Here is a 60,948-nt window from a genome sequence, read left to right as displayed (position 1 = left end):
CGTCCCCAACCTCCCCACCGCGCTCTGACCCCCTGCCTGCCGCTGACCCCCCCCCCTCCCCGGGGAGGTGCGGGGGCCTCAGGGCCCCTCTCCCCCGGCTCCGCTCCCGCTGTGCGGCAGGAGGCGGGGCGGGGTGAGGGCCGGAGCTGCTGCCGGCCCGGCCTCTCGCCGTACGCGGGGCCGCTCCCGCCCTTTCGCGGTGCCGGTGCCCCCGGTCGGGCGGGGCCTGCGGCGGGAGGGGAGTTTCCAGGAAGTGGCCATATTGGATCCATTCAGCCGCAGCCACCCGCGGCCGGGAGAGCCGCGCTCCCGCCGCCGGAGCCAGCCCGGCCATGGCCGCCACCGACCTGGAGCGCTTCTCGGTGAGCGGCGGGAGGCGGCCCGCTCCCTGCGCGCCTCTCCTCGAGGGGATATGGGGTGGTGGTGGGGGGAATATTAAATAATCGAGCCGATGGTGGGGCCCCGGCAGGCGCGGGGGTGCGCCGTCGCTGTCCCGCCAGCCCCACGCGTGTCCGCGGGGCGGGGGGGGGTTCGGCTGCGAGGGGGTGCTGGGGGGGGGGCGAAGCCGGTGTCCTCGGCAAGGGGAGACCCCGCGGGAAGGTCCCGCCGTGGGCTGGCGGGCTCCTAGGCCTCGGTGCTCGGTTTGATGCTGAAACCGGTAGCGAAAACCCTTCGCGACCTCTCCGTAGGTACCCGAGAGTGCCCGATGGCCGTGTGTTTGCCGGCACAGAGTACCCTCTTTTTACACAAGAAATTTACCTTTTTAAGGAAGATTTTTTTTTCACTGAGGGTGGTGGAGCACTGGCCCAGGTTGCCCAGAGAGGTGGTGGATGCCCCATCCCTGGAAACATTCCAGGCCAGGTTGGCCGGGGCTCTGAGCACCCTGATGTGGTTGGAGATGTCCCTGCTCCTGGCAGCGGGGTGGCACTGGGTGGGCTTTGAAGGTCCCTTCCCACCCAAACCATCCTGGGATTCTACCCCGCAACCAGGGGCAGAAGGAAGCTGGCTCAGAGCTCCCCAACTGAGGGTTGTTCGCCTACTGCTGGTGTCCAAAAACGGGAACAGCGAGGGACTGAGCGGCGTGTGTGTACTGCTGCGAGAGGCACGGCCGGGGTAAAGCAAACCCTCCGGGCTGGCTGCTCCCCGAGCCGCTGTGTGGAGAGTGCTGTACAGCAAACATGGAGCGTGACCTGTGCTCCGCCGCCTCTCCGCAGCTCGCACGTTGTGTAACTGCTGTCGGAAGTCAATCTGGCTAAAATCTGTGTCGGCTTAAAACTGGTCTTTGTCTAAGGCTCGCGTTTTCTGTTGTTGGAGGGCTGTTCTGATGAAATAGCTCGGTGATGTGTCTCGCAGCCTTTCAGAGCTAAAAATGTTTTTACCGCATGAAACAGCATAGCTCTCAAAAGTAAAAAATGTCTGGTGTGATATTGCTAAATAAATGGGAACAGCAGTGGTGGCTGTCTGAATTATAGGCATGCCAGTTGAGCACAAACATGTCCCTGCTACTGTTTTCTCTGTAAACTACTTTTTGCCAAGAACCTCAAACTCTGCTTCTGTTCTTTGAATCCTGGCCCAAAAGTTTCCAGCTCGAGAATGAGTTTGCAAGGCTGTACCTTACTTAAAGCTTGCGTAAAGGAAAATTGATTGTGGGCTCTTATTTAAGAGAGCAAATGCTTCTAGGCTCTGGGGAGAAGGGATTAAGGTAAAGCCTCGCTGGCAGGGAATGGAAACACCCTGTCTCACTGCAATTCTTTCTGCACTTGTATCATATCGAAATACTTCTAAGGTTAGGTTGGTGTGCCTGTGCACGTTTTCATAGGTGTTATGGGAACCTAAAGTATTGTCCAGCCCAGGAGAAAATGAAACTGCATCTTACGTTCTTTGGTGTGGGTACTTTAGTGCGTGCTGTACTTGTGTCAATAGTGTGCCACTTACATTTAAAAAAAAGAAAGGGTAAAAAAAAATTTCCTGAAGGTACTTGGCTCTCATTTGGGCACCAAAGTGAAACGGCTGGGCTCCAACATGATTTCAGTGCCCAGTTCCATTAGGAGAAAATCTGCTCACTTTGTGCAGGGAGCTGGGGTGAGTTTGTAGGGATCTGCAGGCCCGGTAGATCTGGTAATGTGCTGCTCGTTTGCCTTCTGCCTGGAGCCATGGATCTGGCAGAAGCGAGTGGGAGAGCAGCATCTCGTTTCCATTTGATGTTGGGCAGCGGGCTGTCCCAGCGGCTGTTTCCTTCACCCTCAGCGTGTCTCGGCTCTGATGCCGTTCCTCCGGCAGTATCATGGAAACCTCATGATTAAGGTGTTCCGAGTTGTTTCTGCAGGGTTTACAGCTTCCTTGGTGTGACTCTATATCACCGTGTCTCCGTTTCCTCAGCATGAAGTCTGGGTGGAAATAGCTCATGACTGCCAAGAAGAGGTGACGATGAATTCATTTATTTTTCCCACCTGTTTGTACCTGCAGTGGGAAGTAATGTTGAAAAAGCCTCTGAAGGAGGTTTTGGATGTGCGGTGAGGTCATGCTGTTCAGCTCGGTGAAGCTATTTATAAGTGTCCAGCTGACGCTGACATCCTGGAATGTAGTGACCCTTAGGTTTGGATAATGTGTTTTCAGAAGTCCCCAGATGCACGCTTCCCTTGTACAGTCCTCCAGAGCGCCTCTGTCTCCAGCACAATAAAGTTCCCTTGGAGTGCTGCTGTTGGAAATGATCAACAAAAGCAAATGAAAGGAAGCTCGCCCATAGAAAGCTGCCTCTAAGGCAGCAGAATCGCACTAGCCGTGCTCAAGACCACCTTTGTCTTTGTGAATGTAGTGCTTGTGAGAGAGACTGGCTTCAGCCCCGGGAGACTGAAGTTTTCTGCTGATCTGCCGTGAGAATGCGGCTCACCGCTGCCGTATTCAGGGCTTGGTCTGCAGGCATCCCTCCTAGGTACCCGAGACCAGTTGTCTTCATTACAGTTACACCAGAGTGGAAAGCAAGCCGATAAAATTTGGTTCAGTTATGAAATACTTTAATTTGGCATCAAAGCTCAGAGCTTCTCCGTTGCCCGCTCTGGCCAGTGCTGAGCTGGCACATACGATGGCTGTGTGCTGGAGCAGACACTGGCAGTATCAGCAGGGATGCCGCTATGTTGAGCGGGAAACAGCCCAACCACCACATGCCAGCGGAAGCCAGAAAGTGCGTGAAGCGCAGCAGGGAAATGCAGAAGCTCTGGAGGAAGCTAGAAAAGCTGGAAGGGGAAGAAGTGATGGAGAAGTGACTGGAGATGCGTAGGAGAATAAATGGGATGAGAAGTGAGACTGAGACTGTAAGACTGCTTTGCTTTTGAGAAGCTTTTCCAAGCAGCTGTGTGCTCTCAGATGCATGCTGGTGAGGAGGAGCAGGTGTCCCCAGCCTTGACGGGCTGAGATAACAATTCAGCTGTAAGTTTTGAAAATGCCATGGCTGATTGCTTTGTGTGCGTACCGTGACTGTGCGCACGGACAAAGGGATTTGTGAACGTCAACGCCTGCTGAAGAGGACACTGGATGCATGCAAGTCGCTGTGCGTGAGCTGCGGTTGCAGGGTGACTGTCTACATGCAGTCCTGAAAAGATTCCCTCCATGTTAGTTGTTGATAAGTAGGCTTTTACCGGTAGCTTTACTAGAAATTAACTTGCCTTGGAAGGTCTTGCCAGAAAAAACACAGCTTTATACAGAGGAAAGCTGAACAACATCTTCCTCACTGGAAAGAGACAATGGGATTAATTTTTTTTTTGTCACAGTGAGCTGTGAGGGGGATCTGGCCAGTTCGGCAGCTTCGTGGGAATGTTACCTGTTTACACACCGCCACCTTCCTGTAACCCGCTCCCAGCTCTCTTGCTGGCTGCACAGCCTAAGCCCGCTCCTCCGCGTGAAGGGACCGGCGTTGTACCTTAGTCTGTGAAAGCTGGGCCTGCGGAGTGGGCTGCAAGCAGCTCTGTGTACCATGGCTAGAGCAGAAGACTTATCACTGCACGTCCTAAACATAGGGTTACACTTTATTTTAATCGAATTCTCAAGGAAAACGTTTCCATGGCTCGATTCCAGTGGAAGCTGGGGTTTGTTTGATTCGGACATTCCCTGTGCCCCACTTTTTGTCCAGCCCAGCGGCACCATTTGGATGTTCCAGGGTTAAATTTCCTTGTCTGTTTTTGTCATTCAATTATTTTGCCTTTAGCCTGGAAAAACTCAAGTGATCCCCCATGCCGTGTGGAACAGAAGCAGCAGATTTTTCTCCAAGCTGGTAACGTGCACCAGGAAGCGGGCCCAGCGGGAGCAGCCCTGTCCCTCCCTGCCCTGGCCACATCTTCTGCCCGTAGCGTGTGCTTTTTTGGGAAGGGAGGGATGGGGAAAATGGTGTTGTGCCGAAGGAGATAAATTGGTGGTTGCCTCTCCAAGCCTCGCAGTCCCTCCCTGGGAGGCTTGCCTGTGCTCATGCAGGAAGCCAGCTTTGGCTGCTTCAACCGCAGGGCCAATTAGCTCAACCACAGTCCAGCGCAGTTAGGCGCTCATTCTCAATGTATGTGCTGGGAACAAATGTTGCCTAGAAAAAGATTTTGTTGTTTGTTTCTTGGTTTGGTTTTTTTTTTCCCTTCCCCTCTGTGGTGCTTTTGCTGTCAGTGAAACCGGAGCGTCTCTTCCTCTTGCAGCAGAGATGCAACATGTTGTTCTGCGTGGGAGCTCCAGAGCGGCTCTGAACGGCGCGTAATCACAGCGAGCGCTGAGGCAGTGGGTGGAAGGATGTGAGCTGGCGAGCGCTGAGGCCGTGTGTGCCCTCTGCATCGGCAAAACAAATGAAAGCCTGAAGAATAACTCTCTTTCAGGGGGCCAGCACGGTGTCAGGGCTCGTCATCAGTGCTGTGGTGGCAGCTGTCAGCCAGCCTCCAGCGTTGCTGGAAGGCCAAAAGCTCCCTAAATATTATCTTCTGTAGCAGAATGCCAGTGCTGTCACCAGCTGCGAGGAGAGGCGCAGCCCTGTCTCCGAGTGCCCCCGCCGTCCCCAGTCCTGTCGTCTCGAGGCACCACAAAGTGCTCTGGGGACTGGGCTGGTTTTCCGTCTGCAGGAGCGACGGTCATGCTCTTCTTTCCTTCTCGTGCTGCTTTGGTTCGGAGGTTGGGAGGGGAAGGAATGGCATGATGCTAAATTGGCTTTCCTGGGTTGTGCAATTAGGATGAGGAATCTGGGAGGCCGTGGGACGGAGGGAGACGTGCAGGGTGTGGGCATACTGTTTCCACCCCGTCTGTGTGGGGTAGGGGCACATCTATGTGATTAATTTTGATTATTCGGACTGGGTCCTGGGCACTTTTCAGGCTGTGGGTGGGAGAAGCTGCCCTGCTTGTTTCAGATCAGCTGCACCCCTTAGAAATAACGTTGTCCTGTCCCATAGTGTGTTGGTGAGGTGGGGCCGGTGTGTTCATGCACAGCCTGCTTGTTTCTCCCCTTCCCCACTTCTGTGTAGCTGCAGCGAGCTCTGAGTTTATACCTGAAGCTTTGCATTTGTATTCAAGTCTTGTAGAAGTGTCAGATGGGTGGGAGAGCCCATCTCTGCTCCCACAGCAGCTCAAGTGAGGAAAAAAAAACCCTGAAGGTGCTGCTTCTCCCCAGTCTCAGCCACGTGCTTTCCGTCCAGAGCCTCTTCTCTGGCGTAACTGGCCGTGCTTGCCTCCGACTTGTGACATTTGTGTGCAGAAGGTGGAGCTGGACTGGGAGCTGGCACCCTCCGAAATGGGGTGACAGTGGACATTTTCAGAGGGCTGGGGGGGGAGCGGTGTCACTGAGAACCACGAGCTTCTCAGATACATCCCTAGTCGCTGCTCTTGGCGTGCGGGCTGGCCAGGGCCCGTGGGGTCGGGGTTGTGGAGCCACCACTTTGTTCAGATTCCTTTGTGAAGCCAAAAAGTGTCTGTCTCCCACACACATGAAATTCCAGAGATGTCAGGCGGCTAGCGAGAGGTTCCCATGGAGCACCCTGCCTCAGGGCTCTTGCCCTCTCTGGCTCACACAGCCTCTAAACCAGCTTGTGGCAGGGAGCTGCGGAGCGAGAGCGCCTGGGCAGGGTTTCCGTGGAGGGAATGGGGGCTGCTCCTGGCCTCTCCTCACTGCTGTGCGAGGTGCTGTGATGAGTCTGTGTCACCGCTGCATTACATGCGCAAAGAAACATGCGGGGAATGTCTCCAGAGGCCTCCACAGGCAACGAGCAAACGCTCGTTTCGGCTGGTTCTTGCTGTAAGGGAGAGGCAGGACGCATCCTGCAGCTTCTGCTTGGCTGAGCTGATGTCTGCCCGCGAGGGACTGTACAGGCATGCCTTCAGCTGCGGGCTGGCGTGGAGCGTGTTCCCAGAGCTCGTGTCGTTCGCGCTGGAAAATCGAACCTTCCCGTGGCGGTGGCCAGGGTTGTTCAGATCAGTCACTGGGAGAGGAGACCGACCGCGCCGTGTTAAATAATGTATTAAATGTGTTAAATAATATATTCCTGCACATACCTGCTGTGCGTGGGGCAGCATGGCGATGGCGGGGCAGCTCGGGTCAGAGGGACATCGCTGGGTGTCCCGTCCAGACCCTGCTTACTGCAGGCTGCTCCAGCCCTTGGATCCTAATCCCAGTTGATCCTGGCTTTCAGCTCTGCCGCAGTAAAAGGGCTGCTGGAGCTGGCCTCCCGGGAATGCTCTCCTTCCCCATCTCGTGCTCATGAGGTGTTTCCAGCTCATGTTTGTGAATACAGATTTGTTCTGTGTCTTCATACAAAACCAATAGTCCTTTTAACTTATCTTTTCGCTCTACATGTTTTTCAAATAGGAGTTTTCTCTCCTTTTTTCCATTGCCTTGAGTCTTCAGATTAGTGGTGTCCTGTGCTGACACACGGTGAGGCTTTCCGGAGGCCTGTGTTAATAGGATATAGAGCGGTCAGCTTATTAGCCTGGTGACTCTGGTTTAGCTCTTGGGGCGGAGTGGCTGTGGCGTGTAAAACTTCTTCCCGGTGTCTTCCAGGCAGCGTCGCAAGGAGGCTTGGCCAGTAGCTGGAAGTGCTGTTTGTGGAGATGCTGTGAGATGGTTGCATAAGGCAGACTGGGAAAAAGCGTACAGTGGTGGCCAAAACTGCTGCGTTCCCGTTTTATGTCTTGTCTAAAAATGTACCGAATAATAGTATTTATTGTAATCAGGCAATAAATTCTGGAAACGTATGTGGGAATTAGCTGTGTTTATTTTAAGTGGTAACTAAAACAAATAATCTTGGTGGCTGATATCCAGCATGGCTTGTTCGGCACGATGGGGATCCAGATCCCTTTTCCCTCTTTGACATTGCTTTTAAACTGCCCCAGACTTTTCCCATGGCACTCCGTAGCGGTGGGCACTCCGTTTCTCCCTGGGCTTTATCCCACCATGGTTGGTATTTGCCAAGTGTCTCCTCTCTCCTCGTCTTCCTCGTGGTGGGATGGTGGGGAGGGGGCGAAATCCTGCTGGTCAGGTCAGTTGAGGGCAGGCTGGGAACGCGTCTGCTGCCTTGGGTGAACTTGGGAACGTCTCTTACTGGATGAAGGGATGAGATTACGCTCTTGTCAGGGTTAATTGTGAAGTTGCGTTAAATGGAAAGCCTCAGCACGCTTTGAATAGATAATTTTGAGAAGAAGCAAACTGAGGTGATCTGGTGTGCTCTTGTTTGTCTGTGTTTGGGGTTCTTTTTAAACAGACTGGAGGAAATGTTATGTTTGTATTCTGGTCTTTGCTTTCTGGGTTTTGAATAGCTCGTGGGGGATGGAATTCTCAGGCTGACGAACAGTTGAACTTTCTCATCCTTTAAGGTCATTTTGGAGGAAATGTCTCTCATTTTTGGTCCCATAGTTTTCTCTGTTTTAATCAACTTTCCTCATTCTCAAAGGCAACATTCATGTTTGCAAAACATTGTGTGCATAATGCCCGGCAAATCCTGCTCTGCTGCTCTGTAAGCTCCCATCTAGGACTTGTGATGGGGCAAAGTGCGCGTTTAATCCTTTTTTTAATTAAGAAAGACCTTGCAATTAATAAATTAGGCTTCATAAATGTTTGGGAAATCACTAAATAACAGCTTATGAAAAGAAAGCATGTGGGGAATTTTACTTTAAAGTGTTAAAGTTGGAGAAGAATTAAAGCCAGAAACAGTCAGTTTGTTTGCAGAACATTGAAACTGGTGTTGCATTCGCAGGTTGCGAACACGTCATCTTGGATGTGCGCTGTGTAAGGAAAGATGAGCAGCTTTACTCTCCCTTCAAACATAGCTCTGAAAGTCAGCAGAACCTGATGTTTTAAGCCTGTGCCAGTTCATTTGATGGTGTAGATGTGTGTAGGATTTTTATTTTATGTTTTGTGGTCTATTGTGGTGGGTTTGGTTTTTGGTTTTTGTTTTTTTAGATGAGGAAAGGCTGCTGAGAGGGAAGCAAAGCTGAAGGCAGTGCCTGCAGTTCAGCTGTTGGCTCGCAAACGTTAAAGTGAGCAGGCTGGTGCCAAAGAGGAACGTGCGGAGTGTGTAGATCCCCGCTTCTGGCTTGCTCAGCGTCCACCCTGTTGCTGGGATGTCGGTACAAGGTGTGCCGCCGGAATCGAACACGGCCTTGGCATCTGTGGCTTGGGTTTGCCTAAGGAGTTCCTCCCTTTAAAGGAGTTTTGCTTTCGCGCTTGCATCCCTCTCCACCTTTTTATGTGTAGGTGGCTACAGTACGTGTTCAGCACGCTGGATTTTTACGGGTGTGCGGCAGAGCGTTTGCTTCCCCAAGACTGGCCTGGGGCATATGGGATGTTGTGAAACACTGATACTGGACCAGTGGCTTTTTAAATTTTTGTTTTCCCAAGATGGTGAGCATTGCTCTTCACAGAGCCCTCACTGCTCTCAGGGTTTATGAAGAGCTCTTAAAAATGGGCCCAAAAGCTTTGAAGAAAGGCATCTCTTCAGGCAACACAACCTTTAGTTAGCTCAAAAGGAGAGAACCTCAGCTTTTGCCTCTTCTTACCTCTGTAATGCTGGGTGACTCTCATTTTTATTTGGCACGTCTTGGTGGTGACTCCGTATCTGGTTTCTGCAGTGATGTTTTTGCCTTCCTGGAGTGCAGCTGGGAGCCGGGAGGGATGTGAATAAAGGCTTGAGTGTCTGGGAAAATTCTTGGCATTCTTAGGGGAGCGGTTTAAAGGGGGGCTGGGAATTGTGGGGTTTTTTTTTTTTAGTGTGAGGTTTTTAATGGGGGAGACTGCAGCATGGACTGGGAGCTTATTGTTGCGAGCAAGAAGCAACTGGAAGTGACTGGTTGAAATGGTGTTGTGTACGTGGAGGGATGGCTCCGGGAGCTGTGCTCCAGCATGCAGGACCTTGGAAAAGAGGAGGAAGCCTTGGAGGTTTGCCTTGCCATTGCTGGAGGAAAGAGCAGCGCTGGGCATCGCAGTGTTCCAGCGTACAGTTCTTTAGGGCTGCCACAGTGGGAAAAACACTGTTGCCCTCCCTGCACAGGCGTAGCAAAAGCGGAGTTGCTCACGCCGTCTCAGATGCATCCTGCGTGGCCACGTACCAGCACCAGCTTGGACCAGCATGAGAAGTATCAGGGAACCTGATGCACAGCAGGTTGCTATTGTAAGCCACGCAGTAAATGAGCAGAAATCCCACACCTGAAATTATCTCTATGGACTTTGGGGTTTTTTTTTCTTCCTTTCTTCTTCCCCCAGCCTGTTTTTAAGTGCTTATCCACAATAGGGATCTGGAATTTTAAGCATATGCTTTAAGATTAACTGGAAACCTTCAGAGTTGAGTATGTGCTTGCACTTTGCAAATCTGCTTGAGGTCAGGTGGCATTTAAATGTGACAACTTCAGCCTCAGAGCTGCTGAGATCTCCCCTGGCCAGCCCCAGCTGGAAGTGCGCTTCCTTTCATCTCCAGTGCCAAAGGCACCCACGAGGTCATGCCTCCTGCTCTTAAGCCCTCTGTCAAGACTTAGTTGCTCAGCATCCTCTGACTGTTGTTAGACAACCTCAAATCTGGTCTCATCACCTCTCTTGGGCCATCTCTTTCTGCTTACTAGACTGCAAAGTGCAAGCTCGTTCGCTGATGCTTTAATATGTCTGATAGTCCTTAGCCTGTGAAAACAAGAAGGACACTATCACACATCAAAATATTATCTATTTTGAACGTTGCTGGCCCATAGAGGTAATTTTCAAATGTCTGGTGTGATGTTGCTGCTACTGCCCCTCAGCTGCTGAGCTTGGCAAAAGAAATGCTTTCTTCATGGAAAGCTCAGTCTGTATTTGCTGCTGTTTCTCTGCAAATGTCAAGTGGCATTTGTTGAGCCAGAGATGGGGTAGGATCTCCTGAGAGAGGTGATTTGCCAGATTTTTCTGCATTGATCCAGAAACTGGGCCAAGCCCCAGGGAGTGCCTGCTTGGATAGAGAAGCTGAGTTTGGCATCTGGCATTGTTTGCCCAGAAGTCTCTAGGCAAGTACTTAACCGCTCCGTGACTCAGTTTACTTGGGAAATGAAACTACTAGCACCTCTGTAAGGACCTTTGCAGTGACAGGTGTTTGGGTGAGGTCCCCTCAGCATCCCAGAGCTGTGGGGCTGGAGTGGGGACCCTGCACGTGCTGGCCCCTGAAGCAGACCCCTCTGTTCCGTGGTTTGTGGGCAGTGACTGGTCCTGCTGCCCAGTCGGAGGGGGGCAGGCCGTGCTGGGGCTGGCAGCGTGGCTGCTCGGGGTGCCAGCATCCGTGAGCCTTGCTCCGCTTGGATTTAACAAACAGCCAGGTCCCATTCATTCCTTGCTCTGCTCAATTGCAAATGAGACTCCCTGCGTCAGGACCAAATAATTTCCTGATTCCGTGCGTTTCCATTCAGGAGACAGAGGAATAGTGTCCGACAAACCCCCTGGTATGGGTATTAATCTCTGCACGCACTGTTGTGGGTTGTAGATGGGGAATCAAGGAGGTGAAGTCATTGCTTTGTGACTAACAGCAGTCCCCAGCTGTGCCGGGGGCCGAGCGGGCCCCTGCAGAGCCGTGACCGCTGCATCCCGCCGCAGGAGCGCTGCCAAAGGCGCCGCGCGGAGCGGGGCCTGTGGGAGCCTTCCCCGCTCTTCCTCTTGCTGGGCTCTGAGTCACGCTGACCGGGGAGCTGCAATCTGTCTGCTAGCGCTGTTTTATCTTTCTGTTTAGATTTGATTGTAAATTGGACAGGAGAGGATCTGTCTGTGCTCTGCACTTTGCAGGATGGCTGGCACTCGGCCGTGACTCCGCGGCTGCGTGCGGTACCGCAGTGGGAAACGGTGCGCCCGTGGGTATATCCAGTGCTGTAGGGCTGCTGGCACACGCTGGGGTGAAGGTGATGGGTGGGAGGGGGACCCCAATGGGAGGGGGACCCGTGCTGCAGAGTGCCGGTGGATTTGGTATTGTTGAAGGTCAAGATGTGAAGCCTACGGAAGTGCCGGAGGGAGAGTTCGGGAGCAGCAGATACCTTTGGGCTAGTGCTCGTTGCTCGAGTGTAAACCCTTTCCATTTAGCAGAAAGAAGAAAGGACTGAGTTTCCCCTCCGTTTTCCCCTGTGGGCTTTTGCTGTTTTGCCCTGGAAAATGTCAGCTGTTCGTGTTTCTCGTCTGTGTTTTGTTGGGCTGGAGAAATGGGAAAAGGCACCTTTGGTACAGAAAAGTGCTGTGTTTCTCCTTGGCATGTACAACCAGGATGCTTCACCTAGGTCATGTTTTAGCTGATAAGCACCAGATTTTTGGTTTTCACTCTTGGTTTTACAGCACATCCACAAGTTGCTTGTGTGCTGATGAGTCTGCTGTAGCAGGGCCCAAGATTTACATTACAACTCCCATCATGCCAAGTTCTTAAAAAAAAAAAAATAGCAAAATCACGATTTAAAAAAAATAAATGTAATCATTTATGATTGTGACGTTCAGTTATTCTTTTATTTACCCATATGCTTTCACCTGCTTCATTCAGGAAAACAAAACTCTGAGGGTCCTCTGGAGCTGAAGACACAAGTGTGCGTTACCAAAGAGCATTTCTTTTTTTTCTTCTTTAACCAGCTGATGTCAGAATGGTCTTTTATATCCAACTTCTAGTCTGTTCGTCCTGCTCCCGGTGTGTAAGGAAGGAGAGCAGAGGCAGCACACAGATAGGAAAACTGTGCAGTTGAGGGGCAGCTGAATGCAGAGCTGATCATCTCGCTGCTGACATCCCCATGGGCGGCACAGGCAGGGATGAAGCCGCTTTTCCTGGGAGAAGCTGCTGAAAAATATAATGATGCAAAATGAAACTTGCTAATCTGGAGGTGAAGCATGAAGAGACTGAGAGAAGGAAAACTGATCAGATTTTTGTTTTTTAAAGGATCGTAGGCACACTGGTTGGTGCTGTAGCCCGTGCCACTTCTCCTCACAGGTTCCTTTAATCCCTCTGTCTACTAGGAAGAGCCTAATTAATGTGTGAATACTGTGTTGATCCTCTTACAGGGATCTGGATTTGTCTTTCTGATGGTGTTTCTCTGTTGCCTTTTCTTGCCCCTTTAGGGCCAAATAGCATACAGTCTTCTGTGGATGTGGTCTGTGGCCAGCTGCCCGCAGCGTTGCCGCCTGTGCCCGCAGCGGTGCTGCCCTCTGCTTCCTCCCAGCCCCTGGCCCCGCTGCACGGCGCTGTGTGTGGGACGCTGCTGTGTGCGGGCTTCGGAGGCTGGTGTGGGTTTGAAATGCTGGTGTTGGTTCCCTGGGCAGCTTGGTGCTGGGGTGGCCGCAGGAATGGGCCAGCGTGCCGTTGTGCGTCCCAAGCGCATCCCCAGCCTCCAGCGGAAGTGGCCGGGAGACGGGGTGGCTGGTGTCCTGCAGAATGTTAGAAGCACTATGTTGGAGGTTTCTTTTCGGTTCTTGTGGTGCTCTGCTAAGTGTGGCTGTCTGTGCTACCAAGGGCACGTCTGTCTCTCTGCCGCGTGCCAGGAGAAGGGTCCTGTGACGCAGCTGTTGAGCCACAGCCAAGGATCGATTTCCCTCCGGGATGGCTGTTCTTCCCACGGCCGTGCCCCCAGATGCCATTTGTGCGCCTGTTGCCTTGACGGACTCTGCTGCTCAGCCTGGCCAGAGCATCTGTGAGAATGCTCAAAGGACTTTGGATTAATAAATTCTGTTCTGACCTTCTAATGACTTTTGTTTCCCACCAAATTCCAGATTCGAAATACAAATTATCCCCTTGCCTCGCTGCTTCAAGCCCTGAAGATCAGCTCAAGGCATAGATCTTCAGAGCGCACGTTCAGAGGCTCCAAGTAAAACCCTGGTAGCTGCCCGGTACAGGATGCCGTTAGGGACCCAGGAAGCGACGTTCAGGGCTGCGGTGGCTGTTCATGGTGGGAGTTGCGCTTGGAGCCATCCCAAATTCTTAATTATCATGTCACAAAATGATCAGGTGGGCATCGGGAAATGTTGGCTGCCTCATGGTTATTTGCAGCCCCAGGATGGGGTCTTGCCTGGTAAGAGGCAGGAGAGTTGTCTCTCCAGGCCGTGAGATCGGGGACCTAATTCCCGCTGGGTGTTGCGGAGGGTGGGAGTGTTGCAGAGAGCAGTGCAACTGGAAAGGGCAGGGCTGTGTTCCTGCCTGGCTCTGGCGGTGGCTGGTCCCATCCAGCTCTGCCACATAACCTGCCTGTTCCTGTCCCGCAGGGCAGTCGCATCGCTGGCACCGCACGTGGAAAAAGTCCTGCTGCAATTCTTAGCTTTTGCTTAAACCAAAACCAGCAATCCCCCCGACATGGCTGTGTTACTGCTGCCCTCATTTATTGCAGCATTTGTATTCTGCATTGATTATTGATGCTGAGCGTCGCAGCCTGGCAACTTCTGCTGGAAGGAGTTCAGTTCTGAGTGTGACCTTGTTGTCTTTACAAGCAGGTGAACCGTGTCGAGCTGTCCTTGAGCAGCCCTGGGCGCTCGGAGCTGGCCAGAAGGGTTGGTTGTTGGGAGTGGGACTCACAATCAGTTGCGGGTGGACGCAGGAGGAAGTGCTGGTGGTTGCTCATCGGATGGTGGGGAGGTTCCTCTCCAGGGCAGGTCAGGGCACCAAGCAGCACGAGTGAGCAGAAAAATGGGTTGCATTCGCAAGGCTGTCAAGTTTGTAAGCTCGATGGATTGGAGGGAAAGCCTGAAACTGAGAACTTTTTTTTTTCTTCTTCTTTCTTTCTTTTCATAATCTTATTACTTTTTAGCAGTTGTTTGTCCTAACACAGCAACAATAGCAAAACCCCGTCAGAGGCTGACTGATGGCTGAATGGACTGCAGGCACAGCAAATTATTTTCTGCTTTGGTATCGGCAGCATCTTGAACTTGAACCAGATTATTATCGCTGCTTACAGAAATAAAAGGAAACTGCATTTCAAGGTCACTGACAAAAATATTTCACTGACGCTTGGCTGGTTGGTTTAGCAGCTTTAAGAGATGGCGGGCAGTTTTGAGTAAGCGTATTCTTGTCCTGTAATGAAGAGCAACCAAATACAAAAAAAAAAAGAAGAGAAAAAGAAAGCCCTGCGCGAACGCATTTGGGTTTCCTCCGGCCGAAGCATGACTGAGTTCTCAATGCAGCCTCGCGAGCCGGAGCCTATTTTAAAATCCCGAGCAGTGGTGCTGCCTGTTGCCTGGAAACCTCCTCCCAGCCTCCGGCACTCTCAGCCTAATCATAGCCATCGGCAGCCTGTATTTATTTCCCATCCAAAATGTCATCCCAGGCTTCTGGTTTGTGTTTTTGTTTGCTTGTTTTTGTTTGTTATTTAAAATGAAAAGACACAAAGTGTAACTGTCAAACTGGGTGACTTTCTGTGGGAACGGCTTGCTCGGCTGTCACTGCATTGCAGTGGTGGGAAACGGCGTTTTCAGCTCCGCAAGGTGCTGGCTCGGAAAAGCACGGAGGGAGAGGAAGAGTGGGGGCTGAGGGGATGGGGCTGAGAGCCTGAGGAAGCCCCCTGAGCTCTGCTGATGCACACGGTGAGTTCCTGTGCCGTGTGACAGTCTCCTCCTTAGGAGGAAAAACAAACCTAAACAACTCTGAGCCCTTTTCTAGCACACATGCGTCCAAGTTCCCCTTCCCAGTGTAGCTGTACCATCCCATACTGGGTCTGCAGTTCAACGTTGGGCTGCCTGGATCGGCACAGACTCGCTTTTCTCCCCATGTGCTGGGGAATTGTCCTGCAGTTGGGGTCTGTCCCTTGCAGAGGTGTTAGTCTGAGCTTTAGCATCTCTGTGTGGTATAACTTAGAGGTTTCCGTGTCTTAGGAGCCCTTTTTAATTCCCCATAACTTTTGGCCACCTTAAAACCTTAGCCGATGCAGTCTGTCCCACAGGAAAGCTTTAAGCGATTGCTATTTGTGCTTAGTGAGCACAGTCGATCCTGGTGGGATGAACAGGATTGATCGCAGGAGCCCAGCTACCGCTTGGTTGTGTTTCTGTCCCGGGAGACCCTTGGGAGAGCGCTGGGCTAAAATAATCTAGAAGTTGGTAACAAATGCTGACCGGCACAGCCAGAAGGTTTGTACATGAGACACAGGAGCCGCTTCAGCTGTTCACGAGTTGTTCTTGTTATCTGAAGGGTTTACTTTACAAAGCTGAGAGTGTTTGTTCTTCCAAAGGCAGGACCAAAGCGGGCTGTGAGTTGAGCTGCGGGTGAACAGAGGTGCGTGTTTTGTTTAGCAGTGTTACTGCAGGCATCGGGCAGTATGCAAGGCTTATCACGTCATTTATTTTCTCCTTGAGATGATTTAAAGTTTGACAGCCAGCTTAGGCTCTTCCCAGGGTACGATGCTGTTGTCTCGCAGCCTTAGTGCTGGGACGGGAAGTCCAAATTGTCGGGGACGGGCAGAAGAACCAGAGCCAGGCAAAGGACAGACGCATTTTCCATCCCTCTCTTCTACTGTGCGCTGGTGATTTAAGAAAAATGGACTCATTTAGCAAAGAAGCTGTGAGGTGAACGAATCATGGTCTGAAATCGCGTATTCTTGCTTCTCCTGGGAAGGGGAGGAGTGCTTGAGAGGCTGCAGTGGGTCCCTGGGTTCGGACAGTGTTCAGTTGTATAGAGAGGCGGCAACATCTGTTGAAATACTTGTGCAAATCCAAACTCTGCTGTTTTTAACCACTAGAAACAGAAATGACCCTTCTGTGGAATCCTCTCTTCTGCAATTGTAGCAGATCTGGGCTGCCTCTCTGTATCACGCAGGGCATGAACCTGTTGTCTCCTCAAGTGTTTACTGTCTTAGTTTCAAAACAAAGCTTCCAACAGGTGATCAGCTTCCTCTTCCTCTGGGGGAGGGAGGAGGCAGAGGGAAGAACAAAGCGCATATCGGGGAGGCAGGAACAGGAACAGCGGAGAAACGAAGGAAAACTACGTGGTCACAGATGGTAAAGCAAGAGGGTTCCCCGCCCTGCCTGTGCGACCAGCACCCCTGAACGCCTGAGCGAGCAAAACCACGCTGCTTATGGCAATAGCAAAGGAAAAAGAGATCATGTACTCAGGAGGGGGAAAATGCAGAGTCTGTCGAGCTGAATTCAGTGCTGGAGGGTTTAAGAAAATAAAATAAATAATGAGTGCTAAAAGACACAGTGCTGGGTTTTCCTTTGCTAATCTCTCCCAGCTGCACGTAGTTGGAGCTCATGCTGGTGTTTTCTTTGCTTTGTTAGCTTGGTAGCTTAGTTCTCCCAATTCCCTGTGAAGATCAGTATTTTTCCCTCTCTCTTCTGTTGTTGGTGGCTGTTGGGGAGCTTGCGCTGTGCCGTGCCAGAACAAGCTCTCGTGGGCAGTGTCGGGTTTGTGTCAGTGGCTCTGCCGTGCCCGGGAGGGTGGTTATTTCTCGGGCTTGGTGGTTCCTCTCATCAATCTGACTTGCCATCTCAGTGCAGTTTGCTAATCTGCCTTCTTCTCCCTCTTTCTCCCTCCCAGAATGAAGAGAAGAGGAACCTTTCCCTAGGAGGCCATGTGGGCTTCGACAGTCTCCCCGATCAGCTGGTCAGCAAGTCGGTCACACAAGGCTTCAGCTTCAACATCCTCTGTGTGGGTGAGCACGGTCCTCTGCAGACACACGTGGGCTGAGCTGGCGGTGCGGTGAGGTTGGGATGAGGATTTTTTTGTGTGTCCTGCTGCACCCCAGGCTTCAGCAGTGACTTTGAGCAAGTCAGAAATGCATGACTCTCTTAAAAGATGCATAATAATTTCAATGAAGTTGAGCTCTGCAGAGCTTGGTGCTTCTGGGTTGTGACTTTTGCAAGTAATGTTGGAGACTCATTGCCCAAAATTAGAAAGAGTTTTGAGAAAAGCTTTAATATATCAACTTTCTGCCTTTGAGGAGGGCCGAGGAGGAAATGGGTGTGGGACTACCCAGCTCTGCGATGAGCTGAGCTGCCAGTGCTGGTGCAGAAGCTGCAGAGAGCGGCAGGGAGGTCCGAGTGGCTGAGCCTTGTGGGTCAAACCAGAAGAATTTCCGTAATCAGTGAGGCGTTGCTCGTCTCCACCGCCGCAACAGCTTTGCGATAGGAAGGATTAAGGGAAGACTGTATGTTGCAAATTAAATATTTCCATTTGCAAGCTGAGGTGGCTGGCATGAGCAGCTTCTCAGTGAATACAGTGCCCAAGTAGCTGCAGTCAGAGGCACCGTGTGTTAGCTGAGAGCTGCTGGTGATAACTCTGTCGTTTCTGAGTATACGCCTGCACCCCAGCGCTCGGGATCAGAGGTTTCTACCTGAGCTGTGCCTAGCTGATGCTTTCCCAGGAAAGGGCTTGAAGCATGACCATCTCTGCGCTCGGAGAGGGAGTGTTCCCATTATTTGTTGTGAAGGCTGTGAGCAGATGCGAGAGGCTGACTTTTAAATAACCTCGTTATATTCTTGGTTTTTAATTTTGGCATTGAAATGATCTAGCAGTGGTGCTGGCTAGAGTACTAGAAACCAGTTCCAGTGATGAGATGAGCGTTGTTTTTACTTTGGGTGGTTCTCGTATTGTGTATGAGGTCTGAGGTGTTGTAAGGTGCTAGAGGAGCAGAAATACATCCAGAGACAGCAGCTCCCTGCCCAGCCCTCGATCTGCCCGGGGAGAGTATCACTCTGTCGACTGTGCAGTGAAACCCTGACAACTTGCACAAGGTCTTTGTGCCATACCTAAGCCACTTTTGTGTATCCAAACCCCAAGTAAAAGGTGTGGCTGAAATCACAGCTGAGCTTCGGAGGCTTCTTCCTTAGCAGAAGGGTCATTGCAGCAGAGGGCAATATGTTTTTAATTCGTGTTGTTCTTGGGGACAGCAGAATGGATACTCCTGTCTTCTCAACTGGCCGTGCCATTTGTGACACGCTGGAAAAAACGACCACATATTTTTTGGACAAAAGGAAAAAAAACCCAAACCCGTACCCTCGTTTGCCAGTTCCTGCTCCCAACTGTGCCCGCAATGCAGGAGAAAGTGACTTGGATCAGTAGTGGGTTCTCCATATGACTTCCCTTTCAGGTTAATCCAGAGCACCGGACTGGTTTTATTTCCTTGCACAACTCTTAGCCACAGGTAGGAAGCAGTACATACCTCTGCCCTGTTCTGAGCACCATGTGGTGTTCGTGGTTGTGCTTGAAGAAGGAGAAAGCCTAAACCACTTGGCAGCAGCCATGGCATCTCCCTCGGACAGAAACTCGCTCACCCTCCTGCTCTCCCACCGGCGCGTCCGCTGCCGTGCTGCTCAGAGGCGGCTGGGTTCAGCGAGGGGGGCTGCGCTCCACGGGAGCGGTGGCTGGCTGTGCCGAAGGTGTGCTGTGATGGACCGCCTGGGAAGGGAGCGTGGAGTGGAACACCGTTTCCTTGGATTTTGCTTCCCTTCGCTCCCTTGGCGAAAAGTTTTGCATCTAGTGGATGAGGAGTTTAAATGGGCCCTCTTGTAAGCCAGTCTGGAGAATATCAGAGTCTCCTTTAGTTACCAGGAGCAAGAGTTCAAAGCCTTTCTGGCTCACAGACAGCCTGTGAGCCAAATATTCTGGGATGGAGGTTTTTGTGATGCATCCCAGGTGTCCTTCAGTGGCTGTTGAACAGGAGGGCTACAGATGGGCAACTTCTCCTAATCTTGCCCCTACTGGTTCTCCAAGAACTCTTCTCGCCCTACCAAGTTTCTCTGCTATCCCCTCTTGACTCCGTGTTCTCTCCCTCTGCATATCGCAGAGGTTCGAGTTGGTGGAATTTTTTCTCCTACCGGAAAGATGAAGATGCCTTGGAAGTGCCCCGCTTCAGTGCTCCAGCACAGGGCTCTGCTGAGGTCTGTAGTAAAAATGCACCGTGGAACATGGCTTCTGAAAACGTTGTGGTGCTTTGGCCTCTGTCACAGATGCTAGATGGCATTTTGGTATTGATCTCACTTTGGTTTCCCCTAAACAGCGCTCCTGTCTCCCCTTGGCTTATCTGGCATGAAGAATCATGGGGCAACAGGACAGCCTTGAAGGAAGCAGAAATACTGAAGGGAAACTCCAGAAATCAAGAGCTATATGAGATGAAACTGGCTGTGTTGCAAACACAGTCATCTGGGCTGGGTTGCAAGATCTCCTGGTGCAGCTGGAGCACTTCAGGGCAGAGCAGCAGCTCTTTGCTCTCTTGCTGGTGTTGTTTGGATGCTGTGGAAGCTCACGCCTGATGTGATGGAAGAGTTTGTTGCTTTTCTCCTCCAGTTTGGCCCATTCTGTTTGCTGCAGAGGAGGCCCTATTATCTTGAAGCATAGACATGCTGTCTGTGACAGGTCTGTGCAGAATGGGACCATCCTGGACAGTTTGCATCTATTCTGCTGTGAAAAGAGATTTTCAGTCTGGTAGCAGGTTGTCCTAGCAGGTTCAGAGCTGTCTGCCTGCTTCTCTGCACTGAAACAGGCCCCCAGATTCCCTCCTCACAGGGGTCTCCACTCTCAAAAAAGGCAGGTCCCCACAGGCTCTCACGGCAAGACAAAGCAAAGAGAGCAAGTGGTAAAGAAGCCTGTTTGAAGTTGGGAATCTCGCGGAAAGGAGTGAGAGGAGACTTTATCGTCAGACTTCCCTGTCCCCTCCACGGCATGCCAAACACCCGTCGCTCCGTGCCGCTCTGCAGCGTTACCTGGAGCTGTTGCTGCATTTGGGACAGCCAGCAAGGACCCAAAGTCCTTGTCGGCAGGAGCAGCTGAGTTCTACTCCTTCTCATCTGAGGCCTCAAAAGACTCTAATAAAACGTTACTCTCCCCAGCTTCTCTGGTGCAGGATCCCAAGCAAAGCCAGGGTGCATGGAGGGGAAGATAGTGTGTTTTGAGAGGAGACCAAAGTGCTCTGTGTCAGCTTTGCATTAAGCGTGGGAGGCCTTTGAGAATGCAGTTACCTTCGTGACAATTACATGGCTGTCCACAAGCAATTTGTAGTAACCTTTCACAATACAATTTAGTTCTGCTCTGTAATTAGTGTTCTTTGAAGTACCTGTGACAAAGTCATGCTGCAGCGAGCTGATGATTTCTCCTTCCTAGGTGAGACCGGCATTGGGAAATCCACGCTGATGAATACCCTCTTCAACACCACATTTGAGACGGAGGAAGCCAGTCACTATGAGAGTGCCGTTCGCTTGCGGCCGCGGACCTACGACCTGCAGGAGAGCAACGTCCACCTGAAGCTAACGATTGTGGATGCGGTTGGATTCGGGGATCAGATAAATAAAGACGAAAGGCAGGTTCCGTGCCATCTGCTTAGCATTTTGGGGCTTGCCTCTGAGGCTTAGCTGCGAACTGCCTGCAGCGTTGCAAAGGAGGAGGTGTCCGTGTTTCTGTTGATGGAATAGCCCCCTGCAGTGGCTCTGGTTCTGGGGACTGAGTGTAGAAGGAGTTCAGTGAGCAGCCAGAAAGAGAGGTCAAAAGAGGACATTCCAACAGAGAATGGTGTCCTCCAGGAGCCTGAGCAGCTAACAAGCTGTCCTTAGTGTGGGATTGGGAATTGTCTGTTCTGGCAGTGAGTGGTGTCTCTGGACCTGTCTCATGTAATTACACAGACATCTTGCTCAAGCCCCAGGTAAAGGCTTTCTGGGACTCCAAGGTCTCTCCTTGGCCATGTTGCACTGCTACAGCCAGATGGCTCGGCCCTGAGGTCTGGGCAAAGTTTGATCTGTGGAAGAGTTCTCTTTCCATGCTTCACTGTCCTTCACTGCAGTGCAGCCTCAGGAGGCGCCAGCGACCTTTGGTTTGTAGTGTCTGTGTGTAAATGCCACGCTTTTCCCCTTGTAAGGCTGAATTCTTGGAGTCTTAGAACTACTTTTTAGGTGACACCATGGTATGTCTAGGAGATCTCCTTAAGCCTTCAAACTGTTTCATTTTAAGCTCCAGTATCTGGGTTGCTAATGGTATGGTTTTAGTTACAGGCCGATAGTTGAGTACATTGATACGCAGTTTGAAAACTATTTGCAAGAAGAGCTGAAAATCCGCCGGTCTCTCTTCAACTATCACGACACGAGGATTCACGTCTGCCTGTACTTCATCACCCCAACCGGGCACTCGCTCAAGTCCTTGGACCTGGTGACAATGAAGAAGTTGGATAGCAAGGTAAGGGGCTGCAGACCACGGTCTCTCTTTCTGGAAGTGATGATGCTTCTGTTAATATTGATTGTCATGTGGAAGATTTTACTCCTTCCCTGTAAGTGCTGGAGTCCTTCCTGTATGCTAGCTGAGATGTTTTTAGGACTCTGGTAAAACTTCATCTGCCCTGGTGGGGTGCTGTCAGTGCTGGTAGTGCTAGGTCTGGACAGGAGATCACAATATCTTCTGAAAATGTAACTGTGGTGAGAAACTCTCAAGGTCATAGGAATCCAAAAGTCGGTTGTGAGAGGGTCTAGCTGGGGGTTGCTTCTTTGTACATAAGCTGCTACTGCCTTGGGGTCGGTGGGTTACTTAACTGACTACTGCTGGTATTCCTGCAGCTTGCAGGAGGTTTCTGACACACTTTTGGTTGTTCCTGCTGGCTTCAGGGGAGCTGCAGAGGGCTTCAAAGGTCACTAGTGACAGCAGCATCTCTTCTTTTCTTTGCAAGAATGTCCTGTCTTTCAGAGCAGGGTGGTTCCTTTCAGATGGCAGATGCTGATCAGTCCACAGAGGGGGCAGGCAGGGCAGCTGGGACCCTGGGGATCCCCTGGATTACATTTTGGGAATGCTCTCTTCTCTGGCTGTTGTCCGCATGCAGCTCTCTCGGGCTTTCCTGGTGGGCAGAGTTCCTGCTCCATGCCCTCCCCACCTGGGGCTGCTGGCCTGCTTTTCCTTGGCCCCACTCCAGAGCAGGCGCTGGCTCCCCGTTGCAGTGGGCTGTTTGTAACCTTGGTGGCTGCTACACTGACTTCATCAGGAATCTGAAAACTTTCCCTTAATAAACTCTTGTCTCTTGGTGTTGTGCCAGCATTACATGTTCCCAGAAATATGTTTGGAGGAGAGCTTTTTGCCTGATTCCCCTTGGTGCTGGTGATCCCACAAAGCTTTTCCTTTCCTTCTGCATTCCCTACTTCTCACATCTCCCTGTGGCTGCCTTTAATGTGGTCCTTGGGTAGCACCAAAATAAATCCTTTGTGCTCGTACAGAGATGGGAACTTTGTGCACACACAAGCTTTTTATACTTCTAAACTTCCACGTAAATAATCCTCTCTGAAGTAATTTCATCCCTTTGCTCTCGTTTCCGTTCTTACCACAGTCTGAGGACATCCTGGCTTTCATTGTGTGGTGGCTTTGCAAAGCACACGCATGGAAATGAATGCACAGGTAGAGAGCATTGATATTTTCTGGGTGCCAGGGGTTTGTGTTGCATTTCTGCATCGGTGTCATCTCAGGACATCAAGGTGCTTTCCAGGCACTCCGTAAAGATTTGTGTGTGACGGTGCTGTGCCCTGTTCCTGGCACGCGTGAACCATTTGTGCTTGGGGGCCAGCACGTGTGCGGAGTGAAGTGGGGTGTCAGCAAACCCCAGGCAGCTTCCTGTCTGCTCCAGAGAGGTGACAGCGAGTGGTCACCCTGGCTGCGCAGAGAGGTGACAGCACTGACTCATGTCCGCAGTCGTGTGAGCACACCTGAACCTGGCTTTTGTCTGGGAAAGCGTTATGTGGCTGGTGGCCCCTGTTTTATAGCTGGAGAATGGAGCCGGTGGAGACAAAAGGTGTATCAGAGACGGTGCTTTGCCGGCCTGAGACCAGTTTAACAACGGTTTTGTGGGAACCTGGCTCAGTTACACCTTTGCTTTGGCGCACCGGTGATGGGGCATCAGATGCTGGGCAGGCTTTTGAGTCTGTGTGACCATTTCAGTAGTGACTCTTGCTTTTAGTGTGAAGTTTACGAAATCCCTTCTGGGTAAAGCTGTTTGGTAAACAGTGTCTTCCATTGTACTTGAACACAGTGCTTGTTTGGCTGAGCTCATGGCCAGCTGTTGTCTAGGGTGTTTGGTTACAGCCAGAGAACTGGAGGCATCTTCGACGTGGTTCGAGGCGGATGGGATGTGACTGCCTGGCTGGTAGCTGGGACGCGCGTATGACCTGGCAGGGGTTGGATTTTGGTTGGGTTTAACCTGGGAAAAGGAGGAGATAAAGAAATAAAACGAATAAAACTGCATCTGTATCAGATGAGCAGCAGATTTACAGATTTAGAACACAGCTCTGCCCTGGAAAGTGCGGGCACAGCTGTGTGCTGCCGTGGGCATCCCGAGGCTCCCTGGTTGCTGTCGCTGGGTGGTTTCCAGTCAGCGTTTGCTGTTGTTGCGCTGTGGCTAATTGCTTGCCCTCCCTGAGCTGACACATCCTAGGCAGGTCACGGGCCAGCGAGGACGCTTCAAGCCGCTTTGTTCCTCTGCCTCTTGGTTTCCAAGGTGGGATTTGCCTCTTGGCTCCGCCAGGACTTGCGCTCAGGAACGCTTTGGAGATGGGGAGAAATCCAGCTGTATTTCACAGGGTGGAAATGCATGTAGCCTTGTTACATTAGCAAACTTATTTTCTACCAACTGACTTATTTTGGCACAGTCTTGTAGTTTTATTTTTGGAGATGAGAAATAACTCTGTGGTCAGAATGACTTGGGAAGGAGGTGCGTTTTGTGGAAGGCGCTGTAGGAGGGCGGGATTAGACGTGCAGCTCGGTTTGGTAGCATCTCGTATCTCATTTGTTTCCTGTTTCCAAACTTCTCTGTCCTTTCTCCTTATAAAGGGATGAGCTCATTTGAGATACAGACAGCTGTTGGGTGCCAGTGCTCAAAATCAGAGAAAGGAAAATGGGAAGATAATTGTATGGTGCTTTAGGTATCACTGTTAACTGTGGGATTCCAGCTTGTGGGTTTCCAAGGCATGCACGAAATCAAAATAAAACCAGCAATCATTTAAAAAATTGAGGAACTCACAAGGGAAGAGAGAAGGAGGGAGGAACATTGAAATGCGATTTCCAGGACTCCACGGTACTGATGTTGGCTATTGATTAATGGAAATACGACAACCTGTAAATCCCTTCTGGGTTTTGGACTCTGTGACAGCGAGGGCTGAGTTGCCTTTTCAAAGCATGAGGAACCTGTTTGGAGGGGACTCAAACCAACCTCGGTTGCACCTTGTTTGAGCACTGCTGGGGCAGCAGCTGTGACCGCAGAGCCTGCCTTCTCCTGCTGCTGAAGACAGGGGAATTGCTTAGGCCAACTGAAAATGGACTAAAATCAGCTCTTGTGCTGGTTTGTCAGTGTGCCTGGCCGGATGGAGAGCGCGAAGCCCTGCACGCAGCAGCTACCTGGCAGTGCCTTTCCCCCGCAGATACTGCTCCTGAGCAGGTGGTACGCGAACCCTGCGCTGACCCTTTTCTGTGGGAGATGGTGGATCCAAGCCTCCTCAGCTCCTAGCAGGTCAGCGAGGCACCCAGCTGTGGTCATGGCCTTTTTTAGCTTTGTAATGAGGACATAGACCTGCTGAGGAGTGGAGTGAGCAGCAGACCTTGTTCTGTGTAGGTCTGTGGTCCTTGCGAAAAGAGGCCAGATCAGTGGCTGAGCAAAAGGAGGGATTTATCCTCTCGGATAAATTTGCAGTGAGCAAATTAAGATTATATTCTTTCGGAGAGAGCAAATGCTCTTGTATTTAGTGAGTGCTAAACCAGAGGAGGGAGGAAAAACCAATAAGCATGGAAAAAACATGGAGCTACAGAGAGAAATTGAGCTGGGAAAGCAAGGTCATTTATTTTAATGGGCACCCATTGGAGACCAAGTGGCTGCTATGAATTTCTGCTCTGTAGGACAAAAAGTGTTCGCTGTTGGAAAAAGTTAGATGGCAAATCAGACTTTCCCCTCATTTGTCTGAATTCTTGTTGTTTTACTGCTGTGAATTTGGCTGCTGTTCAGACAGAGTTTTGTTGTTGTTTGTTTAAGCAGAGGTTTGCAGTATTGCACTTGGCTTTTCTTGACATCTGACAGAGGTTCCTGGGACAGACCCTGCCCTGCTGCAGCTGTCCCACGCGCGAGGCCATGGTGAGCCACATCTCTCCCGAAGGATGCAGAACCAAAGCAGAGCAACAGCAGCATGAAAACAAATCTGTCTGCTGTGTGGCACCCTGCACCTTTCCCAGGTGGTCCGTGTAATCCGCACAGCACACCTGAGCTGTGATCCTCACAGAGAGGCTCGGGGAGTCCTCAGGAAGGATCCGCAGCTGCTGTGAGAGCGTCTGAGGAGTCCCTGCTCTTTCTGCTTAAGCATGGGAAAGCTTCACGTCAGCTTGCTGCAGCGTTTCATCCTTGTGCTTGTCTTCTCAAACGGCTTGTCAGAACAGCCAGAAGTGGATGGGTGATAACTGGAGATGTGACAGTTACACTGTCTCTGCGTTGCTCAAAGTGTGTAACAAAATACACAGGCAAGAGCAGAGGCTTTGATCTGCTCGTTGTGTATTTATTGCAGGGTGTTTGTCTTTCTGGAAGTCTGGTAGCCAAATTAGTCCTGGAAAACTCTTCCCTCTAGTGTTCAGCTAGGCTTGTGCTGCAGCTGGCATGCAAAACGTAGCACGCTTGTGGTTTTATGAAATGTAAAGCAGCTGCCGGGGTAGGACCCGGGTCACCCCGCAGGCACCCACGCTCCCAGCTTGTGCAACTGCTGCTCACCTGGGTATTTTTCCTTCCTCCCTTCTGCTGTAGGTGAACATCATCCCGATTATTGCCAAAGCAGACACCATCTCCAAGAGCGAGTTGCACAAGTTCAAGATAAAGATAATGAGCGAGCTGGTCAGCAACGGTGTGCAGATCTATCAGTTCCCCACAGATGACGACGCAGTCGCCGAGATCAACTCTGTGATGAACGTGAGTAACGCCGCCGATCGCATTGCCTCCAGAAGTTGTGGCAAATTAAATCGCTGCACAAAAATGCATTTGAAGGGCAAGTTTCATTTGGATTGTCCAGACACTACGTCTGTTTGAAAGTTGAGCTGTGGGTCTGACAGACGCCTGAGGCTACTGCATACAGAATTAATTAAAATGCGATCTTATTTAATCTGTGGGCTCTCTGGAGAAACTCCACTCAGCTCTAGAATTGGTTTGACTGAATTTTTGAAAAATACTTTCTTCAAAATTCATTCTATCTGCTTTTAGGCTTCTTTTAATTTGAGGAGGGAGAAACTTTGAATAAAAATGTTACTGTTAGGATTTACATTAGCCTTCTGATGTAAGGGGGCTTAAGCAGAGAAAACCCAATTTAAAATAAAAAAGAAAAATTGTTAGAGTCTATTTTGTCTCCTTTCCTGCAGTGCTTGAGGACGGTGCCCTGCTTCCTGGCTGCGCTCGATGCTTTGCAGACTGGGAGAGCAGCGAGCACATGTTGTATCCTGCACATATCCCTTCCAGTGCCCACACACAAACTGCCGTGCCAAGCCCTGTTTACGGATCTCTTTGCTTGTGCGTTCTGCAAGGCAGGGAGTGCCCCGCTCTTGGCATGCGGAGAGGCTACAGCTGCAAGAACAACCCGACAAATGGTTAGAGGGAGATCAGTAATGATCATGGTGTTCCTACAATATTTCCCCATCTAGTTCAGTCCAGCCAGCACTGCTAGTAAGCTGTGATATGGCCCTGCGCCGCTCTCTGTTATAATATCGCTGTTCGTAGCAGAGACTGCTCTGAGTATTGGAGCTTGTCAGCCTCAGAGGAAGGACTTTTTGAGGTAGATCTTGTGCCTGGGTGAGGAGGATCTAGTGGTCGCGCTGATCTCTGAGGGGTTAGCTCATGCACTGAGCCCCCGGCCTTGGCTCTGTTTCAGGCTCACCTGCCCTTCGCTGTGGTCGGCAGCACAGAGGAGGTGAAAGTTGGGAACAAGCTGGTGAGAGCTCGGCAGTACCCGTGGGGAGTGGTGCAAGGTAAGGCGCTGCGAGCCGAGCACCTGCCGCACACCTCCCTCGTGCGTGCCTGTGCCCATGCTGGCACCCTCTCCAGCTCTGCCCTCCCACCAGAGCCTGTGCGTGAGGGTGCCCTGCGCTGAACGGTGCAGAAGTGTCCTGAGCAGCCTTTTGTGGGTTGACTGGTCTTCCCTTTGAATTCCCATTCCTACCAGCACATAGTAATGGTCAACAGCAATCCCTGCATCCAAGGGGCTGTGGTGCTCCCTGTGCAGGACAGCAGGCAGAGATGCTTTGGAGGGGACTCTGGAGTTAATCCGTACGTGCGTTTGTGCTCCCGCCTTGTGTGTAGTCTGCTGACTTCTCCCTTTGCTTCCATCAGTTGAGAATGAAAGTCACTGTGACTTTGTGAAACTGCGGGAAATGCTCATCCGAGTCAACATGGAGGATCTTCGGGAGCAGACTCACACCCGCCACTATGAGCTGTACCGGAGGTGCAAACTGGAAGAGATGGGCTTCAAGGACACAGATCCAGACAGCCAGCCCTTCAGGTGAGTGGCCTTCTTGTCTCGTACCAATTTAGAGCAGTAGTTTGGTAATGACACCCCAAAAAATGGGAGGTTTGTAAGTGGTATCCACAATGCTGGGCTGGAAAATACCAGCACTGGTTTTGAACTTTGCTGAACTTTGACTTCAGTGGCGTTCCCTTCCCTTCCCTTCCTGTTTGTCTTTGAGCAAGGGAAACAGGCATGTGTTTCCCCATCCCTAACTCCTTGATGTCCAGAGAATCTGGATTTCGTTTACTTTCTTCCCCAGCCTCCAAGAAACATACGAGACCAAAAGGAAAGAGTTCTTGGGTGAGCTCCAGAAGAAAGAGGAAGAAATGAGACAAATGTTTGTTAACAAAGTCAAGGAGACGGAGGCAGAGCTGAAGGAGAAGGAGAGAGAGGTGGGTGTGCCAAAAACCTGTGAGAGAAACACATAATACAGCCAGCACAGGATCTGAGTCTGGGCAACGTATGAATCCTGGAAAGCACGTGCAGCTCTTGAGCAGACCTCACCAGCCAGAGCCCAAACACACACACACCTTCCCCCGCTCAGAGGAGGGGACACCAGGTAATGTTTTCCAAACAGCATCACTGGTTTAGGTGCCTCAGAAACAGCAGCCTTCCCTGTCCTGTGCAGTGTAGGAGGCTTGGCTGCTGCTCAGTAAGTGAAGAGCAATGCCGGACGTTCTGGTGAGCGTCTGTGTCAGGTAGGCTTCACCCCTGAAGGCTCACATTACAGCAGAGTAAGGGGGGCAGCTGGGCTGGAGTCCCCCAGATTAGTGATGTGAGGCCCTGGGCAGCTGCCGTGAGTGGGGAGGAAATAAATGGACTGTCCTCAGAATTAGTGAGGAACGAGAGTCCACAGAGTCCTCAGCCCCATGGCAGGGCTGCAGACTGAGCTGAGATGCTCACTGCACTTATCCAGGGCTCACGCTTTCTCCAGTTCGATATGTGGCAGGAGGCAGAGCTGAATTTATTGTGTCTTCGCTGCTTTTGGCAAAGAGCCTGCGGTTGCCCAGAGGCCAGCTCTGCCGAGGGGCTTGCATGGTGCAGGGGCGCTGGCTGCCGTACACCACCAGCTGGTCGGTCTCCGTGGGGCGGTGGGGCTTCGTGTGGGATGGGGACTGCGCGAGTGGGAGGAGCGCAGGTCGTGCTGGATGCAATGCTCAGAAGCGTCTGTCTCCTACCAGCTGCATGAGAAGTTTGAGCACTTAAAAAGGATACACCAGGAGGAGAAAAGGAAGGTGGAGGAGAAGAGGAGGGAGCTGGAGGAAGAGATGAACGCCTTCAACAGGCGGAAAGTAGCGGTGGAAACCTTGCAGTCCCAATCCTTGCAGGCTACCTCACAGCAGCCGCTGAAGAAGGACAAAGACAAGAAAAAGTAAGTGACTGAACTTGAGTTGTCCTCTACCGCTGCAAAGCTGGGCATTTGCTCAGACACGTTAATGCGGGGTCGATTGCTCAGACAGCAAACGGCAAAGAGGATTTTGGAATCCAAATTTCTTTGCTTATAGCAGGGGAGAGACAGGGTTCACCTGTGCCCGGGCACTGTCCTGGGGAAACTGGTGCCTGCAGATGGGAGGGATTCACAGCCTGGGGGGCTGAGTCCCGCAGGGTTTGCCCTCGCCTCTGTGACAGCCAGCCCAGGTAATTGTGCACGCCGTCTGCTCGGGAAGGTGACCAGAAATGAACGGCATCTCCTCCCCAGCGGAGAGGAGCGAGGACAACTGTGACACGGCTGTAATGTCTTACAGCTGTGGTCCCCTGTCACGCTCTACCTCCCTGTGGTCTGTGGGCTTGGGGCCCTCGTCGGAGAGCGCTCCTACTTCGTTTTTAGAGGCAGAGCTGTAAAGGAGGAAACAGCAGCTTAGAGTGAAGATGCATTGGAAATTCATTCGGGCTCCGTGTTTCACGTGGCTCCCAGACACAGTTCTGCTTACAAGCAAGCTCTTTTCCCCTAAAGGCAGAATTCTTATCTTCCCTTGCTGCAAGTTAATTGACATTGCTGAAGCCAGCAAGAGTGTGGAGCCAGGGCATGTAAATAATGCTCTTCCAGCTGCCTGCCTGTGTAATCACAGAGCAAGAATGGGGCAAACAGGTTTAAGAATTAAAGGAGGAGGGGTGATGCTGCTTCCATTCAAGCTCAAGGGAGCAAAATGAGGAGCGTGCCATGATGCATGCTGGTAATTCTGTTATTCCACCATTTTTTGTTACTTCCCCTTGTGTGAAGGAGCTTAAGTGTCAGAACTGCATTCTGTCAAGCTCAGAGCAGGATAATGGCAATGGTTTCTGAGCCTTTTAACGATGAAAAAAAGGAAAAAAACCAACAACAACAACAAAAAACCAAAACACTGAGAGTAGCAACACCCAAGTTTGCTCTTGACAGCACAACATTCAGCGCTATGTTGCTGATGAGATCGTGTGCTCTGTCTCTCCTCTGCTGTGAAATGCAGTGCTACAGGAGCTCGTTCTGCGTGCTGACACACTAGTAATTTGTTTCTTCCTGTGGCAGGTAACAGTGCGTATTATTTAACACATCTCCTTGGAATGTAAACGTGTTGGTGCTAAAACCAAACCAGAGCGCTCCCTTCTGCAGACCTCTCAGCATGCTGTGGGCGTGTCACAGAGTCCACAACTGTTTGTAAAATATTCTGCTGAAAACAGGGCTTAACCCAGCTGATGGATTAGGGGCTGAGTACCGGCTCTGCTTTGAGGAAGGTCAGCACGCCGAGCCGCACGCTGTTAACTTGCACGAGTGATGCCGCTCGCTGGGATGCTCCGGCGGTGATGAACCGCGTGTGCCAGCCAGGCGGAAACCAGCTTCCCCTCCGCTCGGTCTGTCTGCGATAGAAGTGGGTTTCCTGCGCTTTGCTGGTTTGAGCCCACCTGCAGATGTGAGTCCAGACACCCTTCCTCTTCTGAGCAGTGATTAGAAACCGGCCACGGTCAGAAGCAGGGCTGGGAGAAGGCAGCTTGGGCGGCATCCGAATGACTGAGGGCACCCACAGTGGGTGGTCTGCTTGGTGGGGACCCCCGTGCAGTGCTGGGGTGGGCTGGGGGGGCTCTCTTCAGCTCTGGAGCATGGCTAGAGGAGGTGCACCATGCCCAGGAATGAAATTAATAAATTGGAGAGAGGAAGTGGTTTTGGATTGGGGTTTGGTTTTTGGTTGGGTGGTTTGCTTTGGGTTTTTTTTTTTTGTGTGTTTTTTTTTGTTTTGTTTTGTTGTTTGTTTTGTTTTTTTTCAAACCTGTGAGCTAGTTCAGAATGTGTTACTTAGGGGCTTCTGCTCAGGCAGGATAATGAAATTTATAATAAAAAATTCAAAGGAAGGGGCCTCCCCTTGGCCTTGCCAGTGACCTGCCTTTCCAGACCCCCTCTTCATCAGGGAGGTATCAAAAGGAGCCGGGGGTTCTGTGAAACCCTTGTGTCAGAGCGCACAGCCCTAACCCATCCCGCTGCCGCATCCCAGGTTTGATGCTGACCGCACAAACCGCACGGGCATTAAGAGGATCCGCGTATTCCTAAGCAAGCAGCAGGAACGTCTCTGCCGGCTTTCTTACAGAGATCTTCCAGCCAAGCCGGGCTGGAAGGCGGTTGGGATTTAGGGAGCTGGTGGCAGGCAGCGTGCTCCCCGGGCAGAGCGCTGGGTTCAGGCTGTGCCGGGAGCTCGGGGGCAAGGCGCTGGTGGTGTTGGCGGGGGCTCTGCACGCTGCTTGCACAGGTGGGCGCCCAGCCGGGGCGGCACGAGGGGAGCGGGACCCGGAGGATGGCGGCGGCTCAGCGCTGCGTGGGGAGGGGCTGTTTTTTCTTGTTTCAGTTTTTAGGAGAGCTTGTTGAACCTTTTGTCGTCTCCTGTTTCAGCACAGCGTTTTCGGTAGGTTTAATGAGTAAGAAATGGAGATGGAAGAATTGCAGGCGTCGAGGGGAAATGGAAGTGTTTGTACTGAGATTCTTTGGCGCTCGCAGCCGCCGAGCGGGTCGTGCTCCGGCGTGGGGCTCGGCGTGCCGGAGGGTGCTCTCGTCTGGGAGTCTGCAGATGCCTGAGCAGCGTTTGCCCTTCTCTTCCTCTTTTGTTTAACATATTTTGCTACATTTTGCTTTTGTTTAGTTTTCGTAACTTTAATTCACGCTTTTTTTTTGTTTTGTTTCTTTCAGTTAATCACACACAGACTTTCAGGCCAAGAGTGGACTTGGTGCTTTCATGTGTTAAGTTGCTTGAGTTTCCCACCCCGTGACCCTTCTCATAACATTGTGTGAGTGGACCAAAGTGAAAGAGAACGCGAGCATCTCCGGTGGTTGCAGCGTAACGACTCGCTGTTATCCGTGCAGGATTTATCGGGAGGTTTAAGGAAGTAACCTTACCGCGTGCATTCTGTTAAACAGAGTTAACTAATCCCTAAAGTGAGATGTTTTGTTCTAAACCCGGTGATTGAGCAGCTGTGTATAAAGTGACCGTAACCGTTTGTCTGAACTCATCTTACCCACCAGCTGAGTACTTGCTTTCTAGATTTTTTTTTTTTTTTAATTGGCTAAGGTGACTGCTTGAGGCTCACCTGCCTTCCCCTGTACGTGCACACATGTGAGGAGTGGTATGAAGAATGCTGAAATGTTTATTTTTCTAACAAAATTCTCAGTTTGAGTAAGTTTTTAGAGCGAGTAGAAAAACACAGTGCTTAGACTTTCTGCCCTGGGAGTCAGTCAGAGTAACTGATCTCAGTAATTATGTATCTTAATCCTGAATTACTCTAAACACTTTCTACATCGTTTATAATATATATAAATATATATATAAAGAGAGAGGTTAATAAAACTCACGGGACAATGTTTTGAATTTTCTTTACTGCTAAAGTAAACATTTTATATAGAAAGATTTCTCATAGGAGTTTGTGTAATGTGGAGCTACAGGATTTGTGTAACTCTTCACTTGTCATTTACCGATGTATTTTACAGTTGTGGAAAAACTATTTAAGCAGTCATCTTTACTTTTACGCTTTAACCTTAAACTTACGATGTGCCTCATAAGGAGAATCCCTGACCTCGAGCTGCGCGCTGTATTTATACTGATAGGCTCTGTAGCTCTCAGAAGGTGCTTCCTCATGCCGAGAAATCCCAGCCTTGTTTTCCTGGGCAGCCCAGCTTAGAGGAATAATTAGGATCAATGTTATTTTTTTCCATTCAAAAAGTTTTGTGATAAGGCAGACTGATGACTGAATAGAGGCTTACTAGCTATGTTGTCATGGAAAAATATTTGTACCCAGTTCTATCCATCCATCAGATAGCAGGCGAAAAGAAAGCAAATATTTTCTGTTAACCCCACGTAGTGTCTTTAGAGTTTGTAAAAACACTGGCTGGCTAAGTGTTAGTTGTGAGTACGTGTGTTTTTATTTAGTTATTAATGTTACAGGATTTCTCTGGTTATTTTTTTTTTTTTCCTTAAAGACTTGTCTTTCAGCTAAGATGCCAGCAAATCCCTTATTGAACTTCAGCTGGAGGTGCAGAGCCGTGCACCTGAGCCGTTGCAGATCTGTTGGAGGGTGGCATCTTGCTGGATTGTAAAATGAGGCTCGTTAACTCACACAGCCCATTAAAGCAGCTTTTTCCCCCCTAAATACATGCTCAGGGGTTAAACTATTTTCATATGGATGTTGGATTTTTACATGGATGTATAGAAATTCACATCGGCGTTACTTAGTGCTTGTATGAACGAACCTCCTGAAAATCCCACAGTACCTTTTGGAACAGGCTGTTTTTCGGACTAAAAATCATGCACACTTGTTAGGAGCCTGCTGAAAGCTGAACGCTTGATTTTTGAGGCTGTGCCTCCAGGTCAGGTGTGTTTTAGAGTAACTGTCAGATGTTAGGAGGGTTTGTGCGTTTTTCTCAGAGAAACACGCGAGGAACCCAGCCTAGCGTTACGTGCAAGCCAAGAGCTCCAGCTCGCCGCTGACAGTCCGGGCGTGTGGCGTTAGGGGCAGGATTTTGATTTTTTTGTTAATGAAACTGCGGTGCGCTAATCGCAAGAGTCCGCAGCAGTATTTGGGTCATTGTTTTGCCTCTCAAGACCAATGCTATGAAGGCTGGGATACAACAGTAGCTGGTGGTGCCGGGAGCGCAAACAGCTGCCTTGCCGTTGCTCCGTAGTTTTTCCCGATCTCCTGCTGGAGCCAGCCAGATCTGTGCAAGTGGTTTCTGCCTGCCCTGGCTCACCAGAGATCAGTGCTTTTTCCTAGAATAACAGGCAGTTAAGGATAGTGACGATAACAATGAAAGAGTAAAAACCATCAAATCCATGGGCATTGTGGAGAAATTTCCAGCTTTTTCTGATGAAGACGTTCAGAATGTATGTAACAATAGTTTGATGATGATGATTATATACACGTTGACTTTGTGTGCTGACAGACCTACCTTTGCCTCGTAGTTGTTCGTAAATGCACTCGACATCACAATCTCCCCAATAGGACTCCGTAATTTTTTTTTTTCCTCTTGTACTTGGTTTTTCCTTTTGGCTGAGACAAGGTATAAGTATGTGGTGTATAGGGTAGTTCTGTGTCACTTTTATTTAACAAGTTACAAACACATGGTGATGCTACTCTCACTCCAGTCCGAAGATTTACATCTTGTAGGCTAGAAGAAGTGAAAGGAAACCCTTCAGGAATGGCTGGGGCTGTTCAGTTACACCCCTTCCGTCTGTTTTACACATTTATCTGTCAAAGGTTGGTATTAATGGGAAAAACTATCTGGTTTTTTATCATTTAAACATTTACCATCGTGTATGTTGTCTGCTTTCTAATTTAAACTGTGTTTTGCGGGGCGCTCGGCTCTGCAGGCTTCCCGTCCGGCTGCGGTGGGTGCCCCGGGGAGGTGACGGGCGGTGGGCCGGGGGCACTGGGGAGGCCGTGGGGACCTGCCCGTGCTGGACTGCGGCAGCCGTTCGCTTTGTCGTGCTGAATGTCCTGGAGTGTGGTTTGTTTGGGTTTTTTTTTTTTACTTTCAGTTCCTTCCACTCGCTTTGTACTCTTTATTTTATTAAATCTCACATGTATTTTGAGTTTTTGTGGTGTCATTTATTTACAGTTGATTTTCTGTGTTATCTAGTGGGTCTCTGTTGAAATAATAATGTGTAATGGTTGAAAGCTTCCTGGTCACAGGGTGTCTTGTGACTATTGGGAGCATTCAGAAATAAAATTAGCTAATTAATTAACAATTAGCTAATCACACAATATGCTGAAAAGCACCTTGTCTGTAATCTGGGGAGAAATTCTAAGATATTAATTCAAATGCCATCCCTGTTTGGGCAAAAGTTGCCGTGAAGCTTGTTTGTCCTCCTCCTCTGCGAGATCTGGTGACGGAGCAGGTAGGTTTGCCAGCAGTTCCGCTGAGGCAATGATGCCCGAATTGGCGATTTAGGGGTAGGATAAAAAGGGAGCAGAGATGGAGGGTGACAGTTTCCTAATGCTGTCTGCTTTTTCTGGAGAAGCACGTCATACGCTTTAGATCCAGGCCAAAAAAAGCTTTAGTTTGGGGCTCTTTTCTCAGAGCGCGCTGCTGCTGAGGCTTTACCCGAAGGCTCATTCTTGGTGGTTGTTCTGTGGGCCGTTGCTGCGTGTGACGTGAGGCGCGATTAACTCAGGGTGCCTCTGGGCTTTATCTGGTATTGGACTGAGATCAGCGCTGCGCTTAAGGCAAAACCAGCAAGTGGAGTTCGGCTGATGCACGGTGTTTGCTGAAGTGGTGCCTCTGATGGGAGACTTTTCTGTAGCCAGAGTGTCAAGAACAAAACCCAGTCGGTGATCCTGGCTGCTTCTGAAATCTTTTTAGAAATGTGCACAGGCTCTGCCCGTGCTGGTCAGTGGCACCGGCGGCCCTGGCCGGGCTGGAGATGGCTCCGCACCTCTCCCCATCCCACATCTCCATAGCATGTGACTTCCCTGGTGTTCCCTGTCAGCCGTCTCTCATTAAAATTTTAAATCAGTCCTCTGATTACCTGTTCCCCACACGATCTTGGCAGCCGTGAGAGCTTCTCCAAGTTGCGATGGTTTAAATTCAAGTGTCCGTACCCAGCCCCGCACGCTATCAGGCAGCGTATGTTAGATTTGTACTCTCACATTACATGCTGTCTTTAGTTAATGTAAAGAACTGCAACTTAAATACTGATTCTCTTTTGTTCTTTCTGTAGCTTTTTTAGTCTTCCCAGTGCATGCTCCGTAACATCAGGAAGACATGTTAATTAGAAGATTTATTAAGGCCAAAACATCTCATGCAGAAGAAATTAATTGGTGCTTTCACCTGTAAGCTTGCAGTATATTGACAGAAGAGATTCTGTAGCAAGGACTAAGATGCACCGTATCGCTTGATTGGGAAAAGCTTGCTCCATCAGGTTTCTTGATAAAGTTGAAATCTAAGATACTTACCAAAAGATAAATTGCTAATTAAGGCTGCTGCACGGCTTGCACTAAAACCAAAGCGCTAATATCTGGGCGAGAGCCCGCACAAAGCGGTGAACCCTGGCCGGACCCGAGGGATGAGGGACAGAGCTGGGTTAGTGCCAGGGGAGCTCCGGGCGTGCTGCGTGAGCTGCCGCTGTGTCAGGGTGAGCCTGTGTCCCCTCCTCGGTCCGGCTTTGGGTGGAACTGCAGCACCTCCTAACAACCTTTCAGCCAGATTCTCGTGTTTCTGAGCAGTAACTCTTCTGTGTGGCTTTCTTCTGTAGACTTACGGGTTTTATAACCAAAGTCCCCCACCGTCATTTGGTTTTCCTAGGGCCTCACACGCGTGCCTCACAACGTAACCCCTTCCCTGAGCCCCCTGCCCGCCTCCCCACTCGCTGCCTCGGGGACGGGTAACCCTGCCTGGCCAGCCCTACTGGGATGGGTGGGTGGGAAAGGAACCGTTTTAGAGGACAACAAAATGTTTTATGTTTACGGAGAGGAAGCGATTTAAAGCTGGAGACTCGGTGTTCCTGGTTGTGAGTTCTGTTTGTAACAGACTGATTTCCCCTTATACAATACTTGTTTAAAAAAAAAGAAAAAAAAAAAAGTGTGGTGTCTGTGCCCGAGTCTAAGTTCACACAGGAACAGGGAGAGGCCCCTGTTGATCTTTGTTTTAAAACAACCATGTAAATGAATCTCAGTGATTACCTGCTTGTACCAAAGTTGGGTTTAATAAAAACAAAACTGACTTGTTTAACAAACATCTGTTAAAAACACCTTTTGTATGCTAGTTGTGCTCACTGGAACAATGAAGTGCTGTGTCAGAATTCACAGCCCTCGCTGTTATTCCAGTTTCCCTCTGTTAGCTCCCTTGCCCTGTGTATCTGTGTTTAACGTGATGTCCCCTGCGCACCCTGGTATGTCTGGGGCCGCTGCTGCCAGCAGCCTCCCTGCCCCTCTTGGAGCCGCTGCCTGCCCCGTAGCCCCTGCCCTGCGCTGGCTGAGCGGGACGAGATCGGGCTGTGAACAGCGGGAGGTGTGGCAGGAGGCTCCCCCCAGGTCTCCATCGCCACCCCAGAGTTTGTTGAGGGGAGGATGGCGTAGAGGCGCTGGCGGGGTATGCCGTATGTGACGGTCACCGAAACCTCTGGATGCCCCTGGCATAAATTAGGACTTGGAAATAAATCTCAGCGAGTGACAGGTATGTGGCTAAAATAACCAAACTGGGCACACGGGGAGGTTCTGGAGACCCCTGCCACCTGCAGGCAGCAGGGACTAAACCCTGTGACGAGCACGCTTGTCCCTGCCTGTCTCCGCTGCTATGGCAGGCAGGGGCGAAGCACCGCAGTGGGAGTGGGACCAGGCGAGGAGCAGCCGTGCGGCCACGCTGTCTGACTGTCGGGGGCCCTGGATTCAGAGCTGGGATCCACTCCTGATGGCTCTGTCCTCATCTCAGTTGTCCCCTGCACCGAACAGGAGCAACCTGATGCAGTGGGTTGCCATCAGGCTGAGCTGAGCCATGAAACCCCCTTTGCTGCTTCTTTGGTGGCTGTTTTAAACTTGTCTGTGCTCTCTTTTGAGGCAAACCAGTCCAACTCCTTTGGCAAAGCTTTAATCTGGTTTGGAGCTGTTGTTGAGTTAGATTCCCACCTGGACAGGTGAACTGGGAATAAAAAGCTTCTTGTCTTTTTTTCCAAATTGCTCAGAAGATTTTAAGTTCTGTGTGCCGTGACCATAGGTTGGTCACCAGTGGGATTCAAGTTGCATGCTGAGGAAGAAGAGAGGGAGCTGCTGAGACCTGCCAGGAGTTAATGCAGCACTTGATGGCAGTGCACTTTTCTGCATTCTTAAAAGAATTAAACTGTAAGTACTCTTCAAATTGAATTTAAAACACTAAAGCCAATTAGCAAATTAAAAAAAACCACACAGAGGCAATCCCTCAAATGAGCTACAAAGGCTTTACACATGTCTGGAGGCACTTGGTGTCGGCGATGTCTCGAGGTCGCCTGCTGGGTGCTCTGACAGATCTGTGATCCCGGCGCTGGTTGCTGTGAATTGCCTCTGTGTGTTTCTTTGACTTGCCAGCACATTTTGTCAGAAACCTGTAGTATGGTCAAACAACTGTTGTACTGCTCTTCCCCCTGCAGCTTGCTTGTGTCTCGATCAATTCTCTGAGCACAGAAGTTTCTTTATTTGTGCAGCTGTGTAAATGGGCTCTCCTAGGCCATCGCACGCCCGCCGTAAGTAGTGATACCAAGTCAGGTGTGTTATCTGAAACGCTCTGGTGAACGCTGGTCCGTGGTACGGCAGCGTCGTGCCGACCCGTCATGGCTCCTGGGTGACTTGCTCAAGCTGTGAGACGTGTCCTTGCGGTGGTGGTTTGTGACCGGGAGATGTGGCAGCGGCTGGGGGTGAGTGGGAACTGTTTCACTGTTTCTGTAGGTGATTTAACGTTTGGTTTGTGTTTTGGTTCTGATTCAGAACCTGAGCATCTGTGTGCAGCAGCAGTGTCTGCCAGGAAACTCCTTGAAGGACAGAAGAGTTCCCGTGGGTGCTAGCCGTAGGGGATTCCAGACATAAGTGCAGCTGTGTTTACAAGGTGGTGTTGGCTTCAGGCATCTGGAAACCTGGCCTGAAGTAAGGCAGCAGCAAAAGCAGTCTGGGTTTGCCTCACCTGGGCCGAGACTCCGCAGGGGAAGGGATCTGGCTGTTGCTGACACAAACCCACCCTCATTCTCTCCCCGGGACCGGGAGCTGTGCTGCGCTCTGCTCCTGCCCAGAGAGAGGAGGGGGCAGCCTGCCTTAGCAGGTCAGGGCGAGGCACTGGGAGGGCTCTCTGAAAATGCTCTGTGAACATTCTCTGGAGTTTTACAATGGCTGAATATCCCCCCAAAGAGCAGTCCTCACAAAACTAGCCCTAAACACGTCAGATCTGTGTCAGCACGCGCTGTGCCGCCTGCATCTGGCACGTTCTCGCCAGTAACGGGTGCGTAGCACAACGGTTACAGGGTCCACAGTGGTGAGTTTAGCTGCAGGTGAAATAAACTTGTGTCTGTAGCGTGCAGGCTGCGCACAATCCAAACAAGTGGGCAGGGAGGTGAGAGAGTCATCTCTGAAACTCAGCTGGGCAAAGCGATCGTTCTGTTGCTGCTGGCACCTGGATGTGCGGTGTGTGGGTCATGTTAGTGCTCGTCCAGGCAGCGAGAGGAAGGATATTGCCAGCCTGACTCCGCTCTGCCAGCAAGAAGGGAATTTGCGCAGCTCTCGCTCTCAGAAATGCTCTTTCCATTACCAGAATGGTTCTGCTGCGACAGCAGCTTCTTGCTGTAGTTCGCAGCTTGTTCTGCAGGGCAGGGAGCTCTGGAGCGCAGAGGTAAGCGGCACTTCTGCCCTGCTGAGGCCGAGCCACAAACGGTTCTTTATGGTAACTCCAGCACTGGAATCGGTGTGCAGACGGGACCTGTGCTGCCAGAGTGCGGCAGCGTGTCCTGGGAGAGCAGGCAGGCTCCAGATTCACTGTTCCTGTCCCAGTAACCCTGTTAACGAATACTTTGGAACATTGGTCATCTCCACGTGCAGAGGTTTTGACAAGCAGCTGTGTTCATGGTTTTTAATGTGTCATCCGGCTTACGGGCAAGAAACTACGTGCATAGGCTCAAAGCTGGGGGAAGAAACGTGAGGTATGGTGGTTGTGGTGTAAAGTTACATTAATTACTGCATGCAGAGTCTTCCTGCTGCCATTTCCCCTGGTTAATGCAGCTGGTGAAGATGCCTGAGATGGGGCAAAGGGGTGGGAGGTCCTGCAAGGACCTGTGTGGGCATCGCCTTTTGGCTGGACTCTTCAAGGAGGATGCTGAGAAGGCGCAGACCAAGCTCGTGTTTTATTTAATGGAAACTACAAAAGACAATTTGCCTCCTTCAAAAAGTCAGGCAGTCAACTCACAACTTGTGGTAGAAAAGGAAGGTGCTGCACAGGGGAGAGGGAAGAGCTCTACCACGAAATGAAAGCCTTCCCTGTGGTACGTGGGCAGGAGGAATAAACAACATATCCCACGCAGGCCACGGCCTGGCCCTCGGAAATCTCCTCTGGCCTAAAACCAGAGCCCAGTCCCGCTCCTGCCGCATCCTCCCCCCCGCAGCACGGCATTCCCAGTGCGCGGTAGCTGTGACTGGCCTCGTGGGACCCCTTCGGTTTCACCGCTGGTTGTCACATCTGCTCACACATGTCATCTGCACTGAGTCTCTGATACTGAACGTTTATTTCTGGAACGCTTAGGCACCGCTTTCTCTGCGGTTTAAAAAGAAAAGCATGGCTTTTTCCCTGCACAGCCACACAGCTCGCTCTGTCCTCCGTGCCAGGTCTGGCAATGCGATACTCCAGAAAGCGTGACCTGTTAGCAGAGCTGCTCAGGACACCCGTCCCGCACAGCTCGGCGCTCAGGAGTTCCTCTCCTACGAGGTAAGATGATGAGCAAGGGAAGGCAGGCCAAAAACTTTCTTCCTGCACTAATGAGTGCTGGTGTTCTGCAGCATAAGGGTTTCCTTGCTCCCATCTCATCCGTGTCCCCTGGTCATTACGTGAGACACCGGCTCAGCACTTGGCCTGTGCTGGTCTGTATGAAACCCTTTCCTGTCCTGTGACAGGACTGGCAGGCGTGGTGGGTTAATCACACAGTACTGGCTGGATTACACCTTCACACTAGGATAAAAATCACCTGAAACCACTGGCCCTGTGCTTCAAAACAAGAACAAAACAAAAAAAAAACCACCCAAAGAAAACACTTATTTTAAAAGAATGTGTAAGGCTGGTTTCTGAAAGTGCAGTAGAGGTTTAAACTGACCTTTGTAGCTTGTAAACCTGCTCTGCTGTGGAGATCAGCAGTTAGTGAAAAATAACGCGGGGGAGGACGGAATTAATTACAGGCACTTTGTATTGTCCAGTCTGGCAAGAAAGAAAAAATAATAATTTAAAAAAAACCCTGAACAGCACGTGCTGGTTGGTGAGGGCCCAAGGCAATGGTGATTGTGGACAAGAGTGATTTCCCAAAGCTCGTAGGTACTGGGATTGGGTCTTTAATGGCTTAACTGGGAAGGAGCACAGACCTCAGACTCCTGGATTCCAGGGTAAGGCCTTCAGAAAAACTGGAGGGGTTTGTTCTCAGTCTCCTCACCATGAAATAAAAACCTCGGTCCCCCCTGAGGACGGCCCTTACAGAGCCAGCAGTGGGAGCTGCCCCTTCCTTGAAAGCAGCTCCCGTTGGCTCTCCCATGGGGCACTCAGATCAGCGCTAAGAAGGGAACAATGAAGTGAGCTGGATGAAGGGCTCAGTCTCTCACACTTCATCACAGCTATTTAAAAAATAAACTCCGAGATATTTGGCTCTCTCTGGTGCAGCTTGTAGCCTTCTGCCCACTTGATCCCTGAGCTGTAGGATTGAGACCAAGTCCCTCCTCTCCCCAGCTTTCTGTATTTACATGATGTTAAAAACTGAGGGGTAGCTGCTTAGGAAGGGCCTAAAAGAATAGCAAGCTAATACCGTTTTGTCATTATCCTCTGAAAAGCACAGCAGCACTCTGGCGCTGTTGTGTCGGCTGTTGTGTTTGCTGGGACCTGCTGGTTCTGCAGTTGCTTCCAAGGTGGCAGTTCTGCCCTAGTCCCCCTCAGGCGGCCGTAAGGGAGGACACAGGGAGCTGCCTTCTGCAGCCCTCAGCTGAGGGCACGAGCCCCCCACGTTCCCCCTCCCAGCGCTCGCTCCCCCATCCTCACTGTACAGGTGTCCGAATCCATCATAGTATTCATCTGTCTCCATGGTGTCATCAGGAATTTGGGCTGTAGCGGGCGTGAAAGGTGCTGAAACTGGCTGGCCTACAGCCACCCTCAACCTCACTTGATGGGAACTGTTCAGTCCAGAAGGGTGGTGGCGGGGCAGCCTTGCCTTGGGACAGCCCTGGATGGCTCGAGTGATGGGATAGAAAATATAAACAGCATTGGACGGCTGCAAGTGCTTCAGCTCTTGGTCCACGAGCTCTTTGCAGTGGATGAATTCAGTGCTGTTAACCTGTAAAGATTGCAGACCTTTTGTAAGCTCGTGAGAAATTCTTTTCTGGCCATGGCTCCTGTAACACTGTAATTAGGGGGAGGGCAGGGACAGGCTGTACTGCATGCCTCAGTCGATGCAGATGTGCAGCTTGGTCCTGATGCAAAACGCCCAGGAGCTCCTGAACTACTGCACAAAAGCTGGGCAAGCGCTGCCTCTTTTTGGGAGGCGACAAGTCAGGAGGGACAGCAGGATGCTAGGTTATTTCAGACAAATTCAAGACCACAGAATGGCTTGACGGTAAGCTGGCAGCCTGAGTGTTTAGCCTCTCTTAAAAGGCTTGTGTTTCGTAAAACTGGAGAAGAGCTTTTGAAAAAAACACAGCTCGCCTTTAATGTGTATCACTAGAAGCCAAACTGATTGTATTTTAAAAGCAATGTAACTCTACTTAGAAGTTCTCACAGTGTCCAGTGGGAGCCTGGGAAACAGCGGGCAGGTTTTTAGGTGCTCTCAGACACTCTCTTTGGGGGAGAATCCCTCCTTGCTCAGGAGGCAGGGAGCTAGCTGTGGCCAAGCAACTGGGGAACCTCCCTTCCCTGCCGAAGGGAAGGCCCTCTCCCCAGTCCCGGCCCTTAACGGCAGTGGTATCCCCTTTTGGAGCATTAGCGAGGTCTGCAGCAGGGGCAGAACGTGGACACACGCTTCCCAGGAGGCTGCTAGAGCACAAGGTTGGTTGTAAATACACACGCGCTTCATTAATTTACCGGTGTCCTGGCCTCAAGATGTGTGACCAAAGGCCATTTTGATTCCTACCTGTGCTTTTTTTAGCAGATCAGTAATAACAGGAAACCAGTCAGGAGTCAGCCTCTCCAGCTCCAAGGTGATGATCACCAAAGCCAGCGTGGAACCCTTAAACTGCAATAGCTGGTGGCACGCCATACAGTGCTGTAGCTGTTTGGTCAAGAGCGCAACGTGGCGGGAAGGATTCATCTGAGGCAGCCCAGGTAGTAGAGGGGGCCAGCTGGACACCACCATGGCGTGGAACTGGAGAGAAGATAAAGTGTGTGTGTATATATATATATATTTAAAAACCCAACAAGCAGAGGTCAGTGATCTTTGTATGTTTTCCTATGTTATCAACCAGAAGTACAGACTAATTTCATCTCGTATCAGGAAACCTAAAGGGTTCCCTCTCCCTTTTTTTTTTTTTTTTTTTTGTTTTATGTTTTTGAGCTTATGATGAATGTAAAAAGTCTGTGTTTCCTAACAATTCCTGAGGTTTCTATGTTATCCAGATTGCTATCCAGGAGATTCAATTCAGGCCAGCAGCTATGATAAAACCGATAATAATGACTGCGCTCTGCATTTACTGAGGAAACAAGCACCTAAGAGAGGCAGTTTTCACAATCAGCAGCCTAAGATGGCTTAATATTTGCACATAACCTTAAAAAAGGGATCCAGGATGTGTTCGTACCACATGATTTTTGCCTTACTAGCACATGATCGTTTCTTGAAGACAAAGTTTAATTGTTTCTATCAAATGTTTAGTAACAGCAATGTGAACTAAGTGCCAGACTGGGGTAGTCTCATTGCCAAACCAAGGGTGAATAACTAGCGAGATGGAGAGGAAAATGGTTTAAGAAAAAAACCTATGTGTGAAATGTAGCAAAACTCTGAGAGCTTTCTATGTACAGTATTAATAGAATGGAAATAGTTAGAAATATTTTTGCAGTGTGTATTTAAAAAAATAAAAATGGCGTATAGTTGTGCATTATGAGAATCTTTTTAACGTCCCTTTTAGTTGTCCTTTACAGATGGGAGTAAATTTTTTTGAGCAAAATGAAAAGTTTTAAATAGTAGAAAACTTTAAAAATAAATATTAAAAAAATCACTGTAAACTTCTTCAGAAGATTTGCAGATAGCTAAGAACAGGTAGTTTGCACAGTGTCTTGGGAAGGATGTGTGGGTGTGCGTATGTGTGTGCATCTGTGTTTTCTAGTATTATTTGATAAGGAGTTGTTTCTTTCAAGAAAAAAGAATTGCAAAACTTAGTGCTTACGATGTTTAAGAAATCCATTGGTGTTGCTGTGTAAAGATCCCAGTGAAGCTTATCTAGTATAATTCTTTCCATTCTCAAGATCTCAGCTGGAGAGCGTTTACAACCACTCTGCACTGCGAGCGTCTTCACTGATGGTATTACCTGTAAAAAAAAAAAAAAAAAAAAATAAATAAATAAAGAAGCCAACGTCCTACGCAGTGCTGTGTGCGTATGTCTGTATTGTGAAGGGATCTGAGAAGTTTGTGCACATCCCTGCTAAGCAGAATGCTCCTTCAGAGACCACTTTCCTAGGTAACTCGCACCCTGAACGAAGTCTGGCCCGTACTGGTCACAGGGCAGCTGGCTACGAACCCAGCCCATGTAAGAACGATGCCATTCACCTCCCGGCTCGCTGCGAGCCTCCTTAATGCTGCATCGCTGATGCACCTTCCCTGCTACCAGTCTCTCTGACAAGCTAGGAGGAGGCTTCCGGTTGGCCTTGGGGGCCTTCTGTGGTTGTCTTGTTTCCTGCGGTCATTGACTCAGCTTCTCCTTTTTAGCTGAGGGGAAAGGAAGAATAACCTCAGTGTGACACATTCTAAGAAAGGCTATATAAAGCATTTCACTACAGAAGTTGTTTGAAGAGACATGCATGTCTGACTCCAGCTCCTCGGTTTCCTGTTCTTCAAAACAGAGTGAAGGAAAGAGGAGAAATGCCACCTGCAGCGCTGTTGGCTCATGTTTGTAAATGTCTGGAGAAGCCTATCAGTGCACTCTCTCTCACACGGGTTGTTGCTGATTTTACATATTCACTTTGAGGTGCAGACCTGAGTAATTTTCTCACCAGGTTCAGAAACCAGTTGTGACTCCAAGCAAACTCCTCTAAGCTTCCTCTGGGGAACCTCTGCTCTGTCTCACCCACCTCACCCTCCCAGGAGCTATCACAACGGAGCTACAGCACTGCGATGTTGTGCGCACAAAGCTGTGTGCGTGCATCTTGACTGAACCCCCCAGACCAAGCTTTATGGTGAGCTGTGGACGCTGGAGAGAGGTTTAAGGGCAGGAGGAAGGAAACGCATCCATTGCATAAGCAAACACAAGCCCTTCATCCGTAAAGGTGACAATTCTTCCAAAAAGTGATCAAACGGGACTGAAAATGTTACTGTCGCCCCTTAGGAACGACTTAGGGTAAGCAAGCCAACACTTCCTCATCATGCCCAAGCTGTTGAAAGATCTAGAAATGCAAACAACTTGAACACAAGAGATCAGTGTGTTTAAAATTAAACATACAGACCTCATCTTCTTCATTGGTTTTCGCTGCAAGGACAAGGCAGGAAATTGCTATGCACTGAAGATATTTTAATTGGGCCTGAAGGGAGGAGAAGAAAATACCGAGTAAAGAAGATAACAGTCTTGGGGAAATAATTGCCAATCTACAACAGATGCACAAGTTCCAAACTTTCATTTAAGTTAGAGTTGCTTCTGAATTAGTTTAGCTGTAGAAAGATTCATCTGAAGCTGGAAACAGAGCAAGGAAATCCAGAGTGAAGCAATAAATCCTCCTTGAGGTGCAATTTTTATTTGTGTATCCCACAATTTTTAGACTATGCAATGCCACAGTATTTACATGCGATGTTATTCCTTTGCTCAGCTGAGATATTAATTAATACGCTTCTGCCAAATGCCAGTATCGATCTAAACAGCATTGAGAGCTCCAAGGCTCAGTTTAATTCATAATCTGCTGTTGCTTCAATAGCAGAAAAAGTGGAGCCCATGGTTTGGTTAAAAATAGTGGTTTCAAAACTAAAATATTAGAAGTGATAATGCATATGTTTTCTGTTTAGCAGAGACAACCGGATGATAAGGAGTTCTTTGTACTTATCACAGCATTGGGACTACAGTTCACACAAACACTTCTACTGAGGACTGCAAATCAGGGGAAACTCATCAAACACTCAAGTTAATATACATATGTATATCAAATATATATGTTTCAAAGCCTTCCCCAGCAAAGACCCTGTCTGCTCCCTAAATCTGCTGCCAAACACAGTACCTGCTTTGTGTATAAACTCATGACATACGCCTTACGTCCCCAGTCAATAATCTAGCCAGGAAAAAGCTGACAGAGATTCTCTACCTTCACTGATGCCAAAAACCGGTTCAGGATGCTGGCAGCTAAGGCAAATGTTTCAGGGTAAAACTGGAACTGGGAGCTTATTTCTGCAATCCAGAGAACTGCTTTCTTGTAACACGACAGAGAGATATCTGTGCCCTGAGGGGAAGAAGAAGTTGGAAAGAAAAATGCAGTTATTCCTTTGATGCTTTTGTTAACATATCTCTAAAGGAAGACTTAAATAATTCTAAGTGCTCCAATTAACACTTCAGATGTCTGGAGGCTTGAAATGAAGAAAGTTGTCAGCTGAGTCTCCAGAGTGAGGGCAAGGGCCAATTTCAGAGCACCATTTGCATTGCCCACCCAGTCAGGCTCTAGCTGTGCTTACAAGGGCCTGGCACTGGAATTTGGTGGAGCTCTGGATGGGGCAGCACCCAGCCCTTCCCTTGCACAGCCAAACCACCAAACTAAGCGCTTACAAACAAGGTGCTGAGTGTGCTCGTTATTTCCCCCTCCAGAGAAGGCGGAATTGTTTTTAGAAGCCTTTGAATTCGCTTAGTGTTGGGACCACAGAAGCCAGGTTTAGGACTCCTCCAAGGCACAAGGCAAAACGTATAGAGTTTTTTTTCTTTCTTATATCATATTTGAAGATGCGTTCAGGTGAGAGGAAAGACTTTACTCTTGCTGCCATTACAATGCCACACAGGACCCATGGCACACAGCTGAACATTACTGTAGGAGAACTGAAAGGGCCAAGCAGCTACACAGGACAGACAACATTTACCACCAATTATTTTAGTATTACTCATCCCACTATCCATTTCATTGTTTTGCTTTATTTGGTGGTAAAAAAACTTGGTAAAAAACCAGCATTTCTGCACAATTGCAAAAAAGGGACAAGACTGGCAGGCCAGTTCTGCGCATTCTTCCATGCATCTCATGCACTGTACAGTGCAGTGGCGTGACTTTACAGTCGCGCACAATGAACTCTAACATGACGTATTTACGGCTTTATCATCAATTGTCTGCTCTTACCTGCTCCACCAGATTTCCCCAAACTACCTGAGTCAAAACAAAATGCAAAGCACCTGGTTTACATGGGGCATTAATAAGATGTAAGGTGGGACAAACACACAGCCTCCTCCTGCTCCGTTCCCTAAGCTTAGTCCGTGCAGGAATGACTTCTGCATTCATGTGGAATAGATGGCAGGAGAGGCATCTCTGTGGAGTCCCTCAGGCACTTCCAAAGAGGATGAGAGAAAATACCTTCAGGGTGAGGTTCTGGAAGACTGGCACTTTCCAAATCCTAGCCTCTCTGGCTAAGGCATTTTCCAGGAAGGCAAGTCTGGAGCTCTCTGGAGGGCCAGGGCACTTCATAGCAGCTCTTTGAGCCAGTTTCCCTGATGGGAGCTGCTGTCAAAAACAAGAAAAGGATTAGAAAGGAACATCCCAGCTCCTTGTACTAAGTATGATTTTGTCTTGCGATGCCTTTTCCATGCTGAGAACTAAGTCAGCAGCAGCCATATGGCCTGTTTGTTTGTAGACAGAGCAATCCTGTCATCCACTTTCCCCAGGGGAAGCTCATGATGAAAGAAAACATGTCAGATGGCTAAACAACAGCACAGCGGAGCTTTTCGTCCTCCCGGGCTGCATAAAGGCTCGGCTGAGTACCCGTGGGCTGAGCAGTCGGTACTGCTCCCTTTACCTTGTTCCACACGTTGCGCTCTCCATTTGCAGAGCGACTAAGTTGCAACCCGTTATCGCCCGATTTCAAGTTTCTGGCAAATAGTGGCCTATTTTTTCCCTCGGAAAGCTCAAAGATGACTGCTCTTAGGAGGTTTATTAATTCCCAGTTAACAGTTTTCCTGAAAGCAGCCTGATCTTTCTCTGTGGCTGCTGAAGACATGCAACAGCAGCACTTTGGAGGTTCCACTCTCCAGACTAAGCACGTATTTACAGCAAATAAACGCTTCTTCTTACGCTTCCCGTAAGAACCATGCAGTGAGAACCTCTCAGTCTGAAACTGAGTATTTCAACGCTTACATCTTGGTGTCTCTTTAACAGCAGAGAAAAAAAAAAAAGATGTTACTAGAAATAAATGTTCTGCTTCTCTTTGATGGATGTGGCCTTCCTCACCTGTGTTTTCTGGAAGCTCACACCATTATCCCTACAGCTGCACTAAAAACCCCGAAGTGACAGGAATCCTCTGGAAGCCGTTCTGCGTTTCCAAAGCTGGAACTCTGCGATGCGAGTGCTTCACCGGGCGCAGGACCCGCACAGGATTCGGGCTTTCGCTGCCGCTGATGCCACAGCACCCAGAGCTGACCGCCTCGAGCGCCTCAGGAGAGCTGGAAAAGATCTGCCTGGCCAGTTTGATGCACAGAAAAGTTTAGTTTTCTGTAGCAAGGGGAGAAAAAAAATGAATTAATTAAAAGCTCACCCTCCTGGCTAATCGGAACGCGCTTCCAGTCCCGCACAGCGACCGGGGCGGCGGGGAGCCGAGCCGAGCCGAGCCGAGCCGAGCCCTGCCCCGTCCCGTCCCGGGGGGCGACCCCCGCCGTCCTTACCCGTGCCGGGGGGTGCCGGGCCGGGTCCCGCCGGGCACGGGGGCGACGGGCGGGCGCTCGGTGCGGCTCCGCCACCGGAGAGCGGCGCGGGGCGGAGCGGGGCGGGGAGGGCCGGGCCCCGCCGCCCGCTGACATCCGCGGTTGCGCGCAGGACCCGCCCCGGGCCGGGCCGGGAGGGAAGGGGGGCGAGGCCTGCGGAGCTCACGGGCCCCTCTGGAGGAGTTTCGCCCCCCTTCAGTGCGCGCACCCGCTGCGGCCGTGATATGCTTCAGTTTTGTGTATAATAAAGCCACCACGGTAAAAAAAAAATTAAAAAAAAAAAAAATCTTGTGTCCTTTCTGGCACGGCTCTTTCCAGCAGGCTTCGGTGGGATGCCCACATCCAAGGCGTGAGACGCGGGATCTCCGAGCACAACCTCGGCACGCTTCCGCTGGGAAAGGGCAGCCTTGTCCTGCGGGCAGCCCAGTCTCACTGGGAAAGGCTGCGCGGGGTTGCCAGACCACCACGATCACCGCTCTCCCGCTCCAAACCGCTGGGCCAACGTCTTCGCAGCCCTGTCTCACCTGCTCAGGCAAAGCCATGTGTTCCCGGGATTGGGATGAAGTGGAAAACATGGTCACCTTCAGCACAGCCCCTAAATCCACCCCTGCCCCCTTTCCTGGCGTTGGTTATTGCCCTTACAAACGCACTGCCCCTTCTCGTTGGCGTGGCCCCGTCCAAAATACCCTTTTGCTGCATCCGCACCAGCCCTAGCACCTGCCAGGAGCTGTTTTCCTTCCGGACACTAAGGGAAGGGATCCTTTCTTCAGTGGGTGTTTCATGGAGCATACGCACCCCTGTCCCATCCCAGGGCTGGGCTGCTCTGCCAGCATCCGTGTTTCACCCTGTATGTGCTTCCAGCCAGGCTCTCTCCACCTCTCGCGACCGCTCTGCTCAGCTTTCCCCTGCGCTCCTGGTTCCCTCTGTTTTTCTCATGCAGCATTTTCCGTGGAGAGCTGGTTCCAATATTTTATGTTAAGCCTTTTCTTGTTCCTCAGCTTTGTCTGCCCACGCACGTCTCCTTGTTCTCTCACCAGCCCTTTGGGTTATACATTTTTTTGGTGCTAAATTACCCTATTAGCCTACAAATCTTTGCACGCAGCACAGCTCTGAGTAATACCGTGCAATGTATAAATAGCAAAGTGGCTGCGTTTGCTGAACACCTTGTCCTCAGCTTCCTGACTCACCTGGTGACGCTCAGCTGGGGATGAGGGAACAGCCCCATCCTGTCATTACGGCGTGTTCCCAGCCCTGCGATACACCCGTGAGTTCGGGGGGTGAGATCAGAAACCCTTCTGGAAGCCCCAGGTCTATCCTGTCCGCATTCCTGCTCCTGCCTACAGCCCTCTGGCAAAAATGCAGAGCAGCTGACTTACAGCCCTCGGTGTGTTTCTGTGCTCCGTGCTCACTGCTGGTTATTCCTGGCCTTGCTCCGGGATCCCAGGCCTCGGCACGGAGAGGAGCGGGATGGGAACGACACCCTGTGACCGGTTGACAGAAGGATTGTGGCGCGCAGAAGTACCTGGGGGCGGGGAAGGGAGGGGGTGAGAAACAGGTCAGGGATCGGGAAAAGGAGGAGGCGGATTTTCTGTCTGCGTGGAGAACAGGCTGGGGCTGCAGCGCGCTCAGCTCTGGAGCCCTGTCAGGGCCGCTGGAGCCCTGTCAGCCGCCCTTGGAGCCCCCCCGGAGCCCCGCCGGACCTCGAGCCCTCTCAGAAGCCCCGGGGCCTGCTCAGCCCCACCGAGGCCTGTCAACCCCGGAGCCCCGTCAGGCCTGGAACCGGACCCCGCCCGCAGCTCCGGGACCCGGGCCCACCGGGCAAGGCCGCCCCCCGCCGTTCCCATGGCGACGCGCCGCCCGCCCCGCGCCCGCTCCTGCCTTCCCATTGGCTGGAGCCCGTCACCTATGGCCGAGAGGGGCAGGCCGGGCCCTTCCTTTTCCCGCCAGCCATTGGGTGCGCGGCCGCCGCAGCGCTCGGGGATTGGCTGCGGGCCGGGGCGGCTCGGGGCGGGCGCAGGCGCGGTGCTGTTATTGTTCCGTTGTGCCGCCCGGCGGGTGCCTCGCGCCCGCCGTTGCTGCCGCCGCCATGCCGGTGAGCCCCGCCGCAACCGGTCTGCGGCCGCCGCCGGGCTCGGGGAACGCGGTGGGGAGCGGAGAGGGGCGGCGGCGGCCCGGCTCTGGTGCCGTCTGGTTCCTGTGCTCCTCGGCCCGGCGCTGACAGGAGCCGCGGCGACCGGAGAGGGGGGCGGTTGGGAGGCCCCGCGGCCTCTGCTGCCGTCTCGGCGTGGGAGCCGCCCGCGGGATGGGACGTGCGTGTGCGGTCCCGTCGGGCGGAGCGGGGTCGGTGGGGTCGGGGGCTGCGGGTGGCAGGAAGGGCCGAGGTGCGGGCCTCGCCTCTGCTCCCGAGCCGCCCCGGGGTGCTGCGCGGGCGGGTGGGCCTGGCAGGGGGAGCGGCGGGGCGGGGGAGCCGGGGGCTGTGCCCGGGGCTGAGGTCTGCCTCGGCGGTTCTGCCCGTGCCCCGTCCTCGGGGAGGGTGCGGATGACAGTGCAGTGGAGAGGCAGCGTGAGCTCATCGTGACTCGCTCGTTCTCCAGCTGATTTGGGGGACTTTTGCACCTACGGTGGCAGAACAAGACTGTAGGATCCCTCCTCTGCCAGGCCGAAACAAATCAGCTCTCTGCTTTCACCAGAAGCTGTTTCTGGCCTCTGCTGAGGCCTGAGAGGAATCCAGGCAGATGGCAGCGGGTGGGAGAGGCGCTTGGAAACAGGGTTTGTTTCTTGTTGACATCCCAGTTAGCTGCTTTAGACGTCGTTAAGTGCTCAGCTGCGTGCCTGTCTCCAAGGGTAGTGTCTTAGACTTTACTAGATCAAATGGAGTTTTAGATTTATTTAATCGGGAGTGTGTTTTTATTTAATCAGCATGTGACATCAAATTAGTCAGCGGTGCTTCAGAATTCAAGTGTGTAACTGCTTTGTGAAATAAGAGGTTTGTGAGGATTTATAATACAGCATTTGAATGTTCTAAACGATTAAAATTCAGCAGGTACACGGAAGCTTGTAACTTAAATGAATTCCCTCCAGCCAGGGCTTGCTGGCATCTGCTTATGTCATCTCTAAGGTCTGAGACTTGTGCGCTCCAGTGAGAGCGCGTGGTCGCTGTTAATGTGGAGGAATGGCACGGCTGCAGCTCCTTCCAGCAAACTGCCTGCAGATTGGTTGCAAGCATGAAATTGTTTCTTGAAGACATTTATAGGTGATACTGAATGTGAAACTCTCAAGCTTTACCTCGTCAGTTTCCACGTTAGCAAACGGCAGATTGCATTGACTGAATAAGCGTACATTATTCTCTCGGGTTTAATTATAAACCAGTTCTGGTTTTAAGTCCCTAAGTTCATGATCCTGCGGACACGTGTGCATCTACTTGAGGTGATTCCACACTGTTTGTGCTTAAACACACAGGTACGTTAACAATAGTGTTACAGCCTCTGTATTTTTTTTTTTGCTTTTTTAATAATTGTAGATCAACAAGTCTGAGAAGCTGGACAAGCCAGAGAGCTGCGATAATGTCAAGGTTGTCGTTCGATGCCGGCCTCTTAATGAACGAGAGAAAGCTACGGGCTACAAAATGGCAGTCAACGTAGATGAAATGAGAGGAACTATAACTGTTCATAAAACAGACTCATCCAATGAGCCGCCCAAGACATTCACGTTTGACACAGTGTTCGGACCAGAGAGTAAACAGCTGGATGTCTATAACTTAACTGCAAGGCCTATTATTGACTCTGTCCTAGAAGGGTACAATGGTGAGTCCCTTGTTGTTTCAAGTTCAAGGATCTGACCTATTCTTTGCATTGTTAGAGTTCCTCCTGATCTTATTTAAGGGAGTTTCACCTTCTGAGGGCTATAGCCCTGTCTTGTTTCTGTTGTGATCTCTAACTTAAAATAGCCTGAAGGTACTTGCTGTTCTGAGTGCTCCGTGGTTGTAGCTGCTGTGATCATTAACAGTGGGAGATTGGTGACAAACAAGACTTGGCTGAGGTCAGTTAGCTGTATGTTTTTATTCTGTATCTTCTGTTTGCAAAAGATATACGCTTTATCTCATTGTCAGAATTCTCAGCGGCTCTTCGTTACACAATTTCAGTAACCAGGCAGCTGCCACGGTCCTGCAGTAACTAGGTATGCATACCAGATTGTGCATATAACTGCTGCATTTTCTCCTCTAAACGTTGCTGTTTTAAACTAAGCACAACTGCCCTGCCCCACAGATAATCTGTTGCTTCCTGCAGCTGGGAAGAGTATGACTATGGTTTGTGTGTGTGTCTTATGCATGTAAATGTATTATGTAAAGGAAAGCAGATGCTAGTTAGGAAGCAAATTGCTGCTTTCCATAACAGTATGCTATAAACAACAGCGAATTACAAAGTTTTCAAAGGCTTGTAAAATGCCTAACAAGCCCTTGTGCTAACACACCCAGGTTTCAACTCATTAAAAATCAGCTCTTCCGAACTGTAATGTCAGTGGCTTGACAAAACCTGAGTTTTCAGCAGTGCTAGGCTAAACTTAAGAACCAGTATATTTCTGGAGTACCAGATCTCAGTAATTTTTCTGGATGTCCTCCTGTGTAGGCTGATTTTGTAGTCCAAATTGTAGCTGCATCTGCAGGTTCAGAACTGGGCTTGTGCTGTGGGCTGTGTTGTAAAGCCTCACACTTTCTGCTGTGGTGTAGAGCACTAGCAATAGCTGTTTTTGCAGTTGGTATGTAATGATCTTCCTCTAATTGACCATGTTATTAATTGGGCTTGCCTTAATTATTTGTGTGAGACCTAAGTGTACTAGCACTTCATACTTAAATCACTCTGCGCAGTTAAAACAAGCTGACTTTTTTAAAGATGCCTTGCGGGCTGGATAAAATTGTTCGCTGTCCAGCATTTTTGTTGCTCCTAGCCTTGTACAGTATCCACTGGAACGGGTGGAAAATTTCAACTCAATAAAGGTGTTTCGTGCTATCAGGCTAAGAACTGATGAAGTCAAACAGCAGTTAGCAGCTTCTCAGAGTTTGTTCTTCTATCTCCTTATCCTTCAGGTACTATTTTTGCGTACGGGCAGACTGGAACAGGCAAAACTTTTACCATGGAAGGGGTCCGAGCAGTTCCAGAGCTTAGAGGCATCATTCCCAATTCCTTTGCCCATATATTTGGCCACATTGCCAAGGCAGAGGGGGATACAAGGTAAACAGCTTCTCTTCACTGCTTCTGTCTCTTGTGTGTCCATCTGTAGTAGGAGCCTGACCTTGACAATGGCAACTGAAATGGTACCCCTGGCCCCAGCTGAAAGACTCCTACGTAGGCAGTTCTTGGTGGGGTGGCAGGATTGTGTCGGTATATCACTGCATCTTCTTTGCATTCGGTGATTGTGTTTGCTGGACTTCAACAAATGTCTTGTTGAGAAACCTACCCAACTGTTTGTCTTCAGGTTTTTAGTTCGTGTGTCCTATCTGGAAATTTACAATGAAGAAGTGCGAGACCTGCTAGGAAAAGACCAGACACAGAGATTAGAGGTGAGCCTGCTGTTCTCGGTGTGACGTTTGTTTTGAATCTGTAAGCAATATGATATTTCAAAGGCCAGAGAAGCACTTGAAGGGAGGTGGGAGGTTGGGCTTCCCAGCCCATGCACTGTTTCCTTTAAGATACAGTAGCTGGATATCACCACTGACATCTCCGACTCTTTTCCACTTGGTCAGTTGAGAAACTGGCTGTTCCATCTGAGTGAGTTTTGTGCCTGCAGCTCTACCCCAGAGGTCCCTCAGCAGTCTTTCTAGGAATTGGAGACTGAGATTAGAAGTCACTATTTGCCACCAGGGGAAACCAGTGGGATATTGTCTTGCGTGAGTCTTTGTTCCTTAGCTGCTCCGATTCTGAGTGTTGGAGTGTTTTATGTGCAAACCAGAACCTGGAGGAGCTAAGTGCCGTCCTATTACAGTACCACTGAAGATTGCTGTGGGGATCTCCTAAGGATGCTCAGGCTAAACTGTTTCTTTCTTAGGTTAAAGAGAGACCTGATGTGGGAGTTTATATCAAAGACCTCTCAGCTTACGTCGTAAACAATGCAGATGATATGGACAGAATCATGACTCTGGGCCACAAGAACCGTACGTAGCCTTGCTGTGGGCAGGTTATAGCTCAGACAGGACAAAGGTCTGGTTATGAGACTACAGTAAGAGATCCTGGTCCTGGTGCTGGAAAGGTTGTTCAGCTGAGCAGAGCAGAAAGGATATCTCCTTCCAAACGCCTTTTGTGCAGGGGCAGGTAAAGAAAGCTGTGACTCCCACATCGGCCAGTGCTGGTGCGGGAAACGGCAGAGGGGAGGGTGCAGTGAGGGCAGTTGGCGTTGTCAGAACTCCTAGTGTGTGTCTTGGTTCTTTTCCCTCTTCAGTTCTGATCAGGATGAACAACAGTTAGCCCTGTACTGTGAGTGGGAGGTGGTTTATGTTTTTTGGAAGACTTCTTAGTTAAGCTTGGATCCTTTTATGACCTAAAGTTTTGGCTACTGTTGCTCTTGGCATGGATTGTGTTTCTCAAAATACAGCTGATTTCAGGGACCAGCTGTGAATGCCTTAACCTACTGATCTTTGTAGCCTTAAAGAAAGATGAGAACTACTACGGCTCTTGGGATGGGAGTCTGTGGTGGGCTCAGACCTGCTGCAGGCTGTATCACTTCTGCTAATCCTGACTTGAGTCATGCTGCAGCTTCAGTGCCCAAGAATAGAGTTTGCTGCTGAGTCTGAGCATCCCTCTTCCATGTTCTGAAAAACAGGGTTGGGTAAAGAGGCGGGGATAAGTCTCCTTTGAGAGCAGGAAGGTGTTACAGGAGCACGTAGTTCCTTCTGAAGATAACGTTGCTTTTTCTTTCCATTAAAAGGTTCTGTTGGTGCCACAAACATGAATGAGCACAGCTCTCGTTCGCACGCCATCTTCACTATCACTATTGAGTGCAGTGAGAAGGGGGTTGACGGAAACATGCACGTGCGCATGGGCAAACTGCATCTTGTTGATCTCGCTGTAAGTAGGACCAGCTGGGTCCGCCGTGGTGCATGGCGCGCAGCGCTGCTCACGTGTGCGCTGTTGAAGGCACAATGGAGGGCAGGTCCCCTGTTTCATGGCCAGAGCCTGACTTCTGTTTGACACTTGACTTGTGTGAAGCATTCACCTGGGGCCTTAAATGAGAGGTGTACCAGGAAGAGTCTTTAGTGTAGCTAGAGCCTCTCCCAGTAAAAAGGCTCTCTCACTTCTATAAACTTATCATTAAATGGATAAGCTACACTGGAAATTGCTCTCTGGACAGCAGAACTGGGTCTTGGCAAGAGGTTTATTTTTACTCTTTTTTTTAGAGGCTTGTGAACATGCAGTTCGTCACTTGCCAAGTTCCCTCCCTCTGTTGCTGACTTTGAACCAATGCAGTTGTGCTGGTAGAATGTGTCTCTAGCTCCAGCTTTACACTGGACTCTCCTTCCTTGGAGAAGCTGCAGGAAAGGGGAGGCTAAAGGCATTCAGTGTCTGCATGCTAACTTTATTTACTTGATATGTGTGTAGGTTGCTCTATGAAACTATTCAGAATAATTGCAGTTTTGCTTTTCTCCCTTGATCTGCTGGTAGGAGAGGCTGGAGATGGTGCTTAACAGCTCCAGCTGAGGTGCCTCAGAGCTGCTGACTTGCTTCTCATAACATTTTTGTTTATAGGTACAAAATCTCTATTTTCTCAGCTGTGCTACTTTGAGCAATCTAGAATTTGCTAGCACTGAAAGCTTCAGTTACGACCTGTTTGACTTGTCTCTTTAAGAATGTCTGAAGTACTTAGCCAGGTTCTCTAATAACAGATAAGGTGGTTAGTGACATGGCTGCTCGCAAGACTTTAGGTTTAGCTGATCCTATTTGGAGGAAGGAGATGTATTAGAGGATCTGTTGTAACTTCTGCTTCTGCTTCCTGTTCCATTGCAAGGGTTCTGAAAGACAGGCGAAAACTGGAGCCACCGGGCAGCGACTGAAGGAAGCCACTAAGATCAACCTCTCTCTTTCCACACTGGGGAATGTTATCTCTGCGCTGGTGGATGGCAAGAGCACCCATGTGCCCTACCGTAACTCCAAACTGACAAGGCTCCTTCAGGATTCTCTGGGGGGCAACTCCAAAACCATGATGGTAAGCTGGGAGATGCCCTTTCCAGTGCCAGCTGTCGAGCTGCATTTTTACAGGCATAGCATAGTGATTTTTGCCATGAGAACAGCCTGGCATTCACCTCTTTATTCCAGAGCTGTTTGCAGCTTAGAGAACCTTCTGTGTCCATCTTTTTTCTTTTCTCTCTGCCTTTGTACAGAGGAGGTTCTAAACACAGTGCAAATGTCTGTGTGTGTGTAAGATCAAACAGAAGCTGTGCTTGGGTAGCAAAAAGCAGCTTTTGTGTGGAGGCAAGAGGAAAGCTTGGAAAGGAGTAGCAGTGTGAGGTTGGCAGAGCTGGGAATGGGTCCCTGTTAAATTACTTATTCTGGGCTCTGACACACTGTGCTCCAGTAACTCAGTCTTCTCTGTCTCAGTGTGCAAACATTGGACCAGCAGACTACAACTATGATGAGACCATCAGCACTCTGAGGTACGCGAACCGAGCCAAGAACATAAAGAACAAGGCCAGGATTAATGAAGATCCCAAGGATGCTTTGCTGCGCCAGTTCCAAAAAGAGATTGAAGAGCTTAAGAAAAAACTGGAGGAAGGTGAGATTCTCCTTCCAGGGGGCACAGTGTTGGGAAATAAAATGGATCATAAGTAAAGGTCAGATATTTTCACTGTTTGAGGAGGAGGGATGCGTTTTTCAGGAGGAAAAATAAACTGAATTTGTGGAGCTAGAACTGGAAGGCTGGCTTTCAAACGATGCATAGAGAAACAAGAAGCTTCTTTAAGCCCTGTAACTCCATGGCCTTGTGACACTATTAGTCCATCAGCATTAAGGAATCGTTGCTGAACAGTGACCTTGGCACTCTCCAGAGTGGTGCTCACAGCACATAACTGTAGTGATAATTCCAACATGGCTTGCTGTTTGGAGTCTGCCCCACTCAGGAGCAGCAGGAGATGGTCAGAAACTCTCTTCAAGTGTTGGGAGCTGGGTGTAGGTGTTTGATCCCTGGTGGGCTGAGGGTGGGTCCTTAAATTTTAGACTCTAAGCTGCAGAACAAACAGCCTCATGTTTGCTAACGTTACTGGGAGGCCAGGATGTTAAATGTTGGATTCTGTTCAGTTGGTTTCCACCCTCAGCCTGAAACATCTGAGCATCTGCAGTAGCAACAATGATAAACATTTGTGAGACTGGACATTTTTCTCAATTAATGCTATCTAGCTTCATGTATGCACCTGTCCAATTAAGTAGCAAGTCTGTGTGAACTTCGTTCATCTGACCTTTTTCTCTTCCATCTGAGATGGAAGAGAAGATACGGGGCGATCCTGCTAGGAAAACTTCGTAGCTTAACGCTTTAGCAGTGTGGGGATGCTTTATTTCCCATGAAAAGCACCCGCTTGAGCTTTAACATATACACACTGACTTCATAGCATTAAATTGCTTATCAGGATTTTTCCTTAAATTTCCTGAGCTGTAGCAAGCTCTCTGCCCAACAGGTAATGAGTTCTGCAGGTGCTCGTAAGCTGATATCAGATGCTGCTGGGTTTGAACAAATGTTACTGTCACGGTAATGAGCTGATACGAGGTGAAAGAAAGCACATCAAAAACACTTTTCTGTTCTAGGGGAACCAGATTCTGAGATAAGTGATTCTGAAGAAGAGGTCGAAGATGGCGATGGGGAGATTGGAGAGGACGGGGAAAAGCAGAAGAGGCGGCGGGGTAAGGCAGTAGACTCCTGTCAGCGCCACCAGTCTCCCCTCCACCAGCAGCTGGTGTCAGAAACTGTAGCCAGAGCCAGACGGGGGAAAAGTGGAGGTGTAGAGCTGCCCTACTGCCGCTGCAATTATCATGCCTCTCCTAGAAACGAAGCTGTCTGGTGCCGTCTGTAGATGGACATCTCTGAATGTGCTTCCACTTGCGTAGTTGTGCTTGTGGTAACGTCCTCTTTTGTGGTGGCTCCCTGGTTGCCGCAAGGTGGCTGTGTATGGCTTGTGACTGGTGGTGTGGAACTTCCCCTGCTCACAGAGGCGGGAGGAAGAAGGCACCAAAGATCAGTGGTAGGCATATGTGGTTTTTATAACTATGGGAATGGTTGGAGGGGAATTTTGGCTGTGGCTTAGGCAAAGGATTCATCTGTCTCATGGATGTTCAGTCACTGACTTGTCTGATGTCCTATTTTTTGTTGATAGAGGAAAAACTTGACCTTTGGGTGTCTTTGCTAGCTGTGAAGCTGAATGGGAGCTGCACATCCCTTGTTTGGGAGCACTCTGGAAATCCCATGGTGAAGTTTGGTTTGTCCTACACCAGTGTTAAGCTACTGTGTACCATCTAAGCCCCAAAGGATGTTGCTGAACCTGGAACTGCAGGTCTCTGTGTACCATGGGATACTGTGGCTTCCAGGAAGCTTGCTATACCCCTAGAACCTCTCTGATATTTTTTTTCATGGGGAGTAGAGAAGTCAAGCCCAGTGCTATGCCTCAACTTCAAGCTTCTCTAGCAAACTAACTTTGACATTCAAACTGCCTTCCTGTCCTGAAGCACCCACTTCTGTTTAAAAATTCCCGTTAAAGCATTCTTGCTTTAGATGCACTCTTCATTTTGCTGTTTGGCCAAGTAGAGTAGTAAATGACTTTTGTCATGCCTTTGGTGATAGTTGTAACAACTTTTACTTAATTTTTCACCTTTTGGTAATTTCTAGAAGCAAAAAGGTTCACCATTGTCTCCATCAAGAACCAAGTTCTGTCCAAATCTCCTCTCTGGAAGAGGAGACCACCTTCAGAATGCTGCTTGAAAGGAGCAGAGGGCAAATTACTGACTTAGTCAACTTCCAAACAAGCTATTGTAGTTAAGTTTCCGAAGTAAGGGTGCTGCTCAGCAGTAGTACGCACAATAACAGTCCTTGAGTAAGCTGATTCTGCCTTCTAGAGGAAAAAGCGTACATTGCCGCGTACATAAGACTGGAAAGGACTCCTGGTCACTGAATCCTTTCCTACTGCAGATATCCACAGCCTTCTCCACTGTGATCTGGTTTTCTGTGCTGTTGCTTGAAATGGAAGCTGCCTTGGCATGTTGTTCTAAGCTGTAGGTTGGTTAAGATGGGTTTTAACTGAAGTGTCTTTCTGAGCATGCTACGTTGTGCTGAGAAATGGTGGCTTTGCAAGCTGAGTCTGGGAGGGATCCTAGCAAATGCTTCCTAATGGGAATTTGTGCGTTTTGAACTAGGTTGCTGACCCTTCTGGGTTTCTTTCCTTTAGAACTAACTTCCCATCTGCATGTTTCTTCCTCTCTGGGTTTTTTTTGTGGGACGCATTTCTGTTTTCCAGGCAGTAGCAGCAGCAGTAGTTCAGACTCCACATGCTCTGTCATAGAGAAACCTCTGGATAAGTCCTTCACTAGTGAGTGGGAGCTCTTAAGTCTTTAAGCTTTGACCTTTCCATAATCTGCACACTCCATCTTGCAATGCTGCACTCTTCCCTGCTGTGTCCGTTGGAAAGATAAACCTGAACTGTGCTAAAGCATGCCTTTCCTTTGCCGCTTCTGTGCTTGAAACGGTTGTTCAATGTGCACATTGTTAGCCAGGTATGCGAGAAGACAGGAAGCAATTTATTATGCTGCTTGAATAAGATTTAAAGACAATTGAGAAAGAATAGGCTAACACAAAAGTTACAATCTGGTTTGGTTTTTTTTAAACACTGCCTC

General features: G+C 50.0%; 2 protein-coding genes across 6 annotated transcripts in view; both read left to right on the top strand.

The window, feature by feature from the left end:
* The first annotated feature begins 214 nt into the window (after positions 1 to 214).
* Positions 215 to 44,107, top strand: SEPTIN8 (septin 8). 4 transcript variants are annotated; one of them, XM_086758546.1, is made up of 10 exons: positions 215 to 362; positions 16,935 to 17,049; positions 20,496 to 20,691; positions 21,377 to 21,557; positions 26,131 to 26,292; positions 27,242 to 27,338; positions 27,700 to 27,868; positions 28,134 to 28,266; positions 29,056 to 29,246; positions 43,165 to 44,107. In XM_086758546.1, exons 1-10 carry the CDS (start codon positions 333 to 335, stop codon positions 43,325 to 43,327), a joined length of 1,437 nt encoding a protein of 478 aa, XP_086614672.1. In that variant the 5' UTR covers positions 215 to 332; the 3' UTR covers positions 43,328 to 44,107. The 4 variants fall into 4 exon arrangements, with proteins under 4 accessions (XP_086614672.1, XP_086614671.1, XP_086614673.1 ...); XM_086758545.1 differs by having other exon boundaries at positions 43,162 to 44,107; XM_086758547.1 differs by lacking the exon at positions 43,165 to 44,107 and adding an exon at positions 36,043 to 37,056.
* Positions 44,108 to 51,145: 7,038 nt separating this feature from the next.
* The window catches only part of KIF3A (kinesin family member 3A), a 20,756-nt gene continuing 10,953 nt past the window's right edge, over positions 51,146 to 60,948 (top strand). Inside the window, exons 1-10 of one of the 2 annotated variants that reach the window (XM_086758760.1) lie at positions 51,146 to 51,182; positions 52,611 to 52,893; positions 54,174 to 54,318; positions 54,563 to 54,647; positions 55,133 to 55,238; positions 56,009 to 56,148; positions 57,086 to 57,283; positions 57,676 to 57,850; positions 58,873 to 58,968; positions 60,573 to 60,644. In XM_086758760.1, coding sequence (XP_086614886.1) covers positions 51,177 to 51,182; positions 52,611 to 52,893; positions 54,174 to 54,318; positions 54,563 to 54,647; positions 55,133 to 55,238; positions 56,009 to 56,148; positions 57,086 to 57,283; positions 57,676 to 57,850; positions 58,873 to 58,968; positions 60,573 to 60,644 — 1,306 coding nt within the window. In that variant the 5' untranslated portion in view covers positions 51,146 to 51,176. The remainder of the gene's footprint in view (positions 51,183 to 52,610; positions 52,894 to 54,173; positions 54,319 to 54,562; positions 54,648 to 55,132; positions 55,239 to 56,008; positions 56,149 to 57,085; positions 57,284 to 57,675; positions 57,851 to 58,872; positions 58,969 to 60,572; positions 60,645 to 60,948) is intronic. The other variant, XM_086758759.1, reaches the window with a different exon arrangement.

Source organism: Chlamydotis macqueenii, chromosome 14 (genome assembly GCF_036417535.1).
Source record: "Chlamydotis macqueenii isolate bChlMac1 chromosome 14, bChlMac1.mat, whole genome shotgun sequence".
In the NCBI taxonomy this organism is placed as follows: domain Eukaryota; kingdom Metazoa; phylum Chordata; class Aves; order Otidiformes; family Otididae; genus Chlamydotis; species Chlamydotis macqueenii.
Note: the sequence above shows the minus strand (reverse complement) of the source record. Positions and strands in the feature narration are given on the sequence as shown.

Excerpts from the sequence above, each read along its gene's own strand:
- SEPTIN8 (XM_086758545.1), top strand. The coding sequence starts at position 333 with ATGGCCGCCACCGACCTGGAGCGCTTCTCG. Across the intron at positions 17,050-20,495 it reads CTTCAACATCCTCTGTGTGG|GTGAGACCGGCATTGGGAAA; the intron begins GTGAGCACGGTC and ends TCTCCTTCCTAG. Across the intron at positions 27,339-27,699 it reads CCCGTGGGGAGTGGTGCAAG|TTGAGAATGAAAGTCACTGT; the intron begins GTAAGGCGCTGC and ends TGCTTCCATCAG.